This window comes from Carassius gibelio, chromosome A22 (assembly GCF_023724105.1).
Source record: "Carassius gibelio isolate Cgi1373 ecotype wild population from Czech Republic chromosome A22, carGib1.2-hapl.c, whole genome shotgun sequence".
Lineage (NCBI taxonomy): Eukaryota > Metazoa > Chordata > Actinopteri > Cypriniformes > Cyprinidae > Carassius > Carassius gibelio.
Window position 1 is genome coordinate 21,080,014 of NC_068392.1, and position 72,089 is coordinate 21,152,102.

Genomic DNA, 72,089 nt, shown 5'->3' on the forward strand with positions numbered 1-72,089 from the left:
GAGTAAAAGTGAGTGAATTAATTCACACGCTTATTTGACTTCACCTTCATTGGTCTTATTGGTAACTGAGGCCATGTGCATGAATGAAATACTCTTATCTGGTCATGTTCTTCAGGTGCACAATAACCAGGTCATCTTCTTCTGCAGTAACGAGGAGTCTGAGGTATCCCATCCACTTTGGTTTTTCCTATCTCCTGCCTGCAGGTGGCATCATTATATTACAGGTACACTGCCTTTTCATACACTCTCCACTCTTCAGAAGCACCCTAGCTTCTCTGTCAAACATCAAAGGTTTTTACATGCATGGAGAAAGGTAAAAATTGTCTCCATAAGTAATAACTAAAATTTTTTAGGGTTAAGGGTTTGTTGAGGACCCAGAATCTAAAGCTGCATTCACAGTGACAACTATCAACTATAGAAAATCCACGGGGAGTCATACAGTCATTTGTTAATACAGTTGGAAACTACAGTTGAGTTAGTTGCCTGAAGTTGGGACTGCCTAAACAACAGGAGCAATATACAAGTGAAACTGCCATTAAAGTTCTAAAGATAAAACTAACTAAATAAATTGCAACTAGAATGTATTTAAAATCAATCAGATGTTTAATAAAATGTTATTATAAGCTAATTTCTTGCATACTGAACTCATAGTTCAGAGCTCAGAAGTGTTTGCCCTCACTCTTCTTCTATGGTTTTGTTTTGAATCAGATATTTACCACTAGGAGCATAATCCCACTGAATCTCCTTAATTGCAAAAAAAATATTCTCTTATGTTAGAACACGATAGAACACGCGAGTCCACTGCAGCCCCTTCAGTTTGGATCACTGGGGTTTGACTAACAAATAGAACAGATGCTTCACTTCTTTAAATGATGAAGTGTGACAGCAGTCAGCCAATCACAACAGATGTGGAGAGGGCAAGTTGACTTTTACACACACAGCTGGGTGGTCTGGAAAAAACACAACCCAATGAATTTACCGGCAGTGTGTGACCCCATGAACTCTAGGAAACTTCTGTCTGTCAGAAAACCCTGTGTCAGTTTTGTTTGCAATCGTCAACCATTGGTCTGTTAAAGCTTGCACCAAATCATCAGTTTGAATGCTTTGAGTTTACTTTGAGACATTATGTGATCTTGGTTGGACAGTTTATATGTACAATATCAACCAAGCAAACAAAAATGTTTTTGATTTGTAAAGGAAAGTAGTCACCTCATTGCTTGAGTGCGTGGTAGATGCCGAAAACATTGCTGACCAAAAAACCCCAACCTGTTTGCATTACGTAAAAATTAATAGGGTATTGGGTATTTGTCTCATGTTGAGTTGAGAAATGTTTGTCTGTCGGGACTTGACAACTCAGCAGTTGAAATGCTTTGGATCCCTATTGCAAACGCACTGGGACAAATCATTTTAAAATAATGACACAAGCTTCATATAGTATGCTAATATTTGTTGGCAAATCATATCTTAACAAAGGTTTGAAAAGGCATTAGGATGAATGACAGAAATAAAGGGTGGTATAAAACAATTTGTTGACTTTGCAACTTGAAATAAAGTCAACATATAAGCCAGATATGCTCAGCAACATGAAGTCAGCTAAAAGGTCTCACAAAGAATGATTACGAGGAATAAAACGAGTGAGATGCAGCAGTCTGGGAAGGGCTAAAAAGCTATTTCTAAGGTTCTGGGATTCCGAAGAACCACAGATACAATCTCTAGATGGATAAAATATTGTACCACAATTGGCTGACCTACCAAAATTCCTCTAAAAACATATCAACATCATCCAGGAAGTCATAAAAGAGCCAAGGACAACATCCAAGGATCTGCAGAAACATTCACATCCACAGAGGTCAGTGTTCACAACTCCACTATCACAAAGACATGCCAGTTATAGCATTCCATGGAAGACGGAAAGACCACTGCTAACAGAGAAGAACAAGTCAAGTCAAGGCAACTTTATCTGTTTAGCACTTTTCACTAAACACGTTGCTTCAAAACAGCTTCACAGAAAATCTCAATGTCAATGTTTAGATATATCTTAACAGATTCATACCATATTAAGGCTTATCTAAATTTGGACAAAACACACCTTGAAGATCCTCAAAACTTTTGAGAGAATGTTATTTTTGTCAAAAGTGGAACTGACGCTAAAATTGTGCTTTTGGCCTTTGAACAAGTAAATTTGGATGGGTGGATATATATATATATATATATATATATATATATATATATATTCATATGGATGTGTTGTATGGATTGTTTACTCAGGTTGCCATGGTTTGAATACCTGAAATATTACTAGTATGTTTTTGCATGAAAATACTAGAAGTCACAAATAAATGTTCATTGCTCGGTAGCTAAAGACTTTGTGCTCACATGCTTGACTAGAAAATCTAAAGTCCTCAAATTATGAGGATTTGGGCAAGTTCTACAGTGTGACACAGATTTATGTTCTGGAGATTATTGCTGAGACCGGATAAAGAGGCTCTCAGCAACCATTCCCAACTGGATTTTAGCAATTTTCTTGTACTGCAAATTGCTAAAACCACCAAAATGTGAAATTAACCACAAATTTAACAAAACAGAATAAAGTCTAAAACGAGACCAATTTATTCATTGATGAGAATATTTAAAACAGCTTTTGCAGGTATATAAAACAACATTCATCATCTGTACTTCTATTACTCTCAACATTTAAATTATTTACAAAACATTTTCCTGTACAAAACAATCAGAACTCATACAAAAAATACAATTATATTTTAGCAAAATGCATATTGCAATACAGAAAACACGCACTGCTAATACAAACTCGACTGGAGTGATGTGGAAATGTCCCGATGCATTCAGCTGAAACCTAATGACTTAGTGTTTTTATCCAAAGCGATGTACAGCTGTTCAGAAGTGTGTGATTGACAGATCTATCGGCTCTGCTGCAGAGGAGCAGTCCTGTTTCAGACACAAGCTGGGAATCACTCAAGTGTCCTCAAGCATTAAGACTGTACTCCTGTTTGTAGCAGCACGGCCGGCACACTGCATTAACCAGGCCGCTGATGAACTGCAGGAAACAGATGAGGAACTCCAGAGTGCTGAGACCCAACAGGATGGACAGCAGCGTCACATTCCACTCCACTATGTGTGCCGGCTGGATGCATTCGGACCACCTCTCTCGAGCAAACAGATACCTGAACACACAGAGGAAAAGAGTTCAAGACTTGTTTCCTATGAAGTCACCATCAAAGCGTTTTGAGCTCATACCTTCCACCATCGTCCTCAAAAGGAGACATCCATCCCAACAGAGTGAAGCAATACGGCCCCTTCAAGAGCGCCACAGCGGAGATCAGGAAGCAGTATGCAGAGCCGGCTAATCCCAGCAGAGCTGCAAACACTGAACCACACATCTACACACACACACACACACAACGTCAAACTGATGAATCCAGCTGACCTGTAAAACATGTCCTCGTATGAAGGCTCAAATAAGAGCCTCGGACCCCTTCCCAACACTCACCGCACAGCTGTCTGTTCCACAGGAATCCGCACACTTCCCCATTCCCAGAAACACGCAGGCCGGTATCAGCATCTGAATGTGTACAAGGAGTTTTTAGTACTGTATACATGTGTAATCACACCCCATCACTGCATTTCACTCCTGGCAGAAACGGAATATTCAAACAGAAGAAAATCTAGAATGGAATGATGGAATCAATTGTGAAAAGTCCGGAGATGTCAGCAACAAATAAAACTGGGTTAGGGGTGGACCAGCATTGCATTAAAAATTACAAAGATATGATCAACAACATATAGTAATAAATGTAGATCTGTAGATTTTAACCCATTACTCGCACTTTTGATTAATTCATTACAATTTATACAAGTTTCGACTGCTAATTATGAGAGTAAGCACTTCCTTCGTTGTATGTTTTGAGGAATAAGGTCTCTTCATCCACTTATTTTAGCATTAGCTTTTCATTTGAGTTGTTCATTGTCTCCAAACTTTGACCAGCAACAGGGGTTTACTTCGTAACTCTCATTCCAACCCAGTCTTATTGGAATTGCATAAGTTATTTTATTTCATAAATTCACAATTGCAAAAAAATAAAATAAAATAAATTATGACCAGGACCGCCCTAGGAACCACCCTAAATTTAACCCTCAAGAGGGCAAGGGTAGATTATACGAACAGTTATGAAAGAGATTGTATGAATGCACCACCGGTACTCTCAACTGTAATAAATATAATAAATACTTTCAAATAGTTTTTGAGAGTGTTGATCATTTCACATTTCACACTCACAGCTTTTCTACTGACCAATACACAACCAAGAATCCTGAAAACTTTACGTTCATAAATATTTTTTTATTAAGCTTATTATGTTTTCTACACCCTAAAACAAAACTTTAGAGTTTTTACACATACTTTTGTGTCAAGTTGGTGATTTTTCCTTAGCCTAATCCCAATTTAACCACCCTTAGTCGCCTAACCCTAGCTCTTAAAATATTTAGCAGTTGAATTCATATATTTTTTGAGTTTATTTCCTCATGGGGATGTTTGGGATGTTCACCAACACTATTCCACATGTCTGCACACAACAAAGACATTCACTCCGACAAAAACCTGATACTCACCACCAAACCACCTCCTCCGATTCCCATGAAGTACCAGACATATGTGGTCACATGCTCATCATAGACGAAGTTCACCTTTCCATCAGGAAAGAAGAGCAGGACGTTAGCCACGATGCAGCAGGTGGCGAGAGGGATGAGGGCGAAACCAAGAGACCTGGCAAAGCCCAGAGAACACATCTTCACACGGAGCAGAGGGAGCGAGCGCAGGCGGCTGTAATCCAGGACAGGAAACTAGGGTGCTGGACAGAGGAGTGGAAGGGTTTTAAGAGACCCCCACCCCCTCCTTGGCCCCCAGCGAGCCACTGTTGCTCTGAGGAGGAGGAGACAGGAAGCGCTCTGACATTATTCATTACGACTGGAAACTCTCTGACAGACCATATGACCGGGACTTTGTGGGGGGTTTGGAGAGAGTTACAAGATGATCTCCTAACAAATCTTTCTCCTCTTTTCAATGGTAATCCGAAAAAGATGCATCTAACATGGTGGACATTTTTACAATTTCAAATTACAAGCCTTGTTTTCAAAGTCGTGAAAATATAAGGTGCTTCTTAGAAACAGAATCTAATTCTGCTATTCTTATTAATATCTATTAATATCTTTTCCATTTTCATTTGGTTCACTGTAAGGTTGACACTGTAACACTTTCTATGAGCTTTTCATTTAACACATACAATAAAGTAAATAGTACGTTTTTTTGTAAACTATTTATTCATTTTATTTCTTTTTTTTTCAGTTATTCATTGTCATTTTAAATGTATATACTACACTCTTTAAATGGTTCTTCTTTGGCATCGCTGCACAAACACACTTTTTTCCAAGTTTATAACAGTGTGTGTGAAGTGATGCCAAAGAAGAACCATTTAAAGAGTGTAGTATATACATTTAAAATGACAATGAAATGAAGTAAACTAAATAAAATGAAGAACCATTTTGGAGCCAGTTAACTGTTCTTAAAAGAACCATTTTTTATGGCATGAAGAACATTTTTATAAGTTAACAACAACTTATTTTTGGAAAGGTTCCACTGATAGTAAAGGTTCCTCTATTTTTAAGAGTGTGCTGTTCAAAAATGTAATATATATATAAAAAATCTAATCTGTATTTTCAGTATCATTCCTTCAGCGTCACATGATCTTCAGAAATCATTATAATATACTGATTTGCTGCTCAAGGAACATTTGATTATCAATGATGAAAACAGTTGTGCTGCACAATGTTTTTGTGGAAACCATGATTTTTTCAGGATTTAAAGAATAGCCTTTAGAAAAGAGATTTTTTTGCAACATTATATATGTTTTACTGTCATAATGAATCAATGTAATGCATCCTTGATGAATAAAAATATTATTTCTTTTGAAAAAAAAGAGGAAAAATTCCTACCGACCCCAAACACAATGGAGCACAAATGCCATCCATTTTGTCTTGAAAGGGGCGTGTGGTTGAGATGATGTGCTGCACACTTTGACACTGTAGATGGCATGACTTACTGTAAGGTAGATCACACAGGTGAAATCACTTTAATTATTAAACTGTTTCTCCCAGACAGCGATGAGATGAAATACAGCACACAGTGGAGAGTTCTGCTGAGGTTTCCTTAGTTTTACCCAAAGAAAACAAAGCTAAACTTATTTTCTCCTTCAGAGTTTCAGAAGTTATCAAAAAAAAAAGAGAGAGAAAAAAAAAAGAAAGACATTGAGTGGGAAATCAGGAAAAACACCTAGGACAACACTGATACTTTGATGGAAATCAACGAAACCAACTAATTAATGTTCACTTGCACACTTTTTGTTTAAGATGTAAAAGTCTGTATTGAGCCAGATCAATCTGTAAGAGGATGAAATGTCTGCAGTGTTTGTGTGATCCAGGATTAGCCGTTGGTGTAATCAGGCTTTCTGAATAAAACAGCCTGTTATAAGGAAGTATGCCACGATATTATGTAACTCGATGGTTTTCTACAGGATACAGACTTCCACTGTGCTGTGTGCCGAGGGCATCTGAGAACAAAACACATGCTTGTGCCTTGGGAAGCATCTGTAACATGACAAAAATAAATGCCTTGCTGAACTTCATGTTCATCTAGTAGAAGTTGAATATCAATAAATGTATTTAATAATTCAGAATTTATCATGCAATTTATGTAATGGTGTTTTATTTCAACTTTATTAAGCGTTACTAAATATTTTTGATTTCTGTATTTAATGTGTCAATAAGAGTTCAATAACTTCTGCTTGTGTGTTCACCTGTGAAAAAATAAGTACACTTTAAGTCAAGTCTGCTTTATTTATATAGTGCTTTATACAATACAGATTGTCTCAACAGTGTTGCCAGAATCTTATTACAAAAAGTATACTTTAGAGTGTAAACTAAATATAATTAATATAATCAACCCTTTAACTGCATGTTAACCGCAATTAAACGAAGATGTATTATAGTTTAAATTTATATTAAATGCAATTAGCTGAACTAGTGTTTTCAACCCACTTAAGAAGTAAGTGCATATTTGTATTCTATAATTACTTTTATTTGTATTTGAAATATGTTTAAAGTGCACTGCTGAATGTACTTAATGTACTTAAAAGTGCTGATAAAAGAAAAAAAATTGATATTACTAGATAATTGTATGTAATGTAATTATATATTTGTAATATATTTGTAATGATGAAGTTGCAATATAGTATATTTAAAATATAAACTTTAATGTAACATGTAGCTACTTTAAAGCTGCTTTAAAGTTGATTGTGTTAGTTTAATTCAAAATGTGTTAATTTAAAATATGGCTCATTCAGTCCGAACTTTCTCTTTAAAAAAGCTGATTCAAATGTTTCTTTCAGTCTTCTGACAGGCTTTTGGCTTTTAAAACTTCCTTTTATGAGAGCAAATTAATCACACAAATAGGGAATGAAAACAACAGAAGTACAATGCATGACTTCCTCCTTAATTTATTACTGAAGCTGGTTAAATCAGCCCTGCGTTCCCCGAAGACACACACCTCTCCTCCACCCTGTTTCCTCTTCAGGATGGCTGAGCAGATTCCAGCGTCCTGACACGTTTCTGTCGTGAGCTTGTCATGACCCCCCACTGCCAGTACTTCAGTCATGTGTTGTAGAGTCACACCCAGTGCAGAGCCAGGATGTGTTCATCAAATGTGTTTGACTATAATGGACTGGACTGTTTCAGTGCCTAAAACACAATTTAGACCTAAATGCCAGAATATAAAATGAGTTATTTTATGCATTTACATGGTTTCATTTTCTAATATGTTTTAGTATAAGTGCACTGTGCTCACATTTATTTGTGCATTAAATTAGACAAAAAAAAGACATACTATATATTGTATCTGCTTGTGCCTTATATCGTGATCTCGAATTGCAGAATATATATTTTGGTGAATTCATGACTTAGCTGACGACAGTATGCTCATAGTTTTTTGTATGGGTTATTAATGATGAAGTGATAAAGAGCGTTCGCCACATAATTGTGTACCGTGTGTGCGCTGTGAGTACAATGGCTGATTAGAGAGGAAAGTGTGTTTTACTGACATATAGTGTAACAACATCTCATCAGACCTCACAGTTGTTCTAAATGCATTTCTTGTCAAGAAAAAAAAGGGACAAATCTGCAGTTTTGAGTGGTGTGGCCAAGCTTTCATCAGCGGTCAGCTGCTAGCGTGCACTGAACGAGAACAGAAACAGGAAAAGAAAAGTTTGAATGTGGAACTTCCCAAAGTTCATAAATAAAATCATTAATAACCAAAAAAAAAAAAAAGAAAGAAAACTATATATATATATATATATATACATATATATATATATATATATATATATATATATATATATATATATATATTATAATTATAATTATTTTTATTATTAAATGCCCATTGCTAAATTAATGGGTGGCCACTGGTCAATAAAGGCTCATTGGGTCACAAGAGAAAGCAGGTTGAGAAGAAAATACATTTACTGCAAAAGGTGAAGAATTAGATGTTAAACCTAGATTTAAACCATCAACATCCCTTTAGTCTCCAGTATTACCATTTTCCAGAACTGGAAACTACATGGTGTCAAGGCAGGATCTCAGACATTAAGGTAAATAATCCTGAAACATGATCCCCATTTAATAAGAATCACAAGCTGACGTGTTGTGACATACACAAAGAAAAGTTTGAATGAAAATCCAAAAACAGCACTAATAAAAAGTTGGTTGCACAGCAGAAAATTCCCAGCAGTTCATCCATATGTTCTACATAATCTGAATTGCAGCATTTGAATTCAGTGCAATTTAAAGACACATGATGCACATGTGATGTGCAGTTGTCTTGAAGATTGTGACACATGTGTCACTGCTGGTGTCCGACTCTTCTACTGCCTGCTGTTCCCACCATACATTCACATACATTCATCACTAAGCTAGTCTATTGGTCAGTTCACCCTGGTTTTAATGGACATCCACAGTTGACACATTCAGTTGCTGCATCAGTTGTCATCGCTTAGCTGAAAGATTCACGATCTGGCTACAGTTTTACATTACAAGTACGTACACAGTAACTACATTTAATCAAATGCTTAACTGTATAATGCAAGTGCATATTAGTTAAAGACACCTTACATTAAGTGGGACCAAATGAATAAGTTAATCATCAGAATCAGAATCAGCAAGAGCTTTATTGCCAAGTGCTTGGACATACAAGGAATTTGTTTTAGTGACATAAGCTTCCAGTACATAGAGACAACAACAACAGACATCATAAATAAATAAATACACATACTTAAACATAAACAGACAAATATTGAAAAATTAATAAATAAAAAAATAACTTGTATGTACAGCTGTGCTATAGATGATATAGAATTGAATAAATTAGAGTGAGATGCAGGGATGTACTTAGGATACAGTAGGTAACAAATAAATATAAGGTTATTGCACATTTTTATTGCATAAATTGGGTAACATTCAACTGTTCATGAGGTAGATGTCAAAAGTGAGGGATCTGAGCCCTTTTCCTCACTCTCAATCACAAAACTTGAATCCTTTGATTGTTTAATTTAATAAATTATAAATGCAGTATTGCACCATGGCCCAACATTTTCTTTTTCTTTTCTGAAAACACCTTTGTTGTTTGTATAATAAAATGATTATGGATAATTAATTCTGGTAAGTCAATTCTGAAAATAATTATAAAAACTGGTCTTACCGTAGTCATAAAAATTTCTTACATTTATATAAATTCTGTTTTAAATTAACAATAAAATACAAAATTGATTTTTTTCTAAATAAAAAAAGTGTATTAAACTAAACTAAATATAAAATTAAATTATTCAATCTTGACGTGTGAAGATTTATAGTAAACAGTAAAAAAGGTCAGATTGTATATAACCACCTTCCTGTGTAAACTGCTATAATAATTATATTATTACTATTAACTATGCCATCAGCAGGCACAGTATTGTCTTAGTGATCTGTGTTCATATTTTTAACTGGAATGAATCGCAGGGACTGTTCAAACATGCTTGTGGGATTGATTCTGAACTAATCTATTATCTATTAAGTAACATCTGACGTGAGTGCACTATCATTAGGAACAGCAGATAATATTACATCATATACTCTGAAGTGTGCTTATCAGGCCTGACAAGAATTTTAAAGAGTAATTTTTAGTTTTTTTAAAAGCAATATGAGCAGCGATGATTCAGATAAGCCTGAGTTTTGTTTGGGTAAGAGGTTAACAATGTTCAGGGTCTTCTGAAGCTTTATAAACACAGTAAATCTGGGTTGAACTGAGGTAAATGCAATGGTTATCTTCTCAAGGGCTTTAAAATGTACATTTTTCCCCTCTGAGCTGTTTACTCTTAAGCACCGCGTGGATTGTGCTGAAAGTTTGGAGTCAATTCAGTTTGAATCAGAGTTCAGTTTTATGAGATTTCCTCTTCCATCTTTCCTGTAAACATTTTCTCTCACTTCAGTTTTTGATGATACAATTCATTTTCTTACCCCATCAGAGTCATACTGTAAGTAAACCATTAATTTACCAATAATGGCAGATAATTATATTCACGTTTGTCTGAAAATCATTTGGTTCTTGACATTTGCAAGAGGATCTGTACGGTCAGATGGTATAATGTGCTTACCTGCACAAGGCCATGCGACTGCAGCAAAGCCTCATGGGTGGATTAGGGTGTGATCGGCCCCTCTCACCCGGGCCTGTCGTTACCACAACAACGGCCCTGAGAGAAAATAGCACCTTTGTTCTGTTACAAATGGACCAGACCAGAGACAGAGAGAGGGTACGTTCGTACACAAACAATACACCATAAATCTTACTGTGACCCGGATATGACCAACTGAGGTCTTTATTTCAGTCTCCTGCATTTCATCCGAAACCACAAGAGGTTTAAAAAATAAAAATAAATAAAAAATATAACATGGACAAAACATTTCACTTTACGCATTGACTGCAGGTTATCACTGCCAGGATGAATTCAACAAAGGATTCATTCAAAGGACAAAACCTAAAAAGTTAATAAGCAACTATAGTTGGCTAATCATTAGAACACTTGTCAATACTCCCATTGAAAAGAATTACAGTTTCAATAGAAATTAAGTTGAAGTATATCCCTTTCACGCATAGTGGTCACTCACAATCAAGCATTTTCTTGATTTTGCACATCAGCCTCTTCATTGGACCCTGGTGCATCATCCTATAAATTGCAACCAAAGTGGCAAGCTGTTGTGTTTCGAATCCCCCCCCCCCCCAAGTCTGACTTCGATTGAGTCAGACATGCCAAGTTGATCTGGAATATCCACCCACTTCTTCTATCCTAGGAGACTCTTGTAGGTAAAGAAAATATTGCAGCATCAAGCAATATCTAATGAGTTATATCACAGTAAAATTTTTCAAGTTTTGATTTTAGATTGAGAGAAAACTCTGATTAATCACATGTTGTCCACTGTAGTGGAATTCATGCATCAATTACTATATTTTAACTACAATTCATGATTATAATGTGAATATTGTTTTTGAAACTTAAAGCTTAAAAACTTAATCAAGCGTGACCTTTTTACTGTAAATAAATGTATTTGTATTATTAGAATGTAATTTTCAACGACATCGAAACCATCAAGAAACCATCTCTAAATCCAGCGCTTCTTGAAAACTACAGACTGGTATCCCTTCTTCCATTCATTGCAAAGAAACTTGAGCGAGCTGTGTTCAACCAGCTTTCTATGTTCCTTGTACAGAACAACCTCCTGGACAGCAACCAATCTGGCTTCAAAAGTGGCCACTCAACTGAGACTGCTCTGCTCTCGGTTACTGAAGCCCCGCTACTAGCAAGAGCAGCTTCAAAATCCTCAGTACTCATCTTACTGGACCTGTCTGCTGCTTTTGACACTGTTAATCACCAGATTCTCCTGTCCACCCTCAGAAAGATGGGCATCTCTTAACATTACGAAGACAAAACTCCTGATGATTCCAGCTAACCCATTGCTGTCACGGTTCGTGAATGCACCGTCTCCAGCTGTATTCATGTTACGTCATGTTAATTGTTCAAGCGTCACAATTGCTTCATCACAACTTCTCCATACAGCTGGGTTCGTCAACCATTACTTCTTCGAGGACAGCCAAAAACCTAGGAGTTGTGATGGATCATCAGTTTAGCTTCACAGACCACATTGCTACAACGACCCGGTCCTGCAGATTTGCCTTATACAACATTAGGAAGATTAGACCCTTCCTTTCAGAGCAAGCAACCCAACTTCTTGACCAAGCTCTTGTTCTCTCCAGACTGGACTATTGTAATGCTCTCCTGGCGGGCCTTCCTGCATGTACTGTCAAGCCTCTGCAATTGATGCAACAGAATGCAGCAGCGAGGGTTGTCTTCAATGAGCCAAAAAAAGCTCACATTACTCCCCTCCTCATCAGGTTACATTGGCTACCAGTAGCCGCTCGCATCAAATTCAAGGTACTGATGCTTGCCTACAAGATGACCACTGGCACGGCACCAACATACCTCCACTCTCTGGTTAAATCTTATGTGCCCTCCACCTGGCTATGTGTTCTATACTACACTAACTGAGACTTGTCATGGAACTTGTATACTGTTGTTGTTCTCTTGATGACCTGACTGCTTCTATTGTTCTCATTTGTAAGTCGCTTTGGATAAAAGCGTCTGCTAAATGATTAAATGTAAATGTAAATGACATCGAAAAAAGTCATGTGATTACATCATGTATGACACTTGTAATGCATTACTTTACTTGTTAGATCAAAAAGTAATCTGATTACGTAATGCATGTTATTGTAATGCGTTTCCTTATAACATCAAAAAGTAATCTGATTACGTAATGCATGTTACTTGTAATGCATTTCCTTACTCATAACATCAAAAAGTAATCTGATTATGTAATGCATGTTACTTGTAATGTGTTTGTTTACTTGTTACATATAAATAAGTTATCTGATTAGGTAATGCACATTGCTTGTAGTTAATTAAATTCAATTAAATTCAAGTTTATTTGTATAGCGCTTTTTACAATACAAATCTTTACAAAGCAACTTTACAGAAAATTATGTTTCTACATTATTTAGTAATAGCTTATAAGTGGTGGCTGTCAGTTTGTGCACGTATGACAGGATTTGTAGAAAAATGTATACAAGTCGTAGTCAGCCAGATGATGAACATTATTAATATTATTAATAACTATTATATGATGCAGTCACACTTGTAGCAATATTTGTTAGTTCTGTTGTTGATTCAGGGTTGGCATCATCTGAGGTCCACTGAGGGTTAGCATCATTATCAGGAAGGCTATTCCAGAGTTTGGGAGCCAAATGTGAAAAAGCTCTACCTCCTTTAGTGGACTTTGCTATCCTAGGAACTACCAAAAGTCCAGCGTTTTGTGACCTTAGGGAGCGTGATGGATTGTAACGTGGTAGAAGGCTAGTTAGGTACGCAGGAGCTAAACCATTTAGGGCCTTATAGGTAAGTAATGATAATTTGTATAATTGGTCATCCAATCTTTTACATTTTTAACACACTCTGTTAGCTTAGATAATTTAGAGTTTTCATCTGGTCTCGTTGAGATTTATAGCTGTGAATCATCAGCATAAAAGTGGAAGCTAATTCCGTATTTTCTAATAATATTACCAAGGGGCAACATGTATATTGAAAATAGAAGGGGACCTAGGACGGATCCTTGTGGCATATCCGTGTGGTCCATATTTTACTGGTGATAAATGAGATGACTCCCCATTTAAGTAAAAAAATTGTAGCGATCGGACAGGTAGGATCTAAACCATCTTAGAGCCTGCCCTTGAATACCTGTATAGTTTTGTAATCTATCTATGAGTATGTCATGATCTATGGTGTCAAACGCAGCACTAAGATAAAGTAAAACTAGAAATGAGATGCAGCCTTGATCTGACGCAAGAAGCAGGTCATTTGTAATTTTAACAAGTGCAGATTCTGTGCTATGGTGGGGCCTAAAACCTGACTGAAATTCTTCATACAGATCATTTTTGTGCAGGAAGTTGCTCAGTTGAGCAGACACAACCTTTTCTACAATTTTTGACATAAATGGAAAATTTGAAATAGGCCTATAATTTGGCAGTGCACTAGGATCTAATTTTGGTTTCTTAATAAGAGACTTAATAACCGCCACCTTGAATGGTTTTGGGACGTGACCTAAAGATAACGACAAGTTAATAATATTGAGAAGCGGTTCTTCGGCTACAGGTAACAACTCTTTCAGTAATTTAGTGGGTACAGGATATAATAAACATGTTGTTGGTTTAGATACAGTGATACGTTTATTTAGCTCTTCCTGTCCTATATTTGTAAAGCACTGCAGTTTATCTTTGGGTGCGATGGATGAAGCTGAAGTGTTAGATGCTGTAGATTACTTGTTAGATCAAAAAGTAATCTGATTAGGTAATGCATGTTACTTGTAACACATTACTTTACTTGTGACATCAAAAAAGTAATCTGAATGAAAATTCTGATGGAATCATGTCCTCATGTTCTAATATACAAAGATACAAGTACAAGTACAACTTGAATGAAGTTATATGAAGCCTTTGCAATATTTTGCAATTATATTTTTTGTATATATTTTATAGTTTTCACATGATTTGATATAATTGTATTGATTAATTTGCTAAATTCACATACTTTATCTGTTTGATTATTGTCTTATATTTAATATAGTATATCTTCAGTTTAAACCATAACCACATGCTATGCACTCAAGTGGACATCTGAAGAGCTCTTTGAAAATTTTGTACAAAAATAAATTACAAATCAGTTCTTGTTGTTCATGCCCCAAGAGCAATAAAAACACATAGGGAAAAAAATCCTGACTGATGTTATCATAATTCATGCATGAAAGTGATATTTTAGCTTACCATAAATGCCAAAAAAAGTCAGTACATTCAGCAGTACTTTATCCATATTTACAAGAAAGTAAATAATTATGAATTTATACAAATAAAGGTGTAATTAGATCTTTATTAATTAGAAAGCAATTCTGCTAATAAATTTTAAGTGTAATACATTTTCTTTTAATTGTGATAAACATGCAATCAGATGTCTAAAAACATTAAACTCAGTTTGCACTTAAGTTTTCCTGTAGAGTTTGATTCAAATGGAAAGCTAGAACTGATAAAATGTAAATATGCACCTTGAAGTCGCTTTGCATAAAAGCATCTGCCAAATGCATAAATGTAATGTCTAAATGAAAAGTATATTATTTTCTGTAGAAAGTACTGTTTTTAATGTATGTTTAAATATACTACTTTTTCACCAGGGTGCCCATGGCAAGCACATGTAGGCAAAAAAGCAGGACATTCCTTCCTGTCCACTACAGACAAATGCTTTGCGTCACTTCCTGTGGGAGGGCTTAAACAGTCCTTGCCCTGTGTGGACAGAGGGCAGATCAGCCGAAGGGTCAAACGGACTCATACTACAATAAAACAAAGTCTCAAGCTCGTATTAGCATCTGTAATCAATCCTTTCAATCCTCTGGACGCAGGTTGATTGAGAAACACATAATTCTGCTTATGTAATTGAAACACCTCTCACAACAATGCATGTCGAAATGTTGTGGACAGCGAACTGAATTCTCACTCAGTTAATAAACGTATAAATAAATTATATAATATGATTAATGTTCTGATACTCCCCATTCAATCTTCATGTCAAAGTGAGAGTCTAAAGTCTAATCCTGTTCCTCTGTCAACGTCACCTCTAAATAGTTTCCTATCAAGGTGTCAGCAGATGGAGAAGTGAAAGATCACATGGGTGCAGAACAAGGATAAGCAAACAATACAATCTAATGTAAGCACAGTACCTGGGACCGCATGGCACCCACGGAGAGACAAAGGCAGAAAAAATTTGGAAATATTTTCTGACTAATAATCACAAAAATTATTCAATATTAGCTAGAAAATATCAACACACCACAGCAGTTAGTATTTATACAATGTCATCTGCTGGTGTTGGTCCATTGTGTTTTTTGAAAACCAAAGTCACTGCACCCATTTACTAAGAAATTTTGGAGCACTTCATGCTTCCTTCTGCTGACCAGCTTTTTGAAGATGCTGATTTCTTTGTTTCAAAAGTTGTTTTAATGACCATGGTGTTGGTGTGCTTGACTGGCCAGTAAACTCACCTGACCTGAACCCCAGAGAGAATCTATGGGCTATTGTCAAGAGGAAAATGAGAAACAAGAGACCAAACAAAATGCAGATGAGCTGAAGGCCACTGTCAAAGAAACCTGGGCTTCCAGACCACCTCAGCAGTGTCATAACAGCAGTGTCATAGCAGCAACTACAGCAAAAATGGTATTTACAACACTGTTCCAGAACAGTTCAACATAATATTCAGATGTGTGCAGCACATTTTATGGAGGACTGTTTCCTGATTCTGGGAGAGTAGACTACAAGACAACAAGACAGACTGTTCTGACTCACAGTCTGTGAGTACGTTAATATATATACTCAAAACGCGAGTTTTAAGCAGTGTAGAGTAGAGCTTGTTGTTTGTTGTTTCTCTGATCACAAATGCAGACATGGTTTTATGTTTACGTGGTGCGATGCAACGCATCTCAATGCAAAGCGTATAAAAACAGTATAAGTCATTATAATACATAATTATGTCCCCAGGAGGCATGGGTTTAGTTGGTTTTGTCTCGTCAGTGTTCTGACCGAGACTCACATCACAGTATGTTAAGGGGCGTAACATTTCCGTCACATGCTTGAGGCATTCGGCCAATGCACTGGCTAGCTGCCCAATCAGAGCACACCTCACTCTTCTGAGAGATGAGCTATGTGAAAAAATTAAGTGTTTCAGAGAGATGGGGCATAGAGGAAAAACAATAATATAGAAACAGTATGTGAAGTTTTTGAACCTTAAACTGCATGAACAAATTTCATTACCAAAATAATGTTCTTTTTAGCAATGTCATGTGACCCCTTTCAACTAATCATTGCACTGTGATGTGCTTTAGGGTTAAAGGAAAATAAGTTCCTGGCAGAAAAATGTATGCTACCATTTATGTTTTTCTACAGATTTTTTCTTACAGTGTACAGTATATTTCTTAATTACTCTTGATTATTATTTTGTATGAGCTCATATTTATCTATGAACTTTCATCTTTGTTCCGTTAGGATTCTCCATTGCCACTGTCCATAAGTGTACTTCTGTCTTTTAAACAAATTATTAATACATTGTGCTGGAACTGGAAATGTATATTTGCATACGTATATTTGTTTATATATTTAAATGAACGATTTTAAAACACCACATTGACAAGGGGACACAGACAAAATATAAGTTGAATATATGATTAATATATGTTGTAAACAGTACAGTACAGAATTTTTTTGTTCAAATTAAAATGTATTTCTTTTAAACATTCAAATGTATTCAAAATATATTAGAAAGTATACTTCAAATGACAAGAAAAACTTTTTGGGTGAATGTATACACAAATATGTATATGTACATATATGTATATAAAAACACCTTTTGTGGTTCTTTTATTGAAACAAAACAAGCTCAATTAAAAGGTATGCTGCATTTTAGGAGAACAAGAACACAGGAGAACTAGAACGTAATCATTAAGAAACAACAACAAGAATGGATAGCCAAGGACTGAAACACAAATACACATACAGAATGAGGGGCGAAGAGAAGAAGATGAGAAGAATTAATGAACCAATGAATAACTAAGGTAACAAATGATCAGGGTCAATGCAACCAAATAATCTAGATACTAGGAACCAACTTAACAGATAAAACGAGTATACTGGTTGTATATTAACATTTTAATTAGTGATATATTGGTAGTGCTATACCAGTTGTATACTGAAATATATATATATATTTTTAAATCTCAAGCTCAAGCTTCTCAAGCTTCCCATTCTCTCTTTTTTTCTTTTATTATTATTATTAATAATAAACATTATTTATGGTTAATTTAAATCATTTATTGCTATCTCTGCCAGGATCATTTTATTGTTTTAGTAAATAAATTGAATGTGTGCTCATTTGTTGCTCATTACATAGCCAATTCTTTTTTTATTCTTAGTGTCTAGCAGTAATTTGAGGAAAAATTCACTGCAGTGACCTGAGAATGTTTGTGTGGCTTATATTGGTTGAACAGAGGGAAATCCCTGTAACCAGGTCCAGGATAGAAATCCATTGGTTTTGTGTTGCTATCACTCATTACTAAGTTGTTCATATAGTTGTATAAGCTGTAGTTGTAGTCAGTGTGGCTTGGTTCAGTGTAAGTGTAGGCTATGAAGCTGGTGAACATCAGGATGAGTTTCCCAATTTTATAATATTTTGAATAAATTTATCATAATTTGAAGTGTGTGTCACCCCAGTCCACTATCCCAATAAGTAACTAACCAGTCATGGAAACTGTTGCTCTAGGAAACACATATGTATTTTATTCATGCGCAACAATCTTTTTATTGATTTACTATTGACTTCCCTCCCACCTCCAATAAGATGTGAGTTATAGAGAAGTCCTTTGGACCTGAGAGTTTTATCACTTGCCATTGAAGACAACACACCTTACAAATGTGGAATTGTCTTTATTTCTGTGAGTAGGTCTGATGACGAGATGTGTAAAGTTCAGATTGTGACGATGTGATGTTACACAATCAACCCTTCCAACTACTGTCATGATCCTGCCCTTGTGTCCTTGATTTTTCCTAGTCTTGAGGCAGGATCATGACAGACCCTTGTTTTGTGTACAAGCGCATGGCCTTGTCTTTGGGCCATGTGCTTGTGTTGTCTCGTTCCCTTGCCCCGCCCCCCTTGTTATCCTAGTCGTGTCGTGATTGCCCTATCTGTGTCACCTGTCGTGTCTTAATTGTTCCCCCTATTTAGATCTCCTAGTGTGCTCTGTCTTGCGTCGGTTCATTGTGTTACTTATGTGCTTCTCAGATGTGTTCCACACTGGTGACTGTGATTGTATCCTGTATACCGTGAGTGTTTGTTTGTTTATAGTTAGTGTTTAGTGTCTTTATCTGGTCAGCCCTGTCTTGTTTGGTTATTTAGTCCTTACCCTAGCCCTTGTTTTCCCCCTCGTGGGTTTTTGTTTTCCCTTTTTGTATTTAATAAACCCTTTTGTGTTGAATCCTGTCTGCACTTGAGTTCCTCCCTTGCAAACCCTGACAACTACATACTGTTCAAATGAAATACACTTTTATAGACCATAATAACTTATTATTATATGGTCATATAATGACATCAGAATCCTTTATTTAGATTCAAAAAGCAAGGTTGAAAGTGGTCAAAAGACCAGATTTTTGACTACAGAACAACAAACAAACAGTAGATTCTCTATGCAGTAAAATGCTGTCAAACATATTTGATATTTCATGTCAAATAAAAGTTTTGTCAAAGCCATAAGCAATGGATTGCCTCAAGTTGTTTACTACATTTATAGAAAAACAGCAATGTGAAAAACTTTTGTTATAAACACAGTATCTTGTATTTATTTCACATTTATAAACTAAATGTCATCATGAAAAAAATAATGCTCATCAATATTGAGAAACAATTGTTCTAAAAGTATTATAACTTTATCATCTCACTATGTTTGGTTGGATGGTGGTTAATCTTCAATCCCTAACCTAGGACCAGTTGCTAAAATATTCAGGGCAAGACCTTTGAGACCAATGGGATATGTTGCCTTGGCAACTAATGTAAATAAATGTAGGCTGAAGCATTAAAGCTACTAAACAGAAATAAATAAAAACTAAAACTGAACTCGAGCTAAAACAGAAATAAAATGTAAATATTTATTTTAAAAAAATACAAAATAAAATAAAATTACAAGCACATAAGCACAAAAACTGCAAAAAATTAAATACAATTAAAAATGAAAAAATAAAATGTTAATTTAATACTAAATAAAAAAATATAATAGATACAGTATAACAAACCTAAACCCTAAATGTAAAATTAAAAAACAACAACTTTTGCCTTGATTGGCTGAAATAAATCTGAAATGTAAAGCTATATAAATAAATATATTTAATAATTTTGTTAAGCTCTTTTGTAATCTGTAAAGGATATATACATATATATATATATATATATATATATATATATATATAAATAAACCTTTATAGGTTACAAAAGAGCTTAACAAAATTATTTAACTAAAACTAAGATCTGAATCTGAAAATTATAGAACTATATATTTATAAAATTATATTATATAAAATCATATTATAAAACTATAATTTCATAGAAACTGTAATTTTATAATTAAACTATAAAAACTATAAATCTATCATTTGAAATATTATTAAATTCTATAATAGAATATAAAAATGCTGAAATAACTACCAGAAAGACTGCATTTAAAGCATAATGTAACAATTAAACAGTTCATTGTTTTTTCAATACAGATTTGAAACATTGTTCTGAGAGGAATGAGGAATGAAAGAGGGAACTCCTACAAAAGTAATGCAGATATTCCATGGAGTGAGTCTGGGAACTGAGCCAACCATACACTGAATGAACAGCCGGGATCGAGGCGAGGATATTCAGGGTGTGGGTGTCACAGGGGTGAGCTCTTATTCTGCCTGGACAGTGGATATATTTAAAACATGATCAAGGCCTATTTTATTTTAGTGAGTGTGTGTGTGTGATGAACTTTCCTTCATGCACTGGATGACTTCTTAACTTAAAGCCCCTTGAAGGCTTCAGTATGGTGGCCCAGTATTGCACATTACAATGAAAATTTAAAAAGCAAATATAAGATAACAACACAGTTGAATCAAGCCACAACACAGACACAACAGAAAATGCTCCCATCCTTTCTTGGCCACCAAAGCTAAGAACACATACCATCAGTCACTCCTTGTCAGGCCTTGAACTAGCAAAGAGACTCCTTACCAGCAATACCTGTACTCACCTTGGTGGTTTTGGCTCTTAAGACTCCAGTGATCTCCTTTGTTAACTCAAGTGATGTCCTTCATAATCTCCAGCGATTTCAATTATTAATTCCAGCAATCGCATTCCACTTTCTATGTTTTATAATACTCACTGCCTACTCACCATCTCACTCACTTCAGGCACTGAACACCTCCATCACACAACCCATCTCTCCTTCTCCACCAGTTTACGTCGCTAGTCCCATGGTGGAGGACTGCAATGGATTTATACTTTAGTGTTCTCTCAAATGCAGCCAAATTGTTTTCCCACTGAAAGAGCGTAAATCTCATATGTTCTGCATCTGCTCTTAGGACGAATGCTGCAGCGGGCGGAAACAATATGGCAGCAAGCTAAACCTATCATTCAATTTCTCAAAGATTTGTGGCACAGTTTCATCAGTTTGCACTTAAAAAGCAAAGAGTATACATAATTGTATTGCTATCCAAGGACAGGGCTCTGAGCTCAGGCTTTAGCCCGGATACAGAGTACCCCACATTCTTATCTTGAATAGTAACATTTGAGAGTGAGCAGTTGGGGTGGTGGAGGAATGCTAAAAAACTGTACCTTCCACCAGACCTCCCCCCAGGTCCTGGGTTATTACATCAGTGCTGAAGGTACAGTATCAAGGTGAACAATGCCAAGGTAGAAGTAGTTTGTGCTTGGCCTACATCAATCACCATAAAGTACTAAAATGCTTTATTGTTTTTCTGCTAGCTTCAACCAATGCTTCGTCATGATTTACAGTTCCATTACGACTCCACTGACCTCCTTCCTGAAAGGCAAGCCCAAGTCTCTGTCCTGGATCCAAGATGTCACTCAAGCCTTGGAGAACTTAAAAGCATCCATCACTACTGCTCATCTAATAGTTTACCATAGTCCAGATGAGCCATCTGTGGTGGAACTGGACACTTCTACGACCGGTATAGAGACTATATTATCGCAGCATCCCAGAATGTGTCATGTCCAAAGTCCACCACCATTTAACATTTGGCAAACTACTCCCGCTGCCAATCCAATGCCAACCATGATCAGTTCTCCTCCAAGGCCTTCCTCCTGCAATGGAAACTGCTGAACTCATGTTCAATCACATATTTCATAACTTCGGATTTTCCAGAGGACATAGAGTCTGATCGAGAATCATTGAGAGCTGATGAACCTGACGTACTGAAAATAAATTCTACTAATTTGTGGATGATTTACTGGAGATTCTGGAGGCTCACACATGGGAGATTCTGGAGATTCCAGAGACATTATATATATATATATATATATATATATATATATATATATATATATATATATATATATGTATACCCACCCACACACACACACACTCACCGGCCACTTTATTAGGTGCACCTGTTAAATTGATTGGTAACACAAATTGCTAATCAGCCAATCACATTGCAGCAACATATTTAGGCATCTAGAAGACTGTGATTGTGAATGTGGTAAAGACGACTTGCTGAAGTTCAAACTGGGGAAGAAAGGCGATTTAAGTGACTTTATACGTGAAATGGTTGTTTGTGCCAGACGGGCTGGTCTGAGTATTTCACAAACTTCTGATCTACTGTTATTTTCACAACCATCTCTAGGGTTTACAGACAATGGTCCAAAAAAGAGAAAATATCTAGTAAGCGGCTGTTGTGTGGACGAAAATGCCTTGTTGATGTTAGAGGTTAGAGGAGATTGGGCAGATGGGTTAGAAATGATAGAAAGGCAACCGTAACTCAATTAACCACTCGTTACAACCAAGACATGCAGAATAGCATCTCTGAATGCACAACACATCGAACCCTGAAGCAGATGGGCTACAGCAGCAGAAGACCACACCGGATGACACTTCTATCAGCTTCTATGCCGGCAGCCATATCACCCTGGAGCCCAAGACTGGTTGCCCACTGAAGCTAAGCAGGGCTGAGCCTGGTCAGTACCTGGATGGGAGACCTCCTGAGAAAACTAGGTTGCTGCTGGAAGAGGTGCTAGTGAGGCCAGCAGGGGGTGCTCACCCTGTGGTCTGTGTGGGTCCTAACGCCCCAGTGTAGTGATGGGGACGCTATACTGTCAACAAGCACCGTCCTTCGGATGAGACGTTAAACTGAGGTCCTGACTCTCTGTGGTCATTAAAAAATCCCAGGATGTCTTTCGGAAAGAGTAGAGGTGTGACCTCGGCATCCTGGCTAAATTCGCCCATTGGCCTCTGACCATCATGGCTTTCTAACAATCCCCATGTCTACTGATTGGCTTCATCACTCTGTCTCCTCTCCATCAGTAAGCTGGTGTGTGGTGGGCGTTCTGGCGTAATATGGCTGCCGTCGCATCATCCAGGTGGATGCTGCACACTGGTGGTGGATGAGGAGATACCCCCTGTCTATGTAAAGCGCTTTGAGTGTCTAGAAAAGCGCTATATAAATGTAAAGAATTATTATTATAAGAACATGAAACGAAGGCTACAATTCACACAGGCTCATCAAAATTGGACTATAGAAGATTGGAAAAACGTTGCCTGGTCTGATGAGTCTTGATTTCTGCTACAACATTCAGATGTCTCAACAGTTCAGGCTGCTGCTGGTGGTGTAATGGTGTGGGGAATATTTTTTTGGCACCTTTGAGCCCCTTAGTACCAACTGAGCATCATTTAAATGCCACATCCTACCTGAGTATTGTTGCTGACCATGTCCATCCTTTTATGACTAGAGTGTAGCCATCTTTTTGGCTACTTCCAGCAGGTTAATGCACCATGCCACAAAACCTAAATCATCTCAGACTGGAACTTCTTTAAGTCTGTGTGAATATCATTTAGTAATTGCACTGTCTTCTGGTCCATATCCATTTCCAGTGTGCTAAACACTGATTAATGTAACATGAAAATACTATACCAATTTATAAATCTTGCTATTGTATTGTAAAGAGTCACTTACATAAACTTTTCTATACTCCTCTGATTATATAATGGTAAATATTACAATAACATAGCACAACACACAGTGATCAGCAGTAATGATAAGCCTAATAATCACAAAACAAATAATAAGGACATGTAGATCATAATAAACCTTTGAGGTAAGAAGTGGATTATCCTTCACCTGAAATATTTGTCTTTTCATCCTGAAATATGAGGCAAATGTTGGATCACAACAATTAGGAACCACAGTTTCCAAAAATCCCTTCCTTCGATTGAGATGTTCTCTTTTATTCTGGACGGCAGGGGCAGTGACTGTAAAATCGAGCATATTTTGCAGTATTAAACACGTATTTACACCAATTTCATCAAGCTTAGAAAATTCTTTAAAAAGAACACAAATAATTGCCTTCTCAGCTGCCATAGTTGCAACTCTTGTGTCATCAGAACAGGGTGTTCAATGTACCTCTGTTTCCATTTAAAAAACATTTTGCACCATTTTGTCGGGGCTGAACACAGCAGCCCTGGGATTCTCAATTCTGAGGCCCGTTCCTCATATGTAGCTAACTAAGTTAGCTGTATTTTACTATTGATGATTTGGCATGATCTGGGATTGGTTGCTCATACTGGAGTTGCTGTCATAGCAATAACTTGGGAGCAGATTTATTTCATGTAAACAGGAATAGATTGCATATTTTTAAGCAGAATTGATACTTAAAATCAGTCTAATTTGAAAATGTATTTAAAGATAATAATGTTTTGTAGTCTTTAATATTATAGATGCTGCAGTTTTACTCAATGAAAGATTTATTGATCATAAAATAATTACTTCATAAATGTATTAAAGTCTTACACACATACAGATAATGTAGAGTCGTGCATTAATTTGAGGGATGACAGCTATAATGGGAGTAGCTTGATGGAGCGCAGGAGATGCAGATAACATGATCTTAAGAAACTTAAATGAATGCTGTCACGTAACAAATCTGTTCAAATAAATGTGTTCCTGTAGCTCAATTGGTAGAGCATTTGCTTTATCAAGTTCAAGGTTGGGGGTTAGATTCCCCAGGAACACATGACAGGTAAAAATTGATAGCCTGAATGCACTGTAACTCGCTTTGGATAAAAGCGTCTGCTAAATACATAAATTTAATTTAATTAAAATTTTTAATTTAATTTAAATAAAAAAGTAAATGAGCAGCTAATTACTATATTGAAAAAAAAATTATAAAGCCTATACAGATATTTGAAATCATGAATATAAACATAAAATAAAATAAAAAATTATTTATCTATTAGAACATTTATGTAGTTTTGTTCACTTGGCTGTTTCCTTATAAAAGTCAAAAAATTTGTCAAGTTTTTCGCCAGGTGTCTTTTAAATGATATGAAGTCATTACATTGCTGTCTTTCCGTCCAGCCAGTCGCTCCATCACTGATCATGATTTAAAATATCCAATACATAACCCCTTATAAATCAACCCATGAACTTGCAATTATTTTAGATAACTTAGTCCAGCCATACTAATCATCAACAACAGGTGCGTTCGAAGAACCGAATCAGCCACATCAGGATTAGTGAGTTGATATCATCTAGGATGTGACTTTTCATCTAGTATGTAATAAGCGACTTCTGAAGAATGGGCTCCAGGCCCTTGAGGTCCACTGTCCTGCAGAGTTTTGCTCCAGCCCTAATCTAAAACACCTGAACAAGATCATTAAGGTCTTCAAGATCCCTAGAAAGTTACAGGCAGGTGAGCTTGATCAAGGTTGGAGCAAAACTCTGCAGGAGAGTGGATCTCAAGGGCCAGAGTTGAGAACCCCTGAAGTACTACCTGTCCACTATTATCTTTGCTTGAAGGTCTTATATTGTTTTGTTTTGTTTGCTTCTTATGGACGGTTTTCATGTTGGGTTACCTTCTTTGTTTTTGTTAAAGTTACAGCAGCTGTTATTATTCCCTCGCCTCTCCCTTGCCTTCGCCACACCTGCCTATAACAATACCTTATGAAAAACATGTACTCTTCAAATTATTTTTTAAATTAGTACTTATGATGGAAAAATATGCTAAAATATTTCATTTTAATAATATTTAATTTATATTATAGTAACTCCATTAACTTCAAATTAACGGCAAATAGCTGAACCTTTGAGTGTTTTTGATCCACTTGAGTATGAATTAGAGGAATAGTTCACTAAAAATTAGATTTGATTCACTGCAATGTCAGAACTGTCCTGAGCACGATCTTAACAGTTGGTGTGTGAGGCGTCAAGTCAAGTCACCTTTATTTATATAGCGCTTTAAACAAAATACATTGCGTCAAAGCAACTGAACAACATGTCACGGTTCATGAATGCACTGTTTCCTGCTCGTCTCATGTCACATTATGTTGATTGTTTCATGTGGGTGTTACCGCTGATCATCTTGATCTGAAGCTCATTCCACCAGCCTACTTAATGCCCTGTCTTTCGTCCCTTGTTTGTCAGATCGTTGTTTGAGGTCCTCCGTGATTCTTGTCTGTGTCCCATCTGCTCAGCTACTCCTTGTGTCTTGTTCCTGTTCAGTCGTTGTGGATTACCATTCATCTCACGGATCCCTCATCATCACCCACCTGCTCACTCAATCACCTTCTCACCAGTCTCTGCTGCCATCGAGGTCCCTGCATCACCCACCATCAACCCAGCCTGACCATACTTCTCTAATAAAGGATTGTTTACTTGCAACTTGCTTCCTTTCCTTTATGCGATCGTGACAGAACAATTTGACCACCCATGGAAGTGAGTGGAAGCGAGTAACCCATCGTCGGCATTGGAGGAGTTCCTCAGTGCCAGTGCTCGAAGGATGGACTCCCAGGAACGGAATCTCGGTTTGTGCCACTGGTAAGACTTCCAATCGACCCCCTGATGGGTTACTTCAACCACTGCCGGTCCCTTCGAGACCCTGGTCCCATATTGCACTAGATTTTATTACCGCCCTCCCAGGGCAATACGGTAGTTTTGACCGTGGTGGACCGGTTCTCGAAGGCGGCCCACTTTATTCCCTTGTCCAAATTACCCTCAGCCAAGGAGACAGCGTTGCCCGTCGTAGATCACGTCTTTCATTTACATGGCCTCCCGACAGACGTGGTTTCCAACAGGGGACCCCAATTTGTGTCCAAATTCTGGCGTGAATTCTGTAGATTACTGGGAGCGACTGTAAGTCTGTCCTCAGGGTTTCATCCCCAGAGCAATGGTCAAACCAAAAGAGCCAACCAAGATTTGGAAAGGGTGTTGCGATGTTTGGTCTCCAAGAATCCTTCCTTTTGGAGCCAACAACTGTCGATGGTGGAGTACGCCCACAATACATTACCTATATCAGTTACGGGCCTATCTCCATTTTGAGTGTAGTGTAGGATACCAGCCACCCATTTTTCCCAGTCTGGATTCCGAAGTCGCGGTCCCCTCCATTCACGCCTTTGTCCAGAGGTGTCACAGCACTTGGAATAATGCCCGTGAGACTCTACTCCAAGTGGGGGCGCGCACCAAGGCTAAAGCCGACCGTCACCGGTCTAGGCCTCCCGTATACATTGTGGGTCAAATCGTGTGGCTTTCTACCAAAAATATTCCTCTCCGTTCCATCTCTAATAAGCTTGCTCCCAAATTTATTGGTCCAATCACTGTCACCAAGATCATTAGTCCGGTGGCAGTCCGCCTCAAACTTCCTCCAAAGTACAGGAGAATTCATCCCGCATTTCATGTATTTAAAATAAAGCCTGTATTTCATTCTTCAATTAATCTGCCTGCCCCAGAATGGAGAAAAAAACCTTGGGAGAAACCAGGCTCAGTTGGGGGGGCAGTTCTCCTCTGACCAGACGAAACCAGTAGTTCAATTCCAGGCTGCAGCAAAGTCAGATTGTGCAGAAGAATCATCTGTTTCCTGTGGTCTTGTCCTGGTAGTCCTCTGAGACAAGATCTTTGCAGGGGATCTGTATCTGGGGCTCTAGTTGTCCTGGTCTCCGCTGTCTTTCAGGGCAGTAGAGGTCCTTTCTAGGTGCTGATCCACCATCTGGTCTGGATACGTACTGGATCCGGGTGACTGTAGTGACCCTCTGATCTGGATACAGACTGGATCTGGTGGCTATGGTGACCTCGGAATAAGAGAGAAACAGACAAATATTAGCGTAGATGCCATTCTCCTAATGATGTAGCAAGTACATCGGGTGTTATGGGAAGTGTTCCCGGTTGCGGTTTACCTAATTAATGCAGCTTAAAACTCCTGTAACGGATTTGGATATTAAAAGCCAACATAATATAATATTAGTATATTATGTATAAGCCAGGTTAAAGATGGGTCTTTAATCTAGATTTAAACTGCAAAAGTGTGTCTGCCTCCCGAACAATGTTAGGTAGGTTATTCCAAAGTTTAGCCGCCAAATAGGAAAAGGATTTGCCACCCCGCAATTGATTTTGATATTCTAGGTATTAACAAATTGCCTGAGTTTTGAGAACGTAGCGGACGTGGAGGATTATAATGAAGTAAGAGCTTGTTAAAATACTGAGGCGCTAAACCATTCAAGGCTTTATAAGTAATAAGCAATATTTTAAAATCTATACAATGTTTGATAGGGAGCCAGTGCAGTGTTGACAGGACCGGGCTAATATTGTCATACTTACTGGTTCTAGTAAGAACTCTTGCTGCTGCATTTTGGACTAGCTGTAGTTTGTTTACTAAGCAAGCAGAACATCCACCCAAAAAAGCATTACAATAATCTAATATTGAGGTCATAAATGAATGGATTAACATTTCTGCATTTGATACAGATTTACATCTGATATAGGTTTCAGAAGTGGGTGTGGCAAAATGGCTCGATAGCGCCACCTGTTAAATTTCAACGGAGTGCGCCTCGAGCTGTGTTTCACGTACATTCATGAAAATCGGTACACACATGTAAAACACCATTACCTACAAAAAAGTCACTCAGTACAAAATCCCAAACCCAACAGGAAGTAAGTTATTTTGAATTTCCTGTATGATTTTTGTGCAATTTTTTTCCATTTCCACGCCTTGTACTTTGACGAACTCCCCCTACAGTTTTAATCAGATTATCTTAAAATTTGGTGAGGGTCATCATAAGACCTTTGTGATGCGAAGGTTTTGAGTTTTCGTCAAGGGGTGTGTCCCTGGCGGCCTGACAAATTTTGATGTTTCGCCTTGAAACAGGAAGTTGCTGTAACTCAAGCATGCAATGTCCGAACTTCCCCAAACTTCACACATGTGATGGGTGTTCTGTCCTGAACAAACACCCATGACCAAATTCAGTTATAGTCAAAGCGCCACCTGCTGGTAACAGGACGTGACAAGGTTAACACTGTTAGGGACTCCTAGGAACAAATTAAAGAGTGTCAAAAAGTGTTAAATAGGCTGGCAACATGCTAGAAACATAATAAAACATGCTAGCAACGCTTAGCTAAATGTTAAAGCATTCTACTAAGGCAGTGAAAGGAAGTTGCTGTAAAATAGGCAAGCAATGTCCCACAACTAAAGGCCAATATTCAATTATAAGTATAGCGCCGCTTGCTGGCAACAGGAATTACTTATTTCATACTAACTTAAACATGAGATGTCTGATCTGCCTGAAACTTTGCATGTTTGGTAAGAGTCCTGGCCTAAATACATTTACATGGCGATATTCAGTTATAATCATAATGCCACCTGTTGGCAGCAGGAAATGTGGCAAAAAATATTTACTATTTTATAAGCATATGGCCCAATGTTCATGGTTCCTCCTATGGGCACCGGGTGGTGGTGAGCCCGGGTGCGAGGGCCCGTTCATCGCTGCTTGCAACTTTAATTTAGATTTATTTTTGAGATGGAAAAATGCAGTTTTACAAATGCTAGAAACGTTGCTTTCTAAGGAAAGATTGCTATCAAATAGCAATAGGCGTCTTCTTATTCTTGCTTTACGGCGGATTGCAGAGTGCATTTCCACCACCTATCTCTCAAATGGACCATTGACACTCTTAATTGAGATTGTAGATAGACATTTACATTTAATAATTTAGCAGATGCTTTTATCCAAAGTGACAATGGTCCATTTGAGAGATTCTGTTGACACTTATGAATTGTATATTTAAATGTTTGTGTTTACACATTTGTAATCAAGGTAATATCAAATCATTTGTAATATTTGTTAAAATTATAATCAAGTACTTTACATATGTTAGTCAGCACATCAAAATAAGTGTACTTTTTTGAAGCACAGCAAACTATTATGGTTAAAAAAGCATCATCCACGCCATTTATCATAAAAAAAAAAATTAAAATCAGCATATGTGTTCATGTTACACTGATTTGTGTGAAAGATTAGTTTGCTGTTGGATCATAAAGTGTTGCATGGTAAGGTGAGGTTGCTGTGATTTACTGCTGAAAGTATGAGGGTTCTGATAGATGAACGCACCTCTGTATGGGCAGGACACATCACAGTTAAATATTTACAGAGAGGTGCCTCTCACTGACATCACAGCAGCAGGAGGGAATAAATCCACACTGACACTCACCTGCACAGGCACAGGAACAGACGCCTAACCTGAACAAAGGACTCCAGACCCATCACTCACCCTACTGTGGACTGTATTTAACTGAATTATGTGTTCTGGAAATTTCGCCAAATGCCTGGGGATAACCCTCATCCCACTGGCCATCATCTGCATCCTCTGCAACACTCTGCTGTTTTTCCCGGGTGGTAAAGTGGCTGAGAGCAGCGACATCACGGACGAAGTATTTTACCTCGGAGGAATTCTGGGATCTGGTGTGCTGGTGAGTGGATGCGCAAATTCAGAAAACTTCTTGTAAGAGGAAAAGTGGAAAACAAAATACTATCAGTATTGAATAACTCTAATTTGAGCTCAAATTTAAGAAATTATTGAAGAAATTAAAGAAATTATTGAACACTCTATTCCTGTTTCATGAATGATTCCACCTGTATTATTTATAGATTTTTATAGATTATTTGTGATTTCTTTTAAGGCTTTTATTTATTGTAGAAACAACCTCATAGGCAAGCATTCCCCTTTAAGTAATAAGCTGGTCTTCGTTTAGATGATTTTCCCTGCACTGGTTTTCCTGGGATTGAAGAACAATGACTGCTGCGGCTGCTGTGGGAATGAGAGCTGTGGAAAACGTTTTGCGGTGAGAATTGCCGTCTCAGACGCATCCATGTAACAAATGGCATTTTCACACCATTCCTCAACACAATCACGTTATTCTCGCCATTTGAGAATTCCCACTCAGAAAAGGTCTTTCTGAATGAAATATTAGAAAAAAGCATTTATATTCTTACTCTTACCCTACTTGTAAGTGATTTTTCCAACACATACTGTTTCCAAAGCACCGTTAGTACTGTAATAAATGACAGAAACTGGAAGAAACATTCTGATATAGAAGCTAATAGGGAGTCAGTGTACCTGTTGTGTTTCAGTTTTTACATTTGGTTTGTTTTTTAATCCAGATGTTCGGCTCCATTCTGTTCGCCGCGGCCGGAGCTGTGGGCGCCACTTACTCTGTTATCGTGTCTTGTGTGGCCATTAACCACGGGCCCAAGTGCTTCACTACCCATCTCAACGGAACTTCCCTTAACATCACTTACCCATTTGCAGACGGGTGCGTGTTTATTATCAACTGAAATGAAATCAAGTAATAATCCAGTAGCTGTAATGTAATACTTACTGCCTGGTTTCTTTCTTTCAGGAACTACTTGTCCAACAGAACAATGTGGGATATATGCGATGGTCCGGGCGATATCATCACGTGGCATCTGACCCTGTTCTCAATCCTGTTGATCTGTGGTCTAGTTCAGATCGGTCTGTGTGCCTTCCAGGTGATCAACGGGCTCATCGGCACCATCTGTGGAGACTGCTGCGGCTGCTGCGGGGTACGCGTGAATTCTGATGATGACGATAATAATACATCGTCCACAGGCCTTATATATCTGTATTTCATCACTAGTTTGTAGCACATATCTAATGCACTGAAATAACTTGGCATTGTGTTTACCCGCAGAGCTCCTAAACCACTCAGAATGGACTTGGATCAATGGATCTTCAGGACTTATCATACATCCATGTCTGTAATTGTCAACAGTTTTCACCTCATTATTTGTATTTATACTGTTCAGATGGATGTTGTTTACTTCCGTGTGTCATCTGCCTAATGGCTGATGAAGTCATGAGCAATTTTTATATATTGTTATATATATAGCCTATGGATATAGGTTATTGATATATAGTGTATTGATATGTATTGTAAAGAATATTGAATATTTATTCAAACTGAAGGAGAACGTTATTTTCGTACAAGTATTTAGTCTTTTTTTAAAGATGGATAATTGCAACGTCCAAATATATGGAATATTTGATAAAAGATAACAGGTTTTATCTCAGTAAAACTGGTAGAAATGTAGTAAAATAATATTTGACACTTAATAAACTCTTGATTAAAAAAGCTGTCCTTGTTGCAACTTGGACTTTTCCGTCTCACTCAGCAAGATTTTTGCGATTTTGACTGTTTTAGAAAACAGGAAGCAGCAGAACGGATGGTGAGATCTGGGAAGTGCCCTGACAGACTCTGGAGAGTTCAGGGTTACTTCATAAACAACAGCTGGCCTGCTGAAGATGATTTGTGTCCTTTTTTTTAACTAAATATGCAAAGAACGTGCAATAACATGATGCACAAGCTGAAACTGCACTCCCACGTTCTTGATAAAGAGTTCGTATGCAATGTTATAACTTATATCCGAGTTATTGCTTTATGGGTAATGTAAATGTTTGTTGTTCTACCAGTGTGATGTTGATGTGTTATCAGAGGTTTTATGAGGGGAATGTTATTTTATGATGGCTTTATAGGAAACAGTTCCCATCTTCACACAAGAATGATTAACTTCATGCTCTATGATGCATGTGACTGATGCTTTATTACTGACAAGCTTTCCCCCCGATACGTTTTGTAGCAAACTAAAAATATTATATCTGCATGATAAATTATTTGAATCTCAGTCGAACAGAAACGGAAACGTTTCACAGCGAATAGTCAAACCTGCAAATCTCACTCTATAACACAGTAACAACAACATTATATAATTACAAGCATCTTCACAAGACGATTTCCCATTAAGGGCATGTAGTACATATGCAAATATAGAGTAATATAAAAATGTGATTAACTCTTACTGTGTACACCAACCTCAGTAATAGAGAATAACTCTAAAACACATGTTGAGGTGATGCTGAGTCCCCTGGTGGACACCTGAAGAATTTGGGCGGACAGTTGTTTCTCACTTTCAGAAGCATATTACATAATTGTATTTTTAAATGTTTGTTTTTCTTATTGGACAATCAGCCGAACTGCATATACCCATTTATAATCTACCCATTATATTTTACGTTGTCCACACACACTTTTTGTTCAGTGTTAGAATGGCTTGGCCTTCTCACAGTCTTTATTTGCACTATACGCCCGTTTAATATTCAGTAAACACAGACCCTACTTATGTGTACTTAATTCATTTACAGTACCTTGTGTTTATTTATCATTGAATAAAAGAGATAGTAAAACTGTAATCACCTTCCTCATATGCTGACCAGATATTTTATATTTCCATGATTGTTATTTCAGTGATTGTTACACAGTGCCCATCACAATCCAATAAATTCCAGTGTACTTTAACAATACAATTAAGCCCTTATCTTTCCTTACAACGGACCAATAGCAATGAGAATGGGTACTAAAAAAAATATTTTACCACACCAGCTGGTGACGACAAAGTCAATGAAACACAACCATGCTAATAAAACCATTTTATTCTTTTAGTTTTTGATTTCACTGACAATTTTAGAGATATCTTGGAGGTTACAACCAAATTTTTCACGTACAATACACCGCCATCATATTTCTGTGGTGTGCAGTTTGTTTTCTGAGCTTTCCAGCGTGTGACTAACATTCACATCAGTAACCTAACAAAACCTGAAGCATGCTGAAGTGTGGAGAGATATGCAAGTCTGGCATCGACCAACAATCACACTCACCAGATTTCATCTCACCCCATAACACAATGAAAAATTTGCATTTTATGAAACTGAAGCCATATATTCAACTCCTTGAGAAACTGCATGATTTAGGTTCTGGATGAGTGGTTTATATAATAGAAAATCATTAAATCATTAAAGGTCCCTCTTGCTGAGTGTCTGCAGAAACACCGGATCTTGTCCTTACTTTCCAAAACTGAAGAAACCGATGGCTCCACTGTGTGGAAATCTCTGAAGTCACTCGGGTTCGAGAACAGCTCATATCGTCTCTTTCTGACCCGCTCGGTCCTTATAAAGGACGTCATGAGCTCAGTTTGACCTACAGTTACTAGAAATCACCCCCCCTCCCAACTGTCTGCACAATCCACAAATCCAGCACACTTCAATTCATAACCCATCTATAAAGTAACCATAAACAATAAAGAAGTCACGGTGAGGTGGGTCTATACACCCCCGATGCTATGAATATCAAACAGATCAAACATGCAATACAAAAATTAGACCTGTGTAGAAAAAAAAAAAAAGAAAGAAAACATATATATGTTTATATATTGAACTGGATTTCAGTCGGGGTGCAAAAAAAACCCAAAAAAACAAGTGTCTACCCCAGTTATCATCCAAATAAAGTCAAAATCATCTCTGGTAAGAGAAAATACTTAATGCAGATATTCCCTGAAGATATCGAGGGACTAGATCAGTGTTGCTGAATCCTTGGCATATTTGTAGTGCTACGAAAATGTATAAAATTCCTGAAAAAAGGAAACAAATCTAAAAACTATTTAAAAAGAAGTTCATAGCTCTTGATAAATACTAAACTGCAAACTAATTAAATGCACCAGATGTCAAGAGCACAGATTAGAAAATAGGAATACTGTAGCAGTATATAAAAACATATATGATATGAAACGCTTGTCTACATATGCCATCTGGAGCATCATGAGCTTCACACAATAGCTAAACTGGGATAAAAATAAAACACATCTGAAGTAGTTATTCGTTGGATATTAAGTCACAATGTAAATCTTTGACAGGCACACTTCTGCTGCTGATTTGCTAAAATGTGAAAAAGCAGGGTGAATCTCATGAAAACATATGGACCATTACGATTTTCAGACAATTAAACACACTTGAAAACTAATATCATCACTAAATCAACCAAAATAGTCATTTATACCAACAAAACTAGTTACTGTAATAAAAAAGGAATTGATCCAGATTCTCAGTGTTGATTGTCATTAGTGTTTTTAGGGCAAACATGCTTAATTATTATTCAAAAAATCCTAATGGTCCTAAAAAGTGGCTTTATTTTCTAGAAGAATTTACTTATTTCTTATTCTTGAACCAAAAATGTTTTATGATAGCTTATTTCTGCCAAGAATTATTTTATTTTAAAATGAAAAAATAAATAAAAAAAGGCAATTGTCTTTTTCTTCCCGCAACTGCAAGTTTATATTTTGAAATTGTTATAAATCCACAATGCTGAGAAAAAATTACTAGAAGTACACTCGCAATTCTAAGAAAAAAGTCAGTATTGACCCAGAGCCCAGACTTTTTTGACTGAATTCTCAGTTACATCTCACAATAACTTTTTTCTACATTTTTTGACACCTGACCACATGCAGAATTGCGAGATCTGGAAAAAAATAAAACGCAATTACCTTTTAATAATTATTTTTCCATGGTGGGAATCAGCTTCCGTGTGTTGTTGACAGGTTTGGTGAGATTCACCCAGTAAAGCTTGACTAACCCTAACTCTGGGTTAAATGTACTAACACACAGGCGCGCCTGTTAAACATGATCAAACACTATTCAGGTGTTTCTGCTGTCAAACTGGTCATTCTGAACACAAACACAGTCAGAATCAAATCTACCCAACATCAGTTACTGAACAAACATGCTCGTCTTTGATTGACGCATGCTCTATAATTTGTTCACAGGCTAAACACTTTGGTTTTGTTCTTCGACCCATTGTAATGTGAGGGAACAAATCTGACAACTAAAAAGTGAAACTAGAGGAAGAGGTTGATAGAATATATAATATAATATATATATTTATATAAAAGAGTCTTTAGTGTGGTGTGAGTGAGTCTAGAGCCAGGTCAAGAAGGGCTCGCTTTTGTTCAGAACGGACTCCACGTCGTTGAGGATGGGCATGAGGTCAGCTCCCTCCAGGGTGCCCAGGTCCACGTTGGTGCCAGGCATGGAGTCCAGGAAGTCTGGGAAACGGCTCTGCGGTGGGACGTTCATACTCACAGGCACCATGCTCTCACCTGCAGACAGGACAACAAAAGGTTTGGGGGGTGGGTTATTTCCTTGGCAGTCATAAAACATTATTGGTTTCCTTCACGGCCTCTAAACATCTATAAACCTACCTAACAATCATACTCATTAATCAAATAGTGCAGGAGTCTGCAAACTTAGGCATGGGGAAAGTTAAACATGTTATACTGTATATGTTTAATTTATTCAGTTGATTAGTTTAGAAGTAATCCCTTGTCACTGCAAAAAGAGATGCAGTATGTAACTGATCAACATCCCGGAACTGAAATCTCACAAAATGGATTGAGGTCTGCTGCAGCGCTCGCCCCAGTACGGGCTCGGCAGAAGTGCGGATCGAGGACGCAAACTCGTGTGCACCTTTCTGAATGATAAAATGGGACAGCCTACGGTCTCGTAAACTGAACGTACATGAACACGCAGCGGCCATTGTAAGTCTGTAAGACCGCAAGTGCACATTAAGTGCAACATTTGGGACAGGGCCTTGTTTAGCTCAGTGAGAGCAATATAAGTACGGAGTTTCATTTATGTATGTCCATATATGTGTTTTTACACCAACTTTATGTACAATGTATAGGGGGCACTGCAGAGCCCATGTGCTACCTTACAACTTTGATGTTTGAGAACATTTAATGGGTTTTTTAACCCCCATAGGGGCATCCTAAGTGTGTATATGACTGTCTTCTTTGAGATGAATCCAGTCAGAGTTATAAAATAATTGTCTTTGACCTTTCAAGCCATTTAATGGCACTCGGCGGATGTTGAATGCATCAGTCCAAAAGAAGTTAAATAAAAAGCGCCTATCTATCATGATTCTGCCTTCATGTCCTGACTTTCCTCTAGTCTTGAGGCAGGATCATGACAGACCCGTGTTTTGTGTACAAGCACCTGGCCTTGTCTTTGGGCCATGTGCTTGTGTTGTCTCGTTCTCTTGCCCCGCCCCCCTTGTTATTCTAGTTTTGTTGTGATTGTCTTACCTGTGCCACCTGTTGTGTCTTGATTAGTTTTCCTATTTATATCCCCTAGTGTGCTCTGTCTTATGTCGGTTCATTGTTTCTACATATGTGTTCATTCATGTTAGCTTGTGAGATACTGTATCATTGTCACCCCTTGAAGAAGTCATTGTATAACCGTGAGTGTTTGTTTGTAGTTAGTGTTTAGAGTCTTTCTTTATCTTGTCAACCCAGTCCTGTTTAGTTATTTAGTCTCTGCCCTTGTCATTGTTTTCCCCCTCGTGGGTTTTGTTTTCCCCTTTTTGTACTTAATTAACCGTTGAGTTGTACTTCCTGTCTGCAAGTGAGTTCCTCCTTACCCTCCACATAACAGAATGAACCGACCACCCAAGAACTCAGCAGACAGGATGTCCTCCAATCTACAATGTCAATTGGAGTTCCGCCAGCAATGCTGGATGTTGTCCCCCACCGACAAGAAGAGGGTCCCCCTCCCATAATCGTCTGAGAGCGAGTGGATTCTGAAGAACTATGCCCGGCTATGGCAGAGTTTCTCCCAGGAGGAGCCGCAGATTCCCCAATCAAGGTCCCCACCATCTGCCCAGCTGCCAGTGATCCCAGAGGGTCGTCTCCTGGCCGTTACAACACTGGGGGATCAGGCAAATCCCTCCCCAAATCCTGAGGTGCCTCCCACACCCATCAGTCTCCCCAAGAAGGGAGGGAGACGGTTCTCATGGGAGTCTGCTTCGGAGTCCTCAGCGACGAAGTCAGCCCTGCCAGAGACCGAACTTCCTCAACCAGTCTCAGACCCAGCTGGGACCTCTGCACCGCGGCCAAGGAGGAAGAGGAGGAAGAAGGGGTCTCCCGGTCCTGCGTCTCTGTCTCCTCCTGAGTCGGCCATGCCTCCCGAGCCAGCTGCGGTGAGCGATGGCGTGCCCGAGCCAGCAGCAGTGAGTGCTGGCATGCCCGAGCCAGCAGCAGTGGGCGCTGGCGTGCCCTAGCCAGCAGCAGTGAGCGCTGGTGTGCCCGAGCCAGCAGCAGTGAGCGCTGGCATGCCCTAGCCAGCAGCAGTGAGCGCTGGCGTGCCCGAGCCAACAGCAGTGAGCCCCGGCGTGCCCGAGCCAGCAGCAGTGAACCTTGACCCCGAACCGGCTACTGAGAGAACTGTATCCAAGTCCACAGTCGTGAGGGCTTAGGAGAGAGCCGCGGCCGACTCTGCAGCAGAAGCGCTGTTGCAATCTGTCTCGGCTCGTAAAGAGATGCCTGTTATCCTTGCTGCCAAGACTCTGTCTGATTATTTGTCTCGTCTTGTTCAGATTTTAGAAGTCCCTGCCAGTCCTGTCTTGTCCCCAGACCCTGTCCCCAGTGATCCCGAGCCAGCCGCAGTGAGCGCTGATCCCGAGCCAGTTTCTGTCTCCACTGATGATGTCATGTGTCCAGTAGATGTCCTGTGTCCAGTAGATGTTGTCCCGTGTCCAGGAGATGTTGTCCCTTGTCCTGTGATTTCTCCTGTCATGTCCTCTGATGTTGTCAGTTGTCCAGAGACCACTCCCCACCCCTCACCACCCAGACCTGCCCGGACCCCTCGTCGTCAGCCTTCGTCCCGTCCTCCTAAGACTCCTGCCCCACCCACCAACCCTGGACTTCCCCCCATGAACTTTATTGTCCCGCCTCCTCCCCTTCCTTGTTTTTTTTTTTTGATTTGCCACCCCAACCCTGCCGTAGTGTATTCATGTTTGCCTTTGTTGTTATTTGTCATGTCTTGTTGGCTTTTGTCTCTGTCTCAGTCAGTCATGTCCCGTGTTTGATGTTCCCTTGTGGAGTGTCTGGAAGCTGCTCCTTAAGGGAGGGGTTCTGTCATGATTATGCCTTCATGTTCTGACTTTCCTCTAGCCTTGAGGCAGGATCATGACAGACCCGTGTTTTGGTCACTAGAAGTACAAAACAAGAAATTCTAAAGAAGAATTTCGGAGGATTTTGATATAAGCCAAGAGGAGACTGGTTTCTCTTTGATAAAGTAAGGAAACTTTGGTTTACTTTGATCCTGTTAACAAATGTACTCGGTTACTAACGTAAACTCGGTTTCCTGAGATACGGGAACAAGTACTGTGTTGCTGGATGCTGTGGGAAACTCCTTTTCTCCAAATGAACCAATGATGGTGCGGCTGAGCTGCGTGACCCTATGGCTAGGCAGCGCGCCAAAGCCTGCCAAATTGGGCGGGGGGTCTGGCTATATAAGCAAGCACTCGGCATAGGATCACTGATTCTTATCAACTGAAGAGATGACAGAGTCGTGTAACTTCATAGCTCGGTTAGCTATGCAGTACTTGTTCTCATATCTCAGGGAACCAAGTTTATGATTAGTAATCCAGTACATTCCCTTTCGAGGTCTTTCCAGCAGGTTCTTTACAATCCTGAAGAGGCGTGGGGAGGAAACTCCGCCCTGGCGATGGAAGGCATTGAAGGCCAAAGGAGGAGTATGCAAGATCTATTGTGTCAGTTATCCAATGGGATATTCTTTGCTTTGTGACCAGAAGCCCCTTGTTGCGGCCACCAAAGCATACAAAGGGCTGCTCCAACAGCCTAAAAGAGGCGGAGAACAGTCAATGTAGATTTTTAATGCCCTGACAGGACAGAGCAGATTTAGCTCCTGGTCTTCCTCCAAGGGTAGGAGCGCAGAGAGCATGTTGCGCCTTGTGGGTGGGGCTCTAGCCTGAGAAATGGTTTTTAAAACACCCTCTAGAAGGTTCATAGGCTCCCATTGAGAGAACATACGTGTAGGGCCCACAAATTTGCTTGGGGATGCCATATCATCATGTTCGCCTGAGAGAGGAGGTCCCATCTCAGGGGAATGGGCCATGGAGCTGCCCTGACCAGCTGTGACATCTCTGAGAACCATAGTTGGTTTCTCCAGAGCGGGGCCACTAAAAGAACCTTGTGCTATTGTTCCCTGATTCGCCTGATAACTTGAGGGATATTAACGTGGGGAGGAAAGGCCACCCTGGTGATTTACGTAGGAAACTACCGTCATGTTGTCTGATTAGACTAAGACATGGCATCCTTCTAGATGTGGTACGAAGGCTTCAATTCTCATAGAATCCATGAAGAGCAGAGGTGTCGTCATTGAAGGAGAAAGAACCAGTGATCCTATCCCGACCACCTGGTTATATAGCCAGATGTCCCACCCAATTTGGCAAATTTCCCAATTGCAAAGCTGACCTCATATGTCATGCTCCCGGAACTGCTTCTGTTGCGCAATTGTTAAGTTTTGAATATGGATATTTTTCCTACAAAAATGCATCAATTCTCTACAGGAGGCCTTTTTTCACCCCTTGGAACCGTGTGAGACACTTTCTTTTATGGATGGGCCCCTTTTATTTAACTTCTTTTGGACTTGGCAAAACCCGCCAAGTGGCATTAAACAGCTTGAAAGATCAAAGTCATTTTATATATATACTTGACCTGAGGTTTTATATATTATATATGACTTGAGGGTGAGTAATTTAATTTTGGAACTAACCCTTTAAGAATGTTAAGTGGACCAGTAGTCCCAGAAACATTAAAAAAGTAATATTATATTATATTATATTATATTATATTATATTATATTATATTATATCCTTCTGAAAAAAGGGACGTTAATCTTTTTTTAAGACCATTAATAATTGTAAAAATTATCATGACATGAATAATTTAATAACCATATTGATTATAAGAGTATGTCCTTCCAAAATCTCATATTTCCAACAACAATATTGGTTGCAATTTATTTTACAGTATGTGTACTTACATTTAATTATAGTAATTACTATAATGAGTACATAGTATGAGGAACAGGACTGTAAAATAAAGTGCTAACAAAATATTCTTTAAATTATTTAAATAGTAAATATTTTATGTAAATATTTAAATGTTAGTATTTGTTGTGCTGTCTTTAATATATACCCACATATATATATATGTGTGTGTTTGTGTGTGTGTGTGTGTGTATATACTATAAATGTAGTATGACATAATAAGAATCTAATGAAAAAAAAACGTGATTAAGAATAAGGTGAATTTAAAATAAATAAATAAAAATAAAGTAGTAATGAAAAAGAAATCCAGAGGAAGATTTGCTTAAATATTGTGATAACATTGTCATCTCATAATGCAATACAAACTGACACAAAGCTACATAAAACTAAAAATTAAAACAATAAAATATTCAAATTAAATAATATAGATATTAACTGAAATTCTAAATCTAAAAACTTAAAGTTAACAAAAACTACATAAACATTTTAAAAAGACAAAAACATTTAATAAAAAAAAATAAGAGTAGGTTTGCTTGTACTGTACCTGTGTCCATCTCCTCCATGCTATTAAGGAAGTCCTCTGGAGTGGTGGGGATGCTGTAGCAGCCCAGTCCCAGCCCGCTGTCTGTGCTCTGCTCTCGCGAGTGATACGGCCCGCTGCGCACACACACACACACACACACACACACACGTTAAACACAACTTTACTCCCTGAGAAAGTGATCTGGGACCAAATCAAACTCATTTGTAACATTATACTAAGAGCTTTGAGACAGTAAAGATCACTCTTGCCTGTTGAGGAAGGGGTCTGAGCTGTTGTTGGGCATGTTGCCCTGCGTCATTGGTGGAGAGCTGATGTTTGCTGCCACTGGTGCCATATTATCAGAGTCCATGGGCAGCTGCCGGAGCGCCACCTCCTGGAGAAACACAGACACACACTGTAACCCCAACACACTCACAGAGATCACTTCACCCTGTTAACCATTAGAGACGGTTAAACGTTAAACATGAGGAACTAAAATGCTGTCAGAAAGAACTAACATGTAGACTCAGTCAATGAACATATGACTTTGTTTAAATAAACCTGCCAATCTGTGGTCATAAAAATGCTTTACTGCCTCGACTAAAATAAATCCAACATGCCTTGCATTTAAGTTATTAGTGCTGGTACAATTATCAGGAACATACAATAGATGTAAACTAATATAAATGTAGTTTATTCAATACTCAAATATGAATTAAAACTAGTTTGATATAGATAAATACCAAAATGTGTTTTATTGGGTATGGGGTTATTACTATTCTGGTGGCACTTTCTGTTAGTAGCAGAGAGATACACTCTTTAATATTTTTATGTCAATATTTAATTATAGGCATTGGATATATGTATATATTTAATAGCTATAGTGGGTAGTTAAAACATCTTCAGATGAGACAAAATACAGATACTTGGTTCACTAAAACGTGACAATATTTTAATATTATTTTTACAAAATATTTGTCTTTTAATTACAAAAAGTAATACAGTGCAGTTGTATTTAATATATATTCTAACTAATCTAGGGCTGTAATTAATGGTTATTTTGGTAATCAAGTAATCTACTGATTATTTTGACAACTCAGTAATCTGATATTTTTTAGTAACACAAAGAGACCTAAGTGAAAACAGGGCTTTAGTATGACTATTTATATATAAATCAGGATGTACAATACATGGCATATTTAGACAATAGATTGATGTCCTAGGTTTATAAATGGTTTATGAATGATTAAGTTACAGATCTAGTGAGATAATGCACACTGTTTTTCCAGATGACTTCAAGCAATGTAAATTCACAGCGTATACAGAAGAAGAGTTTAACCCCTTTCACACATACAGTACTGGTAAAGTACCAGTAAAGTTACCATTAATAGATCATGTGTGAACAGGACCTTTTCAAAAATCAAGGTTAATTTGTTCTGGCAATCATATCATTTTTATGGAAATTACATGATTACTCAGAGCTGTTTACAAAGCTCCGCTGCTTTATAACTAGTTTTTCTATGTAAATGTGCGCTAGATGGACATCTTTGACTATTGTGCCTCACTGCTTTTTGTCGCACTTCTCCATTCATCAGCGTGTCTCGTGTGGCTAGAAATGTTAGTTTGGTTGAGAGAGAACGCTGTGCCCACTGGTATGCGAACTCATCGAAAGTGATATCATTTAACAAGAGTTTATTTTTTAATGTAGGATTATTTTTTTTCCGCAGCCAAATGCTGCACGCCGGAAATCCGCTTATAGACCCTGTTAATTAAACTTTTTTATTAATATTAATTTAATTTACAATATTCAAACAACTCTTTTATTACAAATTATATTTTCATAGAATAACAATTTAAATAATTTAGCACACTTGGTATTCCCTTTTACTTTAAGGATTACTGTATATAAGAAATAAGTGAATTTTAAGCCGAAATACCAAAATTACTTAAACTAAAACTGAAATTAATATAATGTAAAGCTAAATAGTGATGCCATCCTCCAGTTCAGCTCTCTTCCAATAGTGCAATCAGTCAAGCGTCTTGTGCCGACAGCTGTTGAGATGAAGAGGTCTTCACAGGGGATCTGTCTCTGGGGCTCATCTAGTTGACGTGGTCTCTGCTGACATTCAGGGCTGTAGAGGTCATCTCTAGCTGTGATCTACCATCTGATCTGGATACAGACTGGATCTGGGTGGCTACAAAAAGCTGCATACACATTTCTGCGTACAATTCATCTGGTCAGAGCAGCTCGGCCTGTTTATATATGGATGAGCATCTCTTGGCATGAGATTCAGGGTGGAGTGTGTTCACAAAAACAGCTGCAAGAATTCAGACCAGAAGAAAACTGTGGAAGACGTCCAGCACCAGAAACCAATGTCTGACTTGTCCATGGTCGATGTCTGTTTTTTAAAGCTGTTCTTTTTTCAGCTTTAGTCCACAAACATGTCCATCACCACAGTCCAAGTTAACAGACTCACTGAAGAGTCAGAGATGTTTCATATAAACACATCTGCGTGAGGTCTGTCTGCCGCTGGACTGATGTGTTCTCGTTCGAATCTCTTCTGTAAACCTGAGCTGTGATTTATGTTGCTTGCTGAGAGCAGACACAACTTCAGTACCACCAGAGGGCGTAAAACTTCACATAACACTCTCGTGTTACAAATATAATATAGCATTTATTATTCATTTGAATTAGTTTTTATTTTTATATTTTCAGTTTGCATTTTAAATGTAGAATATGTTTGTATAGTGTGCTTTTTTTTATTACTTTTCTTTTTATTACGGTTTACTTTTTGATATTTGTATTTCATTTTATTTCAAACACAAAACAACAAATAAATTATCCTTTGTGTGGTTTATTTTTTTGTAAAATGTTGTTGGGATGTGAGGCATCAAGAAATTAATTATTTTGCACAGCAGTAAGGAAAGAAGAATTTTTGGTTTGGGTTAAAACTTTTTGCCGCCTTTCCGAATTCCAGTTATTTCCATGTCTGTTTTGCCTTTTATGCTATATTCGGCAGCGTGTTTCTCCGGCAGACACTCACCTGTCTGAGGAGCTCCTCCTGTCTCCTCTGGATGCGTTCTCGCTCCATCTGGATGCGCTGGAGTCTCATCTTCTGCTGGTGCTGCTGGGTGCTCATGGGGCCGCTCATGTTCATCATGGGCTGAGAGCTCTGCTGCTGGGGACCCTGGACCGGGACCTGGACCTGCTGCTGCTGCTGCTGCTGCTGCTGGAGGTGCTGCTGATGAGCCTGCTGGTTCAGCACTGCCACAAACACACAACAAACACCCTTAGATCCTTTACTGAGCAGAGAAATCACAAGAACTTTATCGATCTGGCAACCTTAATCCTGATTGGCTTGTTTTGAACAATAAGTAATTTACAAGGCACCAGGCATCTACAATGTATATTCTGAGTTGTACAATACATACTTGATTTTAAAGTCAATATAAGTCTAAATTATGGTCATTGGTTCTGTGATTGGTTGCTTTCCATAGTCAGATTCAGTCAGATGAATGGCAGATCATAATGTTTATGTTTCTGATTGTCTGAGGAAAAACAGGTTAAACACAGATGACACACAAACACGATGACTCAATTACAGCTGGCCAGAATGCAGCATGGAAAGTGTTTACCGAGAAATCTCTTCCCAGTCCTATTGAAAAATAATAATAATTCTGGCCTTAAAACAGCTTCATTGTGGCTCTGTTGTGACTGGCTAAGCTCTGGGTACCAGTGTAGTTCACATTGTTGATGGCAACTGTAGATAAGGGCCTCTTTTAAATAACACAAGAACTGATAATATTTGTTTCATATCATTTAGTTGAAATAAACTTTTTTTAAAGCCAACAAGGTTGTACATTTTTTGTTTACAATAATTGCTGCATCCTACTGTGATTTCATTTATCTCTAGTACTGGATTGTGAAAAGCTGTTCTGTTTCAATGTAAAGAACGTTTGATATTTTCAGAGGAGCAGACAGATAAGAAATAATGTTTGCCTCACAACTGACCTTTTGATCTACAGCACAATATGTTTCACATGCTTTACTTCAAACTCAACCAGTTTCAAGATCATAATCGTTTCACCCCACACAGGAAGAAATGAGCTGCAGCTCCAGTGAAGAGTGCTGCTGACTCGTGACCAGATGGAGCATGTGTGTATCTGTCTGTGCGGTGTGTTTATCGGTTGGGTAAACCACTTTCACATGGACAAATCATTCCTGGAAAAGGCAGATGTGGGCTGAAATGGTCGTGAGACATGGCACAAACAAAGCACACTCTTTCTGCTCTCCGGCTCATGCCAGCAGCTTGTCCTGCTCTTGGATTAATTGTTGCACTGCTTATTTAAAAACAAAAATGGCTCCCTGACTTACGTAACACCATGACCAATGATCAGGTGCCTGGAAAGCACTCAACAATCTTAAGACTGGGTTTGTATTCTGTTCTATTTGGTGGAAATCTCAACTTCAATTTCAATTTACACTCTAAAAAACAAAAGTTCTTCATTGGCTTTGATGGCTCCGTGAAGAACCTTTGGGGTTCTTTGGGGAAGCTGAAATTGTTCTTCTATGGCATCACTGCATACTTACTATGTGAAAAAATAAGAATTTGATACAACATATTAATTATGTGCATACCTGTTCTTACGTTGGGCTTATACTAATGTAATTGTGTATGTAATCACACTGTCAACTGTCTACTAAACTTCTCATATTCATAACTTGGTAGCACTTTAACTAACAAGCCTGTAGAGAAATATAGCATACATTTAAAAACCAAAGTATAGTTTTGGCTTAATCCCTAAATTCTTACCTTTTGTTACTGTAATTGCACGTACTGTAAAACAAAGTCCAACTCAAAACTAAATAACGACAAATTAGAATCTAAAAACTGTTACAAATCAACATTTACACTATGAGCACATTTTTTTAACACAAGTACACAGTTACAGATACATAAACAGGAACCCAATGGTTTTCTTGAGATGTACAGTGTGCTGTAGAACAAATAATCCAACAGAAGAGACTCTAACTATATAATCATGTAATGCCAAAGGCCCATTCGCACCAAGAACGATAACTATATAAGCACACACTCGTCTGCCGCTTTAAATTCTCGACCTTGTTATGGCACAATTGATTCTGATTGTTTCTATGTGTCTTTATCATTATGCTGTGGTGTGGACTGCTATTCTTTAATATTGAGAAATATTTTTGGAATCATATCTTAATATAAATCTTTAGTCATTGGCCTTCGTGTGAATAGGCCTTAATTGTGCTCACCACTAGAATCACATTAGTATAATAAGTCTATGAGGGCGTTCACACAGGACACCTACTTCAGTTCCAAATCAGCTAGATCAGGGCGTCCAATCCAGCTCCTGGAGGGCCACTATCCTGCAGAGTTAAACGCACCTTAACCATCTAATCAAGGTCTTCAGGGTCACTAAAATCAGACAGTTGTGTGTGGTCTGGAGGACATTGGACCTCCAGGAGCAGGACAGGACATCCCTGAGGTAGATGAAGTGCAATGGACTGGAATGACACAGCAATGCCATCGATTCGATTCTCAGGGAATGCATGATATATGTACCATGAATGCAAAGTTAAGTTGCTTTGGATAAAAGTGTCTGTCAAATGTATAAATGTAAAAGTACTGGTCAAAAGAGTACATACACAAGTCTCTGTAGTTTTCAGGTCTCTAGATACAGTGTGACTTGTGTCTCTCATTCAAGAAATCTTGTTTTAATGTCTATCAGACATAAATTATAAGTCTGAGTGAACAAGCACACCTCTCCACAACAAGTATTTTTGACTCAATATCTATTCATATCCTTGAGATAGTAAATCACTCCCTGCAGCTTGGCATTTTCCCTTCTGATCCTAAATCGGTGTATAAAAAAAGAGGGAGCTCAGATATTTTAACACCTAGTAATTATAGGCCCATCTCAAATCTTACATTTTCAGTAAAATATTAGAGAAAATAGGTTTTTAATAGGTTAAGTATATTCTTAAATGCAAATTTGAAACTAGAGATGTTTCAGTCTAGTTTTAGAAAATACCATAGTAAAGAGACTGCTCTTATTAAAGTTGTAAATTACATAAATATAAACCTTGACAGAAATTGGCCTTCGGAAATTGGCCTTCTTGACTTGAGTGCAGTGTTTGATACAATAGATCTCCAGATTTTTTAAAATAGATTAAGTGACTATGATGGTCTATCTGGAATGGTTTTAAATTGTTTTTTTTATCATATCTTGGTGAAAGAACATTTGTAGTATCTATTAATAATACCTGAATATAACAAGGTACCATGTGGGGTTCCTCAGGGATCAGTTTTAGGACCACTCCTTTTTAATCTTTAAATGTTACCTCACGGTCACATCATCAGGAGGCATGGTATCGCTTTCATAGCTATGTTGATGACACTCAGTTGTATGTAGCCATGTCTCCTGATAACCCTGTTCAAATTGAATGTTTGGATGTCACAAAACTTCTTACAACTTAACCAAGATAAAACTGAAGTATTGATTATTAGATCACAAGCGCAGAGAGAGAAATTGACCCCTAAACTAAATATACTCGGATCAAACCCAAGCCATGTGGCAAAAAACGTAGGAGTTGTCTTTGATTCTGATTTTAACTTTAAAGCTCGTGTATGTAATGTTACCAAAACAGCATTTTATCATCTGAAGAACACTGATAAAGTAAGATAATTTCTTTCTCTGAGCAACACAGAAAAATTAATGCATGCATTTATAACTAGCAGGCTTGACTATTGTAATGCCCTTCTTTCTGGTCTACCAAAGAATACGATTAACCAGTTGCAATTAATCCAAAATACTGCTGCTCGAATACTGACAAAAATCAAAAAGAGGGACCATATTACACCAGTATTAAAGTCATTACACTGGTTACCTGTTAGTTTTCGTATTGATTTAAAAAATCTTTTATTAGTTAATAAGGCATTGCACAGACTTGCTCCAGACTATCTTTCAAAAATGCTTACAGTATACGAACCTAGACAGACTCTCATGTCTGTAAAGCACTTTGAATTGCATTAACTTGTTTAGAAAAGTGCTATATAAATAAAATTTGCTTGCTTGCTTGTTCAAATCCCCAAACCTTAAGTCTTGAACATGTCTACAGGACCCCCATCTTCTCGAATGTGCAAAAGACTCAATCAAACTTACTGGGTGGAAACAAGTTGAGCCTATCACCCTCTGTGTATCTCTGTTCTACTATAAATGGATTTCTGTTGGAAAGGGTTACATAATGCACAAGAGAACAGTTTCAAACTGGCACTTAACCAATTTCCTTGTTAGACTAAATGCAGTGATTCTTCAGACTTGCTAAAGACATTTTCAGGCTATCAACTGTCTAGTTAACAGGAAGACAACACATTAACTATCGAAGTGTGGTAAATGATAAACCAGGTCAAAATGTCAAGAGATACCACCAACTCATGTCATCACTCTAAAACGACTTTTAGAGGAACAAATCTGCTTCATGTAAAGAAACCAGCAACTAAACTCTAAAATCATAACCAGGCAGAAGCCGAGGATTATCACGGTTTTCTTTCTTTATAAGATTTGCAAACAGTTTATCACGTCAAAAAGATCTTCAAAGGATCAGTTATATGGATGGGGTGGAGGATTTGGCAACCGAGCAGTTGAGGAGAAGCAAGGATGGCCTTATATGGTCAGATGAAGAGAAGACATTCGCTAGTTCATCTCACTTCTGTCACTGAAGTCATCAACTATTTTTACTACCAATAAGATATTTCACATTGTGATATTCATTTCCTTGACAATTCAAGGGTAAGTTTACCCAGACATGAAAATTGTCATGAATTGCTCACCAACACCGCAATGTAAACCCTGAAGACTTTCATTCATCCTTGAAACACAAATGAAAATCTTTTGAAATCAGAGATTTCGGTTCACTTAGTCCATTCCACTAAAAGTTGCTTTCTTGATGCAGAAGAGCCCATGAGCTGCATTTATTTACCATATTTGATGTGCTCTATAGATCTGTGTTTTATGTGAATATTAATAAGAGCATAAATTCAATCTGTTCATCATATTAAGCAATCAAATCTCTACAGAAACTGCTGTTTATATGGATCCCTTTATGATGTCTTCATTAACTTTTTAAAGCTTGAAAGTTTTGGTGGAATAGAGTTTCAGTGGAATGACAGAAATGTCTAAGGTTTCATAAAAATGTCTTAATTTGTGTTTCAAAGATGAATAAGTACTGTAGGTTGAGTAGACAATGACAGATTTTTCATTGTTTAGCTAATCTGATCAACGTTAAAATACTCTGTATAGAACTGAATTATTGTTTCAGTTCTGTTAGGTGTCACTTGTGCTGCAGAAATGATTCATCCAGTAATTGTGATGAAAATGTTGTCTTGGTGCAAATTTACACAAGAAAAGAACAAAATGTTCATGCATTTTTTTTTTTTTTTTTGAGATATAAAGTGACCCAGACATGTTTTTGACAGGCTATGTTTGATTCACGTTTAAATGCCGTTTATCTAGAGGTCAGAGGTCATGGTGTACACTGAGTTCAACATAGCCCAACAGGTATTCCCGTGCTGCAGGTCCAGATGTGAAGAGCTTCCAGCCAGACATCTGAGTGTCACAACACCCGCTGTGAAAGAAAACACATGTGCAGCGGACGAGAAAGAGAAAGAGAGATCGAACAGTCGATTGAGCTGCTAAAGCCTGACCAACAAAGAGCTTCTTGTTTCATTGATTTCCCAGAAACGGCATAAGCTGTCCAGCAGGGTCAGCAAAAATGACTGGAAAAAAGGAAAGGAAAATGTCCAGTCCAAAAAATCTGTGAGACATTAAAGGACATCCTGTCCCAACAAGAGCTCATAATCAAAGCCTTGGCTAACAGACATCACATTTTGCTCTAGTTACATTTACTTCTGCTTTTTATGGTGAAGATCTGAATAATTGCTCATAAAGACAGAAAAAATGACATGGACTATTTTGCATGTGACATGTGATGTGAGCTTTATGTCCACTACGAGTGTCGTATAACAGTATTCATGATAACTGTGACACACACATATATACAGAAATACACATATTCACCTTAATAATTATTGCACTCATCATAAAATGGAAAAAAGAAGACAACACAGTGTCTATTGTGATAATTTTGTTATTGTTAAGTTCTTTTTGCTCAAGATATTAGTGTATTGAAATCTAGCATCGTGACAGGAACTAATATCCTCTATTAAAACATAATACATAGAAACTCAGTGTCAATGATCCCCAACTCAGAGCAAATTATGAAACTAAAGTTACAACACACTGTGCACTTGTCAATGTAAACCCAACGAAATTAGTTTCTTAGTGCACAATCGCAGGATGCACCTACTACATAGGATAGACAGCATGCAAATCAGGAGTAGTCTGAGCATTAATGTACTGGACTGTATTAAAAATATACTATATTTGTTGATATTTTTTTCTGTAGAATACACATATCTGTTTTTAGTAAGTCACTGGAAAAATCATAATTATATACTTAGAATCTTTTGGAAAATGAAAATTTGGTCAACATTTACTAACCCTCGTGCCATTCCAAACTTGAATGACTTTCTTTTTCCGTAAGGTGCCCTTTTTTTGAACCCCACTGTCTTCCACTGTATGGATGAAAACAGTTCTTTGAAACTTTGTCAACTGTGTTTTACAGAAGAATGACAAGTCATACAGGAACCACATGGGGCTGAGTAAATGAACAGAATTTTCATTGTCCCTGAAAATGGTCATGTTAATATATCTGTCAAGGACTGTTAATTTTTTATAAGTGGAATGATCACTGATCACAAACAACACGTATTAGCAAGTATTGCAAATCATCTCTGGATCATTTCACCTTCAGTGTAGACACATGCTAGTCACAGCACTAGAGCAACACCCTCATGCCATTTCATCATATTGCATGTTCAGATTAGTGGTAGTGTGGGAAACAGGTCATATTATCAGGAAAGAGATTGTGGGATTGGAGTGGGAGGTGGAAAATGACAGCATTAAATCAGGCTTCTGGGCGGATTGGACTCCAGGAACTCTAGAAGGCAGTACTCACCCACCCGTGGGTCCAGCCATGAGGTGCTTTGGGTTTTGTGGTCAATGAAGTATGTTTCTCCCTGAGGGGTGACGGCCTCCTCCCAACCCTCGGGCAACTGTCCTGTTCAGCAACAGTACAACAGCTAGAGATCAGCCAGCAGCCTGACCCTCACCCAGAGTGATGACCAGAGAAGTGGGCTTTATTCACTGCGCTACTCTTTGGTTGCTTAAACGAGCAAAAATGACACTTTTAGAGGTACAACAGTCACTTTGGCAGTACTCTTAAAGGAACAACATATGCTGCATTTACCCCTAAAAGGTACAAAGTAGTATTTTAAGGGTATATATAACTAAAGTACAACTTTTAAGGGTAAACAAGGCACAAAGTTGTCTGTTTAAGGTTACTGTCGCGGTAACAAGCTGTTGTACCCTTAAGTGTTTCATTTATTCATATTTGTTCTGACAGCTTCAATCATCTGTCAGAAAATATAATTACTAAAATGACGTTTCCTTTTCAGTTGATGTAACCAAGGTCACAAACTTAAAGCAGTATTCAGTATTACATAATATAATATAGCTGACTTTTCAAAATTCAATCAAATCCAAATGAACAAAATCAAGTTTGTATTCATGGTGGTTTCAAATGGTTGTGAAAATAAATATTTAGACAATTTACAAGAAAATGTTAAATCTAGTAACTTTTAAAAATGTCATGTGGTGCAACCATCAAGTAAAAATAAATAACATAATTTCTTTGCACACGGAATACATATAAGTGTACACATCTTAATTATAATTTTTTTTTAAGTTTTAAATATTTTTCAAGATAACTTTTTTTATCATATTAAAAAAGCTACTGTGGAGTTGCACCAAAAGACACATTTTACAACCTTAACTAACCTTGCCTTGTCATTAAAAAAGTTAAATGATCTGATTATAAGATACCCCTCTATGATATAATTGAATGTTTGAATTCAGTTAAGTAGAATTTGTATTCAGAAATTGAAAACATCCTAATCATATAAGATGTATATTAAAGTCATTGTATGAACGATTTAAATCTTTACATTTTAATACAATTAACAAAAGAGTATCTCATCATTGACCAGATGACACATTCAAACTGAGATAAAGAAAATAAAAATAAAACCTTGCAGCTGCCAGAGTGTGACGTAATATGGCAATTGTTGTTGTAAGTAAGGGGGAAAAAGCTATGGAAAGTATTTAACAAAACTGTATTGTTCTAATAATACACTCCTGCATTAGAGTGTCAATTGCCCATAATCCCTAAGTTTTGAGGGGGGGCCACCATGAATTACTGTGAACACACAACAGGTGAAGACTTAAGCTGGTCTTAACTAAGAGTACAGGAAATCTGCTGTCTCTCAAGTTCCTGAAAGATATAAAAATTAAATCCTCCATCCAGGGACAGAGAAAGCACTAGGAATTGTGGGATTGTCGGCACAGAGTCACGACGTGTGTCTTCTGAAATTGTACTAGTTCCCGGTGAGCCAAAATAGATGACACGTCCATGTCAAAAAAAACCCTGAGCAGTTGAGTCACTGGAAGATTGTGTACCAGAGAAATGAGTTAACAAAAGATGAGGGTGAAATGACAACTGTTTGAACGAATGCAGCAGGTCGGCTTAAACATGATTGTTTAAGGATAAGCAGCTTCATTCACATGCACACGAGCGCAGTGGGACATTATCACCACCGCTTCCTCCTTATAGTCATGTGTGATACCTTCTCATTGAAAAGGAAACAAATAATAATAACATTTTGTTTTGTTACATTTTACTATTTTTTATGACAGCTGAAAATGTTCTCTTGGGGGGTAAAAGCTAGGAGTATGGGAGATCAAAGTTTTTGTCAAATATCTTAAGTTTGTTATCTTTACTTCCCGTGAATGGAGACAACATCTCGAACCTCATAGTATGTAACTCTATATGCTGAGATAGTTGGTGTCTGCTTTATTCAGTGCTGGAAGGAATCTTTCTCTCTTTAAACTTTTTCGTCTTGTTCTTGTGCCTCCATCCCCCACCCCCTTGCAGGAATCTGTTTCTCGGCTGGCAACAAAGCAGAGGCACACCTTTTTTTCCATTTCATCACAAATCAGGATTTGGGAAGAAAAAAAGCCAAACTAAGCAAGCACATTTGGAAATCATTTATGGAGCTGACAAAGTCAGAGCCGCGGCCCGTGTCACGGGCAGAGAAACAACACGCAAACGCTACAGAACGCTTCGTGTATGACAGTCAACTAATCTAATGCAGCTTTAAAAGATTTCGGATCTGCCAGCTGGGAGACTTTCTTCTTCATTAAATCAGCTTTTGTCCCCTTCCCCCCTCACTCAGGGCCTCTGATCAACAGATAAACTGCCTTCATGTCATATACACATATGCAAATAGATTACTAAATTAAACACTTTGTTTTAAGTTACTTAGTCTAAAACACTTAGTTTATTAATGTACCTAGCCTAAAATAACACAAAAACAGACTTGTAAATATTAATGATACCTTATAAACACATATTAATTAGGTTCAAATACTTTACGTTATTAATGTAACCTGATCTATTTTATTGGACTTCGTATGATTAGTTTTATTAGAAAGTTTTTTTTTTTTTAGAAAAACATTAAGCATGAAGGTCCAATCCTTAAACATAACACAGTGGGGCATAGACAGATTGTTCAAAAACATGCAAATTAGGGTTGCGCCGATAGACGATAGTATCGTGTATCGACGATAGTCAGAGATATTGACATAAGCAGATTTCTCTGTCGATAATCAAGATGATATTAGGCTCATTTTCCTATTAATGTATTAGATTATAATAATAATAACTATTATTTTTATTAGGCTGCTTATTATAATAAAACTCTTCAGCACTGCATTTCACACACACACACACACACACACTCACACACACACAGCGCGCGTGAGCGCAGGAGGATTAGAGCCTGTAGTCACTGAAGTTGTCCACTTTGACTCGGATAACTCTTTAAATCCATGAAATGAAAGAGATAGAAAACGGGGAGTTGGTGTCCCACACATTTAATGGCTGCTACACGGCAATGCACTCTTCTCATACATGAGAGATTAACTCTTTCTTGGCTTAAAAATGAAGTAAAGACAAAATAATAACAAGGCAGGAGAGCAAACTTATCTTCCATAGTGGTTCTCACGTGGTCCTTCTCTTAAGACTGATCACTTATGTTATAACATACGCTATTTGGTGATGATGTATAGGTCTGTGTGAGAACCACTATGGATGATAAGTTCGCTCTGCAGCCTTTTTATTATTGTCATGCACACCGCACTATAATGTGATGCATGCAAAGTACATAGTTTTGGCCGTTACAAAGTCTCCATCCACAAACAGACGTATATCTTCAGCAGATAGAAGGTATTTCATTGTACTTTAACAAGTAATGTGAACGGCCTATATATGTGCACTATTAAACAAGCCTTCACTGACTGAGTTTAATGTCACAGTTATATTAGAGTGTATCTCAGTCTTGTTTCTGTGGCGGTGCGTCGGGTTCGTCATGAGGCGTGCGGTCCAGAGCACTGTATGCATCAGTTCAATTAAACTTTACTCCAAATGAACTTACTTTTTTAAAATACTTTATATTTAACGTGTTCGTTTAGTAGTGTTAAACTGCTGGACTTTAAATGAAATCTACTATTGATTTTCACTGTTGACTGATTTTGCAGAACATTTAGACTAATAACTTCCATGCACAGATGCAGCAGATTTGTCACAGGACGGTGATTTGACAGTTGCGTCTGACAATATATGAACTAGCTGTTTTAAATACAGTATTTTTATATTTAACGTTAGTTTATCAGTATGTTTGAGGCTCTCTCTCGCACATCTGCGTGGTTTAAAACACCAGAACAAAGAGTCTCTCTCTTGCTCCACCCATGCATGATAAGATCGTGTATCGTCGATCTCATGGGCTGACGATATGACACTCTGAAAAATTACCATATCGCCCAACACTAATGAAATGTACAAATTTATACTCATTCGTAAAATGGACCAAATTTAATAATTGCCATTTAATAATGGCTTTTCTAAATCAACCCCTATACATCAAACCAGTATACTATTCCCTACAATACTCCACTAATATAGTGAAATAATACTTGAATTCCAAATGTATGAATTCAGAAACTGGGTGCGTGGAAAGGCCTGTGGATGCAATCTTATGTTGAGATGGGGTGAGTGACCCTCACAGTGCATTAATATCAGCTGGTCACTCATTACTGTGGCGCACTATGGTTTCGGACACTACTACAAATGGCCGTTGCCTTCAAATAGTGCACTGTACATCTATTACACTCCATGAAGTCAATCCCAATTCCACATCAGAGGTGTGATATTAGATGTGCATGTAAATGGACTGTGCCAGTAAGCACTGGAGTTACACGGGGCGAGCACCTATAGCAAAGCTCCTTTAGCTGCTCCCCAGCTGAGTAAAAACAGCTAAAGAGAGCACGTGTGTTTTCATGAGTAATGGGGAATGTGGACTATTGGGAGGGATGGCTTTCACGCTCACCGAGGTTGGGTTGAGAGAGGGCCATGGTGCGCTGCTGTATGTTGCTGTTGTTGGAGGCTTGATTGTGCAGACCTATCTGGGTCACTGAGGGTGTCATGGTCTTCCTGGGGTCATGCCATGTGGTGATCTTCTCAATGTGACTGCACAAGAAAGAAAACAAAATGTTCACATTAAACACACCTCTAGAAAAGAGCATTCACACGGTTTTGAAGAAAACCTGTATTTTCTAAGGTCAAGCAAATCCAAACTTGTTTTTCTTGTATTCTAGGAACGCACTGGCAAAGTAACAGATGGTGTTTTATGGCTGTGGTGTCCTCGCCAGTTCACGCTCTTCCCCGTCACTCCTCCACCCTGAGTGAACCCTTCAAAACTGCAGCTACATGAAATTCTGGCTTCTCTGCATTTTTTCATTCAAGGCCACAAGCATCAGAATGGCGGTTGCTAAATGACAGTGTCCCTCAGTCAGTAAACCAGTTTAGAGTTGCTTTCATTATCAGGCTGGCTGTACTGTCAGGGGTGCTCAAACCTGCTCCTGGAGATATGACTTCCGGATGAGATTAGTCTCAGCCTTGTCTGACATTTTCAACCTTGATGAGCAGGTTCAGGCATGTTTTATTAGAGTCGTACCTGAAATCTGTGGGAAAGTAGATCTGCAGGACTGCAGGATGCAGTAATGATGATTAAATGCAACACTGGTTAGGCTCCAAAATTGGTTGCCAGTAGACTTATTTACAGTTGATCAACCTGCAAAGCTAAAGGAGTGGACACACTAATGTTCCATTGACTTTCACTTTACACAATTTCATGAAAAGTTTCACATTTGAATTTGTATGAAAGTTGGGTGAACTAAGACCAGTGAATTCATATGATATGACCATAAAGTCACATCACCACCACTGCAGCCTTCAAAGACAGATTCTTCTTCTTCTTCCTTTTTTTTAACTGCTTGCTTTATTTTATTATTCATAAGGTACAGTCATATCAGTGGAAATTTGGCTAAATTTAATTGCCAAAAAAGCCCAGTATTCCATTGTTTACTGTATAGTGATGCAAGAAGCACCACTTACAAACTTTCAAACCAAGCAGTTGAATTTTCTATTGCTTAATACAGCAAATTTGTATGACCGAACCGAATCATTTTTGATGAGCTTAACTGCTTTAAATAGTACGTAAACTGTGTAGAGTCAACACTCAAAATGAATCAATATCAAAATCTGGGTTAAAAGATGATCCAGACCCATAAAAACATCAGATTGGTTGATTGTATTCTTTACAGGGGTTTTTAAGTTTAAAACTAAAATATATGCTGCTAAACTCTGCCTACGTGTTGGTACACAAACTGGTCTGAACACAAAATCAGCTGGCTGTTAGTGACCAAATGTGTCACAAAATACACAAAAGCCTCAATCAGAGAGTGACTCACTCAAACTGTTCACGCTCCGCTGGGAAGATGATCTATTTCCTGCTGATCTCAGGCCTGCACAGTGGCAGAACAGGAAGCCATGTCTCCACGTGCTGCCCCGACAGCAGACCTGCTGCTGCTTGTTTTGAGAAACTATTTTTCTCTTTATTAAACTGTTTAAATTTTTTTTACTGGTTAAATTTCCAAGAACTCTGTATTTCTTTATAAGATCTTAAAATAAAACACTTAAACATAACATGTAAATACTGTTTAGTTTTATTTATTTTTTTGGTTTACGCTGTAAACCTGACCATTGGTTTCTAAAGATTAAAGAGTGTTATTAAGAGACTCCAGCTGTGTGGGGTTAATTAACAGAGTTAGGATGCTAGCAGTCTGAGTGGTTTAGATTTCCGAAGGTCTGACAGGAAAGAGAAGGAACGGGCCCTTGGGGTTCTGGGTGGGGCAGCTGTCCCACACCTGTGGGTTGGGCCCCTTAATTCCCAATATGTGTAGTGGATCATAGTTTAGCAGCGTAATGTTAAAGCAAACAACAATTTACCTAAAATTAGCCAATGGCACAATTTAGCTTTCTCTCATTTTACAGGACTAGTGGCATAGTGGCACAGGCATAGCACATTTTTGTCTGCTTAAAGGGTCATATTCATTATTATTGCAACATCATAATGTTTAAAGGTACTATTCGACATAAACAGTTGCTTTTTTTCTTTTGACCATTTTACTGTGAAGTAAGTTTGATCAAGATTGGAGCTAAACTCAGAAAAATGGAAATTCAAGGGCTAAAGTAGAGAACCCCAGGCTTATATGTTATCTCAGACTCAGAAATTTCTAAATATACAACCCAGACGAGTCCCCATTTTTTACTTTTAAAAGTAAAATATCTAGGTCTAAAATATGGGGATTATAGTTTTTCAGAAATTCGTTTCTGCACTGGTTTGGAAAAATAAAGCAGAGATTATGAGGCACAGGGGCTGACACCCGGGTGTCACATGGCAATGTTTGGGTACAATCCACATGCTGCTTGCAGAGAAAACACACACACACACATCTCAAATAAACAATGGCTTGGTGGTGGATTAGTGGTGACACACAGGCTGAAACAACACTGACACACATTAAGAGTAGCCAGATGGACACAACACCTCTGAGCTGAGCTTCCCGCTCTTCCTGTTAGCGTGCTAGCTGTGGAAAATAACACACACACTCCAGCACTTGTCATGGGGCAAATTCATGTAAGCAATAGGGCTGCAACAAACAATTATTTTGAGAATTGATTAGTTAGAACAATGAATCAACTAATTGTTGATTATTCAGCTTTTGTAATTAGTTAAAATACTGAGTTGTACATATTCTAACAAATAAAAGGTAATCATTTCAGCTTTTGAAAATCATATGTAATTACAATTATTATACAATTAATTTATACAAATGAATCTATTTGGCACAAAACTCTCTCTTTCACCATTTAATTAGCTGTATGAAAAAGTAACTGAATTACATTACAATTATCATTAGCTAGCTCAACACCGGAGAGCTGCTTTATATGAAAATCAAGACAATCAAGACACTGACTTTGGTTTTGCATAATTAATACTGTAAAGTTACTTGATTAAAGGCGCTCTATTGCATTAAGTACTATATAAATAAATGTGACATGACTGGACTTTATTGTAGTACCGAACTGCAGAGCTTCTGTTACATCCACATTGCTGTAATCAGATGCTTTCTCACCTCTGTCACTTTTTGTTGTAATGTGTTTATTTCGTTATTATAGTGCCTCAGTATTTGAACAAGATTTGTTCAAATAAACGTCATTAACAAAACGTCATTAACAATCAAAACGCATGTTTATTTAAATGCAATGTGTGTACTTTTTACACCAATCTCACAGTAATTTGTACATATTTTACTAGGTGGCTTATTCGTTCGAATGAACACACCTAACCCCAAACCTAAACCTAACCCTCACTGAAATCATGCTAAATTATGATTTATTGAGCATATACATTTTACGTGCATGTCGGTTCTCTGGGATTGAACCCATCATAGCTTGATTACATATCAAGGTATAACACAATAATCTACCAACTGAGCTTCACGAAACGCAAATCAGAGTGCAAATAAAAGAGTACAAAACATTAGGGTTGCAATAGGGGTGCAATTGTAGTTGGCTCGGCTCGGTGTTCTTCTTCAGTTCTCTCTTCACAGCAGTTCAGTCTGTTTGAGTACATGAATTACTCCGGGATATTGGTTTGTTTGAACTCAGAGGGAGTGTCAGACACATTAAAAAAGTTAACAGCTTAAGTCATTTCTGGATTAATGCGTATTGGAGACGCGAACCGTTTAAAACAATTCAGTTTGATTTGGTGAACTGTTTCAAAAAGATCCGGTTACATCGAATGATTCGTTCACGAACTGGATATCACAAACTGCTTTGTTATGAACTCTCTCACAACAGACACGAAAGAGGAGACAATGCTAAATTAACTCGTAGTTTTTGCTATTTTTGGACCAAAACGTATTTTCGATGCTAAAACAAATTTTAACTGACCCTGTGATGTCACATGGACTACTTTGATGATGTTTTTCTTACCTTTCTGGACATGGACAGTATACCGTACACACAGCTTCAATGGAGGGACTGAGAGCTCTCGGACTAAATCTAAAATATCTTAAACTGTGTTCCAGAGATAAAAGGAGGCCTTACGGGTTTGGTACAACATGAGGGTGAGTTATTAATGACATAATTTAGATTTTTTGTCTCAGATTTTCCCTGGTCTCAGAGGAGCACCAGGACAAGACCACAGGAAACAGATGATTCTTCTGCACAATCTGACTTTGCTGCAGCCTGGAATTGAACTACTGGTTTCGTCTGGTCAGAGGAGAACTGACCCCCCAACTGAGCCTGGTTTCTCCCAAGGTTTTTTTCTCCATTCTGTCACCGATGGAGTTTCGGTTCCTTGCCGCTGTCGCCTCTGGCTTGCTTAGTTGGGGTCACATCATCTACAGCGATATCATTGACTTGATTGCAAATTAATGCACAGACACTATTTAACTGAACAGAGATGACATCACTGAATTCAATGATGAACTGCCTTTAACTGAAAATTAAGTGTTTACTATTGTCATTTTGCATTATTGACACACTATTTTCCTATTTAATACTGTAACTTGCTTTGACAAAATCTATATTGTTAAAAGTGCTATATAAATAAAGGAGACTATTGAGAGGAAAGCGCACAGCATTTATTTACATATTCATCCAAACGCCGCTCAGCAGCTTCAGTATCGGCTGCGTTTGCTCTACAAACAATACTGTTTGAATTACAGTATTGCAGGGTCTTTTATTGGGTTAAACAACATATTTTGTCCAATTAGATGCTAAAACGAGAATGTCCCTTCTCCAATACCACCTTCAACTGGCTAAAATGTAGCAAATTGTGGTTGCAGTGTAACTAAAGCCTATTAATAAAAATAATATAAAAAGTTTGATATGTCCTAAAAATGTCCTTTTCGAAAAAGTATTGAATGCTACCCAGATCCATAATATCTGATCTTCTAATTATAGAGCAGGCAGTGGTACAGCAGACGCATCTGAAGGCACCTTTCACCCACAAGTGTGTTGAGTGTCCAGAAAGAAATCTCCAGGAATGTGAGTCTGTCTGTAGCCATAGTGACCTCAACACACTCCAGACAGAGTTGGTAAACACTCTCACACAAACACACACACACACACACACACACACTTACGTTTGTTTTTGTGAAAAGTGTGTTCCTCCCATAGGCGTAATGGTTTTTATACTGTACAAACTGTATATTATATGGCCCTACACCAACCCTACACCTAACCCTAACCCTCCCCTGTGCAATTTTTACTTTCCCAAAAAACTCATTCTGTATGATTTATAAGTGTTTTGAAATGTCACCCTCTCCTTGTAATACCTGTGTCATACTCATGTCATTATACAGAGTTGTGTCCTGATATGACACAAAAGCAAGGGCACACACACACACACACACAAGCAACACACTCACTTACCTAATAATCTGTTCTAGATATACTGTATATAAGATTTGTACCCACCTCATAGATGAGTGCTATATATATGTACAAATTTTATTTCAGGATAAAAAGTTTAGAAATGAAGAGCATTTTTCTTTATACTGTCGATTTTGGTGAATTAAAAATGCCTATGTATAAATTAATTTTAAAACAATCTTACTGAGCCCACCCTATATATTATTGATTTAATAGTGCATTATTTGACATTGCACTTATATGTTATTGAAATATATAATAATAATGTGATCAGTAATTAATATATCTTAATAATATATAGTAATTTATTTATTTTACTGCAGATAAAAAATTATATCATGAATATCATGATGATTTAAATGTACTTTTTATTTAGCCATTACATTTCCGAAAGTACAGACAGTTTACTTCAGCCTCCATTAATGTTTTCCCAAATTACATTAATGATTTCATTTTTCATTTCAGTGTTTTTATTTGTATTTTTTTGAATGATTTTTTTTCTTTTGATTTTGACTTGAATAAAATCATCCTTTACAGTTCTAATGAAATTCATAAATAAATAAATGTTTGATGCATTGTTTAACTTTTTATGCAACCCGGATTCAAAAAGCTTAGTGGGTGGAGATCTTCTTTTTCAGTATCTCAGAGGTCATTTCATTCAAATGCTCATGATAAAACAGGGTGGACAGTAACTGTGGTCATGTTTGGGCTGAGTCAGTGACATCCTCCCATTCAAAACCGCCCCATCCACAGGGTGACAGCAGCCCAGCATGGCTCGAAGCCTCTCTCCACCCAGCTGTGCTAATTGAAAGCAGGAACAAAGAAAGGATCCACTTTCCCAATTACTCTAAGCTTGGGTTACTGGGGAATTCCTGTACATCCAGGACAAAGGCGACTCCTCAGCAGAGAAAAGAAACTGGTGACGAAGGGCCTGTCCGAAAGACGGATCGCCAGAGGTCAGATTTAGATGGTGTGGACTGTTGAAGGACACCAGCTGGATATTGTGGAATCAGAAGTATTCAATTAAATGTGAAAATGTGAGGGAGGGGTGCGCAGGAAATGGAATGTGCTACTAATTATAGTCATCCAGATCACTGCCACTGAGCCCTGACATCTGTGGAAACGGGGGCAAGTCGTAGCTTGTGTTTTCAGGCCTGGTCATCAGTGAGGACAGCCTGCTTCTCTCAAGTGGTCTGTGAAGCTACAAGTAGTTCAACTACAGTAAAGCTACTCGGCACATTTATTTACATAACGATTTATAGATAGTTAATCAATAAGTGTTAATGTAACATTCATCAATTAATAAATTCAAAAGTTCAAAATAAATATGAAACACATTCAGTTTCTGTTGTAAAGCATTTCTGCATAAGACAGTGTCATCATTTAATTCAGTTTAGTTTATATGTTGTTTTAATTCAGTTCAGTAACATTGTCAGTAATGCAAAGTTTATCAATTGCTATAAAGGCTTGTAAAAGTAGTTGCTACACTACAAGCTAATAAGAGAAAGTTAAGTAAGGGATAAAGTACATCCATCCGGTTGTTCTCGCAGAATAAACCCCGACAGGATGATCAGGACCCCAACGCGAAGCGGAGTAAATAATTAGACACAAAATATTAATTTGAGTTGAAATATTTGAACACAAAGCTCCTGTGAACACAGCAGTTGCGAACAAGCGGCAAATTCAAACGGTGCAGTCAAACCATTTATTACACAACATTTGATTCCCCAAAGGTTGTAAACAATGTGACCGTGTGGTTTGAGCATCCCTAACAGCCCATCAGGGGTGTGAGTTTAGTTTGGGACGATGTGGTCATCCGTTCATTGTTTTCGCAATGCCATTCTGTAATGCTTAAGAAATCACAACTTTATGTTAATAGCTTTGCTAGATTTAGTTAGTCACTACCCTAAAACTAAAACTCACAGTCAAATATTTGAAACAGTCCGTTTCTCAAAAATATGACTTGACCATCACAAAGTCTAAAGCACTAACATGAGCCATTGTATCAAAAGGCAAGGGACGGTCCTAAGCAGCTAAATAAACTGCTGTGTTGGTGTGGGAACAGAATCCAAAAATACTTAGCAGCAAGTGGAAAACTGAAGCAGTCCTGCATCAGATCTTCCTCAGCTGTTGTGAAGGACTTCAGGCGGCTTGTCGTGTTACTGGTTCAGACAACTGGCTGTGAGTGTGGGAGTGAACGGCCCTGCAGCTGCTATTGGGTGAGCTAACTTTAGACCTGGTCCAGTTCACTCACACAAGTGTCTACGAGCCACACTGCTCCAGAACCAGAGCCAAACGATCGAGGAGCTTCATATAGAGAAAACAACAGTATATAAACATCATTCAAAAGTCTATGTATATATATACATTATTCAACAAGGATGCATGATATTGATTAAAAAAAGAGTGAAGACATTTATAAAAGTAACAAAAGTTTTGTTTTGACATTTTTACTCATCGGTGCCATGAAACAAAAGGATTTCATGGTTTCCACACAAATGGTTTTCAAAATTGATAATAATCAGAAATGTTTCTTGAGCAGGAAGTCAGCCTCTCAGAATGATTTCTGAAGATCATGTGATACTGACTTAAGACTGGAGTAAAGATGCTGAAAATACAGCTTTGATCACAACAATAAATTACATTTTAACATGTATTCATATCTAAAAAAATATTTCACAATATTACTATTTTTACTCTTTTGATCAAATGAATGCAGTTTTTGTGAGGACTTGTGAGGACAACCCAAACTTTTGAACTGTAGTTAGTGCAATACTTTATTATATACTATTATATCATATATATACAACTTTTATATCTCCAAAAAATGTATCCCATGTATATCCAATGTATCCCATATTAATATTTTCTAAACAGATTATCTGTGGACAGACAGGCGGTCACACTGTCACACTACATACTGTCACACAATACAGAGATTATGACAGTAAGCCAATGACTCATGACTACTGCCTTTCCCGTCAGAGACAAAGCAAAGCCTTATGGGAAGTTTGGGAGGTGCTTGACCCTTAGCACAATTAAGAGGTTTGTATCATTGCTCTACTAGTAGAGTTAAATGCCTGTTTAAAGGAGTTAAATAACTGGTACATTCAGTATTTTGATCGTTTGACAGAAAAGTTTGTCTAGATCTTCAGATCCAAACTTGTGTTGGTGCTGGTGTTGAGACGCTGCATGATTTAGGAGGATCTCATTAGGACTTTATAATGCAGCAGTTCTGTTCGGAGGTCCAGTATGTTAAATAACTCCAGAGTGTGTCTGCCCGACTGCAGACTAACAAGAAGCAAATTGTGCTGCAGAAAAGAATGCACTGATGCGATGTCTTAAAGCAAAGAGCTACTGAACCTCTGATGAAGGAACTCATGAATATCATCAGCCATCACAGTGATCATGCAGCATGGCTCTGAACCTCTGTGAGACTGTGAGCGTCTGTCTTCAGTTCAAAATACACACGTCTCCAACTAAAATTCAATCTTGAGATGTAACGTAATGTTGTTGTGTACAACTTGATTATATAATGAAATAAAATAAAACATTACACATAATTTAAATGAATGGATATGTGATTATTCCTTTTTTATGAGCCCAAATATCCGAATACAGTATTTTTGTAAAATTTTCATCCCTAACTTCTCCATTCTTCAGTGTACTGTGATCCTTCAGAAATCCTTCTAATATGCTGATTTGATGCTTAAGAAACATTTCTGATTATCAATGTTGAAAACAGTCGTGCTGTTTCATGTTATTGTGGAAACCATGATTGATTAATTGATTGGTTTTCAGGATTCTTTGATGAACAGAAAGTTTCAAAGAACAGCATTTATTTGAAATAAAAATCAACATTATAAATGTCTTTGCTGTGATTTCTAATCACTGTAATCTGTCCTTTCTGAATATATATTTCTTACAAAATGTAGAAAATTTTAAATGAAATTTTGAAATGTGAAAATTTGAATTTTCTTTTAAAAAATCTTATCTTAATGATCCTCGAATAAGCTTGAGTCTTGTTTTTGGACAACATTATTTGAGAGATTCCCCTTTAAGCACAGTGAATGTCTGTAGAAACTCCAGCAGCTTTCACAAACCCCTACAGATCATTGCATTGATGAGTTCCCTCGAGTGTGTGTGGGGTGCTGGAATGCTGTGTTAAATTCTGGCCCAGTGTCACCCTGACAACACCCCGTCACCCGTCAGCCGTCACCCGTACCCTCATCACACATTAACATATCAACCCCCAGACCTGCAGCACTCACTCTGTTAATAGTTAACTTCACTCACTTCAGTCTTTTTCTGATGTGTTTGAGTCTCATCACTGGACTGGTCCAAACATTTAGTTACACATTGCTAATGATGATATGGTGAAATATTAGTTCAGTTCAGTTCAGTTTTGTCACTGTATAACTGTGCTCTAGATCACATGATGTGATTCACTTTCAGATGAATGAAAATAAAAAACAAACACCATATGATTTAAAACACCAGTTTTTAGGTTTTTATAAAATAAGTAGATAATTTATAAATTTTAAAAAAATATATAATTATTTCTCAATAAGAAAGTATTCTTATATTTAGAAATAATTAATAAAGTATTAAATATTTTTTTAAATCACAAAACATTTTCATTTTCAGTGGTACCACAAATAAAAATACTTTGTGGAAAACCCCAAACACAGGCAGTCAATTATTTAAATATATTGAAAATCAATGTGAACTTTTTTGTTTTTATAATGCCTTCCTCTATCTTAACAATAACCTTTATCATGAAATTAGTAAGTGGTGTACCTGGCCACTAACATAAGAGCATGTGAGTCCATGGTGATTTAAATTGACTAAACTGACTAAAGTCCTACATTTATTGAGACTGGCCGTAAGTGGCCAAATCATTCTAATCCCAATTAAAGCATCTTTACCATTTTAATTTGCAATGCATTATGGGATTGCCATGTTCATGAACGCTACACTCAGTTCTGAATGTAACCAAGACTCTGGATGTAGAAACTAGGACTTGGAATTGAGATTGTAAAGTGAGAAACAAGAATGATGGTTTTGTTTGAATTGTAGAATGAACACTGACACACACTCACACTTAATTATTTGGGAAATCCTGTTCATACTGGATCCATACAGCAGATTCAGGGTTATTATCATTCACTAAAACTAAATCTAATTCCATAAAAACATTCATCACTAGTTGCTTTGACAACATTTCTTATTGTAGTCTAGTTTATTTAGAAGTACTAAAATAGCTCAAACTAAATAAACAAAAACGAATCATAAAAACGACAAAAACGCAAAGTTACCAAAACTTGAACTAAAGTGTAGACAGAAAATATAAAAATATAAAACATCATCAAAAGCTATAACAGTATATCAATGAAAATGCAATAGCACTGAGCGTACTGGAATGCAAAGCGCCAGCTATCAAAATATTCCCAGCAGCTGGAACGGTTAAACCCAGGCAGTTCCTCAGCTAGCGTGCTCAATACATCTGCCAGAAACCAGTCTGACCCAGCGCCGCTGCCCCATGCGTCCTTTCCCCTCCAAGATAAAGAGCACAATGTCTGACGTGTGTTTATGACCCAGAGCTGGGAGAAACTGGGAGAACTAGAGCACTGAAGGTGAAGTCAACCGCCACGCTCGGCTCTTTAACTGCTCTTTAAACAGCGCTTAGCATTATTTTGCTGCATAAAAATCCACATTTCACTTCCCCCACAAAGACAGCAGATGATTTGAAATCCCCCTGAACGGGACTCATCAGCATCTGATGAGTGTGTCCATATGCCAGCCGACAGTAAAGACCAGAAAAAAACAAACCAGCCTTTGACACAAACCCCTGTCAGCTCGTGACGGCACACAAGCGTCTTTCTCTTGTCTCAGAGTAAGTACAAATATAAAGACTGGACACATATTAGCCTCATGTCTGCGGGACAAAGCGCTCATTGTGAATAATCCTACAGGAGACAAGGGAATGAACTCTGGCTCTCACACACACCACCACTTTCCTTTCCATTCGGTGCTCTGGATCACTCAACTAATGCACTCGGCTCCACAAACTCCACAATCACCTTTTTCATTTCTCTTTAAGCTGGTCTTCTTGTTTTTTTTTGTTTTTTTTTATTTACATGGTTATTAACAAATCATTTTGATGATGATCAAAATCTAATTATATTAGACATTTGACAAAGATTCTCGTTACTTTCATTCACAAAAACATGATCTTATTTAATGTGAAACACTTTTAGCAACTCATTTTAACTCCCTGATCAAAATGAAAAGAAAAAAACTAAATCTTAAAAATAAATGTTTTGGTCAGTAAGGCATTTCATTTTTTATTGTATTATCATAATTTTTTAAGAAGTCTCTTTTGCTTATTGATTATTAATGTGTGAAAAACAGTTCTGCAGCTTCATATTTCTGTGGAAACCAAGACATTTTTTTTGTAAGATTCTTTGATGAATAGAAAGTTCAGCATGTACAGTGTGTAGTGTGAAATAGAAACGTTTGGAACATTATCTCAGTGCATCCTTGATGAATAAAATTATTAATTTCTTAAAAGAAAACTCTAAATCTGACAAAATCTTAGATCATAAACTTGAATGGTGGTATTGGCATAAAACTGTATGAAAACCTCCAAATGTGTTGAGAGTTTGTGTGGGGTAAAATAATATATTTAAAATAAATAGTCAATACAGTTTTTATAGCATTATTAGCTGACTTCATGCAAAACCAAAATTGTAGTGCTACAAGCTACAAGTCTGCAAAAGGGTTGCTTAATTTGTGCAGTTCTTTTTAATGAATTTGTCAAACAGATTCATGAATCATTCTGAACTGACTTGAATCAAAATCAAAAATCCTGCAGAAAGTTAGTTAAGGAGTCAATTCCAATCAAATGAGCAGTAATGAGTGATGAGGCTGTCAGAGCCAAAACTGCAATAAGACACTAAACCACAGCAGACATCGATACTAGAGACAAACCGACACTGAGGATCATGGGGAGGATCCTGGCTGGGTTTGGCTCAGGTGTCTCTGTACCTGTAGGGCTAATCTGTTCCTGCATCGGCCAGCCCACGACGCTCAGAAACCTCCAGTGCACAGTTATGCAGCGTTACCTGTTCTACTCTCAACACCTGCCTAACCACGCTCACAGTGAGAGTGAGAGACAGATTACAGACTGCTCATGTGAAGGGTGTCCCAGCAGCACATGACACCCAGAGCTCAAATTAAACCAATACAAGACACACTCAACATACAGCATCTGTGACGTGTTGACTAGCACCGAATATCATTTGATCATTTTACAAAAATTCTATTTTATCACAATTTTTACGATGTTTTAGAGTTTATGCCATTACGTTAAGTTGTAAAACTGAAAGTAACGATTAAAGTGATTAGTACGCACTTTTTCACACTACAATCATGTGAAATGTAAGAATGATGGTCCAGTCCTTGCTGATGTGTGCGTGTTTGTGTTTGTGTGTGTGAAATTCAAAGCAGCTAATGAAAACATCTGTTGTGGCAGCACACATGTGGAATATTAAATGACCAATACGAAAATATTACTAGCAAAATGAAGTACACTTTAACATACTTAAAAAAAAAGAGTAGTTATGGAAATAATATACTTTAAATGTCTATACTTAATTGTGAACTGAATGTAATATATTCAGACACTTAATTGCATGTTATTTACAAGTACATGATAATTTATAATAGTTTACAATTATACTAAAATAATTTAACTTAAAGAGTGTTTTTTTTCCGACATAAGTAGCACTTTACTACATCTTTTTTTTCAGAATTCTATTTTCTTTGAAATATGGTTTAAGTACTGATAAGCATTTTTGCAAAATCTAATTTAATTTAATTCCATTGGTGACTTGTATGTCATGTATTGAAACTGTTATGAAAACATAATGATTTAAAATGTACTTTAAAGTTAAACTTTTAATCCAGTGTTGGGGAAAGTTACTTTTAAAAGTAATGAATCATCAATGAACTGACTTCACCTGGAAAAAAATGACTCATTGTTGTTGTCTTCCTGCATTATTGACAAACTATTTTCCTGTTTGACACTGTAAAGCTGCTTTGACACCGCCAGTATTGTATATACAAATACTATACAAATAAAGGTGACTTTACATGACTTAATGCACTACAATATTATCCACAAAAAAGTAACTAATTGCATAACTCAGTTTCTTTTTGTGTGAAAGTAATGCGTTACATTACTTTTGCGTTACTTTTTGTCACCAGGCCTGGGCTTGTCTATTTACTTTTTAATAACAAAAAAAAAAAAAAACACAAAGTTATATTCTTGGCAACTGTAAGGGCCCTTTCAAATCAAAAGTGTACTTAAGCATGTTAACAGTCATGTCACTTAAGTGGCTCTTTATTTTATTAATATTATTTTATTTGCAAGTTCAGATTTATATACATATATACAATTTTGAGATTTAAAGTACACTACAATTGCACATTCAATACAAATAAGGCTTTCTCAAGGCACCTTGTCACAAATTTGCATAGAAAAAAATGCTAAGTTTACATTGTCATGAGGATAAATATATATATATATATATAAGTATAGTTTTAATTCTTTCATAGCTGGTATGCCATCATATTTAAAGTTAGTAAATTCTCTCAATTCACTCTCCGTTAGCAGGTGTGCCAAATAGCTTTAACTTAAAACTGATGGCACCTGACTCAAGACCACATGTAGAAACTTTGACGGCTGTATGTTAAATGGTCTGTCAAATTCGATTAAACTCAAAGAAAATAACCCCTGGGAACTCTCTCTCTGCTCTTTAGACGATACAGATTCCTCGGCAGCGGCATAAAGGCATTGCTCTCCTGGAATGTGTATTCTTTGGAGGAGCCACTTGGAGCAAATTTGACTCTTTTCTCTTTTCCTCTTGTCACCCACCTTCTCGCTGGTGACGTGGTGAGTGGAATGCATGGGTGTCTACTGCGTTTCAAAGATCAGACGCATGCCAGACCCTTCAGCAGAGAGAGACAATAAGCATCACGCTTAAGTTGTCCTTCAGTGAAGCCCCCTCTGAATCCAGTAATGCATCACACGGGACAGGGTGACGCTGCTGTGAATCAGGGGCAGGCCCATGCTGCTGCCGCCCCAGATCCAGTCCAAATCAAATGTGACCACACACACTCCCCCCTCGCTGCTGAATGAGACGCCCCTGCTAGAGGAGCGGCGAAAACAATATAGCCACATAACTGAGAGACACAAAAACCCAGTGAGAGGGAGGAGTCTATAATACAGTCTGTCAACAAGTCTAGAAGGGGGCTGTGCCTGAATAAGCTCCGCCCACTCACAGATACGCAGTGGCTGGTGAAATACAACACACAGAACCCATTCTCTAATGCAGTCAGCTCATGCAGATGCTTTCTGAAAAATAAAACAGTGATTTTGTGGCTATAAAAAGACCTGATCACCAAAACACAAGCAACCTTGGTGGTAATGATAGTGAGCATAAGTTTGCCTGATGGGCAATCAAACAAAACAGGTGAAAACTTCTTTAAACTGACTGATATATCATGAATATCATGGACTCTTTTGACCACCAACCTTAGCATCAACCCTAAAGTCACAAAACTTTGTTAGATAATTAAGGCCGCAGCTATAAAATCACATTCCCATTTCTGCATATTCAGACTGTGTTTCAATACTGTGTTGCTTTTTTTGTGAGAATCAATGGTGTTTGATTGGCATCGCTAACATTAAACCTGATATGCCATGTTTGACACATATGTGCTACTGTTCTGATTGACTGATTTATTTATTTTTCTTTACATTGTAATATTGTCAAATTGTCATATATATATATATATATATATATATATATATATATTCGTCATACTTATCATTTGACCTAATTTATTATTGGTTCCTTCTGATTATTTTCATTAGTCATTCTATTCACCTAGTGTTAACTAATGATCTAGTCCCAATAGTTTACCCATGCATTAAAACCCCGAGTTCTCCATTAGTTTATGTCTGTAAATGAAAAAGAGGTTTGGTTGTGTTCCTATGATCTACGAGTATTTATCATTAAAGCCTATTCCAGAATATATTCTGTTGTTGTGCCAATAATAATATATAATATAATTTAATTTAGTTTTTTAAATATAATTTAAGTTTTGAGTGGATCCTGGATAGGGAAAAGCACAGACCTACATCTGAGGGGATTTTCTATGGGAAGACAGCAGGTGTCAAAACTGTAAACTAGCTTTTCTGGAGGTACGTAATTCTTATTTTCATAGTTTTTCTTTTGAACTGCTCTTTGAAGTGTGTAATGTGTGTTTATTGTTTTTACTTTGCCCAGAGCGTCCCTCCTGCCATTATTCTCAT

The 72,089-nt window shown here is 37.5% G+C and overlaps 3 protein-coding genes across 3 annotated transcripts; 1 reads left to right on the forward strand and 2 right to left on the reverse strand.

The window, feature by feature from the left end:
• Positions 1-2,587: 2,587 nt before the first annotated feature.
• LOC127943330 (transmembrane 4 L6 family member 1-like) lies at positions 2,588-4,876 on the reverse strand. The gene is made up of 4 exons (XM_052539702.1): positions 4,630-4,876; positions 3,512-3,583; positions 3,259-3,401; positions 2,588-3,185 (listed from the first exon to the last, which is right to left on the reverse strand). The coding sequence occupies exons 1-4, from the start codon at positions 4,804-4,806 to the stop codon at positions 2,987-2,989; spliced, it is 591 nt and encodes a 196-aa protein (XP_052395662.1). The 5' UTR covers positions 4,807-4,876; the 3' UTR covers positions 2,588-2,986.
• Positions 4,877-30,160: 25,284 nt separating this feature from the next.
• LOC127943328 (transmembrane 4 L6 family member 4) lies at positions 30,161-33,656 on the forward strand. The gene is made up of 5 exons (XM_052539701.1): positions 30,161-30,782; positions 31,065-31,154; positions 31,474-31,625; positions 31,713-31,896; positions 32,025-33,656. Exons 1-5 carry the CDS (start codon positions 30,612-30,614, stop codon positions 32,031-32,033), a joined length of 606 nt encoding a protein of 201 aa, XP_052395661.1. The 5' UTR covers positions 30,161-30,611; the 3' UTR covers positions 32,034-33,656.
• A 146-nt stretch (positions 33,657-33,802) lies between these two features.
• LOC127943325 (WW domain-containing transcription regulator protein 1-like) lies at positions 33,803-56,457 on the reverse strand. Its single transcript, XM_052539698.1, has 5 exons — positions 56,247-56,457; positions 44,637-44,857; positions 41,862-41,986; positions 41,614-41,726; positions 33,803-36,315 (listed from the first exon to the last, which is right to left on the reverse strand). Exons 1-5 carry the CDS (start codon positions 56,440-56,442, stop codon positions 36,134-36,136), a joined length of 837 nt encoding a protein of 278 aa, XP_052395658.1. The 5' UTR covers positions 56,443-56,457; the 3' UTR covers positions 33,803-36,133.
• Positions 56,458-72,089: the final 15,632 nt, after the last annotated feature.

What these genes read in the sequence shown, in the direction of transcription:
- LOC127943330 (XM_052539702.1), bottom strand. Translation starts at nt 4,806, where the DNA reads ATGTGTTCTCTGGGCTTTGCCAGGTCTCTTGGTTTCGCCCTCATCCCT. An exon ending in GTGGAACAGACAGCTGTGCG is followed by an intron (nt 3,402 to 3,511) that starts GTGAGTGTTGGG and finishes GTGTGTGTGTAG; the next exon opens with ATGTGTGGTTCAGTGTTTGC. An exon ending in TTTGAGGACGATGGTGGAAG is followed by an intron (nt 3,186 to 3,258) that starts GTATGAGCTCAA and finishes CTGTGTGTTCAG; the next exon opens with GTATCTGTTTGCTCGAGAGA.
- LOC127943328 (XM_052539701.1), top strand. Translation starts at nt 30,612, where the DNA reads ATGTGTTCTGGAAATTTCGCCAAATGCCTGGGGATAACCCTCATCCCA. An exon ending in TTCTGGGATCTGGTGTGCTG is followed by an intron (nt 30,783 to 31,064) that starts GTGAGTGGATGC and finishes GTCTTCGTTTAG; the next exon opens with ATGATTTTCCCTGCACTGGT. An exon ending in ACTTACCCATTTGCAGACGG is followed by an intron (nt 31,626 to 31,712) that starts GTGCGTGTTTAT and finishes TCTTTCTTTCAG; the next exon opens with GAACTACTTGTCCAACAGAA.
- LOC127943325 (XM_052539698.1), bottom strand. Translation starts at nt 56,442, where the DNA reads ATGCTCTTTTCTAGAGGTGTGTTTAATGTGAACATTTTGTTTTCTTTC. An exon ending in TCAGACCCCTTCCTCAACAG is followed by an intron (nt 41,727 to 41,861) that starts GCAAGAGTGATC and finishes GTGTGTGCGCAG; the next exon opens with CGGGCCGTATCACTCGCGAG. An exon ending in CATGGAGGAGATGGACACAG is followed by an intron (nt 36,316 to 41,613) that starts GTACAGTACAAG and finishes TCCTGTCTGCAG; the next exon opens with GTGAGAGCATGGTGCCTGTG.